Source organism: Theropithecus gelada, chromosome X, assembly GCF_003255815.1.
Source record: "Theropithecus gelada isolate Dixy chromosome X, Tgel_1.0, whole genome shotgun sequence".
NCBI classification, from domain to species: Eukaryota; Metazoa; Chordata; class Mammalia; order Primates; family Cercopithecidae; genus Theropithecus; species Theropithecus gelada.
The window spans coordinates 117,726,688-117,798,776 of NC_037689.1; the positions used below are offsets into that span (position 1 = coordinate 117,726,688).

The 72,089-nt window shown below is 41.0% G+C and overlaps 1 protein-coding gene across 2 annotated transcripts; it reads left to right on the top strand.

The window, feature by feature from the left end:
• The first annotated feature begins 14,895 nt into the window (after positions 1 to 14,895).
• Positions 14,896 to 35,930, top strand: ATP1B4 (ATPase Na+/K+ transporting family member beta 4). Of its 2 annotated transcripts, none has more exons than XM_025372936.1 (8): positions 14,896 to 15,042; positions 19,318 to 19,582; positions 23,521 to 23,649; positions 23,914 to 24,018; positions 28,050 to 28,246; positions 29,053 to 29,109; positions 31,344 to 31,439; positions 32,137 to 35,930. In XM_025372936.1, exons 1-8 carry the CDS (start codon positions 14,980 to 14,982, stop codon positions 32,296 to 32,298), a joined length of 1,074 nt encoding a protein of 357 aa, XP_025228721.1. In that variant the 5' UTR covers positions 14,896 to 14,979; the 3' UTR covers positions 32,299 to 35,930. The 2 variants fall into 2 exon arrangements, with proteins under 2 accessions (XP_025228721.1, XP_025228722.1); XM_025372937.1 differs by having other exon boundaries at positions 19,318 to 19,570.
• The last annotated feature ends 36,159 nt before the right edge of the window (positions 35,931 to 72,089 follow it).

The window sequence follows — 72,089 nt, forward strand, 5'->3', positions numbered from 1 at the left end:
AGTGGTTTTCACAGGGCTCTCTTAGTCTCTTTTTCCCTAACCAAACCTAGCTGTTAAACTCCACGAATTTTCAACTGATTGCCCTATTGTTTCAACAATGCTCTGGGAGCATAAATTGCTCAACAGACTAATCCAATCAAATTCAGACTCCCTTGTAATCAGGGGGAAAGTGTGGGAAGGGGATGAAGGATAAAAGACTACAAATTGTGTTCAGTGTATACTGCTCAGCTGATGGGTGCACCAAAATCTCACAAATCACCACTATCATGTAACCAAATACCACCTGCTCCCCAAAAACCTATGGAAATAAAAAAATTAAACAAACAAACAAACATTCAGACTCCCTTGAAAGGACAGTTCCTGAGGCAAGTATTTGAGATTTGTTCTGAAATCTTCTTCTAGTTGTCTAGAAGTCTTGAAAGTCTTCTTCTAGCTGTCTCTTTTCCAGGTTCTCTCCAGCAAACTAGCCAGCTTACAGTTTAGCCTGTAATGAATGAATCTCCCATTCTCCTGCCTTTCACCACACTCTCCACTGTTTCAGAAAACACCTTTAAACTGGAACTTCTCTGCACTCTGTTGCAAATGAAGTCAGTTCATTTGGAAAGACCTTCAGAGCTTTCTGTTTATGGCCTGCTTCTCCCACAAGACAAAATTTCTGAGCCATGGCCCTGGAGCTGGGGGTGGGTAAAACAGCACACTTTTTCTGAGTGACACCCCCACTCTAGGAACTTAGTGCTCCGTGAATTGGTTTGGGCAGGGGGGCAGTAGCGTCATGTCTCCTAGGCTTGCCTCTACCAGTATGAAACCACTATCTTACAAGCCAGGGCAAGGATGATCAGGGCCCCAGTATTCTTAGCAGTGCCATGCCCAAGGTAGAGCTTCCATCTCACCAAGTGGAGGGTGGTTGGAAGAAGGAAACCCACCCCTCTTGAGTACATTCACTGGATCTTAGCCTCAGCAACAGGTAGTTGAGGGAAGGATGAAAAACGCTCACATCCTGCCCCTCCAGAGAAGATAATCTTCCAACTGGGAGCTGGAGGAAGGTGGAGCCTTGTGTCTTTGGCTGTACCAATCTGGAATTGAATTTCTCCTCACAGAGCTGGGAAAGAAGGGAGAAGATGAGTCTTGGTTCAAGTACCAAACTCTCAATGTTCTTACCGAATTTTAGTAGACTTTCTTGATTAGGTATTCCTTCATTCACTGTATGTCTTCATGCTCATTTCCAGAGACTTTTAATGGTTTGGGGATTTTTTTCATAATTTTTCATTTCATGGGAGAATGAGTCCACAGATCTCACATTCTTATGCCAGAAATGGAACTCCCATACATATATTTTTCCTGAACCATATCAAAACATGTTGCAGACATTAGGAAACTTCATCCCTATGTACTTCTGCATGCGCCTCCCAAATTAAGGACATCTCCCTATATAACCACAATGCGTTATCATTCTTGAGTAAATTAACATAGTTCTATAGTATTATTTAATGAATAGTCCATGTTCAAGTTTCTCCAAGAATCTTTTATAATTTTTTTAGGTGGGTAGGGTGGGAAGTCAGCAACCAAACAAGATTCACACACTACATTTTGTTGCTTGTCCTTTTATATTTATTTAACTTAAAACAAACCTCCTAACTTTTCTTTTCATGTTATTGAAATTTTAGAATCCAAACTAGTTTTTTTTCAGAAGTCTACATGAGACATGTTGTTTCTTGAATGCTCTCAGTCTCTTAGTTCTTGACTTAGGCAGTGGTTATCCTGTGACGTTATCTTTATAAGTTTTCATTAGGCTGTACAGTAATATTTTGTGCATCAAATCTGTATATAATCAGTATTAAAAGTAAATAAACTATCAAACCATGAAAAGATGTGAAGGAACTTTAAATATGTATTACTAAGTGAGAGAAGCCAATTTGGAAGGCTACATACTGTATGATTTCAGCTATATAACATTCTGGAAAAAGTAAAACTATAGAGATCATAAAAAGGCCAGTGATTGCTAGGGGTTAGGAGGGAGGAAGGAATCAATAAAGTGCAGAGGATTTTTAAGGCAGTGAAACTATTCTGTATGCTACTACAATAGTAAATACACATCATTAATGTCATTATGCATTCGTCAAAACCCTTAGAATGTGCAAAACCACGAGTAAACCCTAATGTAAACTATGGGTGATATTTGGGTGATAATGTTTCTTTCTTTTTAAGTTTTATTTTAGGTGCAGGGGTACATGTGCAGGTTTGTTATATAGGTAAACTCGTGTCACAGGGGTTTGTTGTACAGATTGTTTAGTCACCCAGATACTAAGACTAGTACTCAATAGTCACTTTTTCTGCTCCTCTCCCTCCTCCCACTCTCCACCCTCTGACAGGCCCCATTGTCTGTTGTTCCCTTCTATATGTCCATGTGTTCTCATCATTTAGCTCTCTCTTACAAGTGAGAACATGTGGTATTTGGTTTTCTGTGACTGCATTAGTTTGCTAAGGATAATGGCCTCCAGCGCCATCCATGTTCCTGCCAAACACATGATCTTGTTCTTTTTTTTTTGGCTGCGTAGTATTCCACGGTGTGTATGTACCACGTTTCCTTTATGTAGTTTGACACTGACGGGCATTTAGGTTGGTTCAGTGTCTTTGCTATTGTGAATAGTGTTGCAGTGAACATTCATATGCATGTGTCTTTATGGTAGACTGATTTATATTCCTCTGGGTATATACCCAGAAATGGGATTACTGGGTTGAATGGTAGTTCTGTTTTTAGCTCTTTGAGGAACTCAACACTGCTTTCCACAATGGTTGAACTAATTTACACTCCCAACAACAGTGTGTAAGTGTTTCATTTTCTCCACAACCTTGCCAGTATGTTATTTTTTGACTTTTTAATAGTAGCTATTCTGATTGGTGTGAGATGGTATCTCACTGTGGTTTTGATTTGCATTTCTCCAATGATCAGTGATATTGAGCTTTTTATCATATGCTTGTTGACCACATGTATGTCTCAATTTAGGTTCATCAGTTGTAGCAAATGTAACACTCTGGCTGGGAATATTGATAATAAGAAAACAATGCATACGTGGGAGTAGGGATTATATAGTATATGGTGTATCTGTGCATCTTTCTCTCACTTTTGCTGTGAGTCAAATCTGCTCTAAAACCTCTATTAAAATTGTTGTATGTATATTTCACAATTTTAAAAAGGGAAAAATGTCTGGAAAGAAGTAATTATTGTTATAGTGCTCATTTTTTAGTGGGTGCATCAATATGTTAACTTTAGACTTAAGTATATTGAGCACTTCAAAGTCCAAATTCTATGCTTTTCCCATTATACCACTCTTCTTCTCTGAAACAGGTTAAGAATTATTGACTTCCCAAGGTACCCTAAATTGAGTCCTGGTAAGTGAACAGCCAAATTCAAAAATTAGCCTGGGCTAATTTTTGCAGTTGTTATAGCCTTTTCTTCTTCCCTACTTGTGAGGGTCTCCTTGCTGCCACATTGAAAGTTCCTTCCAATCCCACTCTCACCAAAATGTTTATTTCTCCTCTTGATCCCCAGTTAGAATAACTGAGAGGTAACAACATTCTCCCCTACTCCCTCCCCAGAAGTTAATCACCCTCTGTCCCTTGCCTCATAGAGGGACAGTGGCAGAAGCTTTGGCATGCTTGGAAAGGTTCCTGACTCATGATCAAAGGGATTAGACTAAGAAAGAGGACAAGCTAATGATTAAAGTGAGAGATAGGGATAATGTTTCGTTGCTTCTATTCCTAGCAGTACTGTACTAGCATGTGATTGGTTCAAATTAACACCTGACTTTCTATCTGTGAAACTAAGGAAACCAATCTGTTTGGGCTTACAAATTACTTGAGAAAAAATGTTTCTGTTGATACCATAAGGGTGACTGACCAAAGAAGTCTGGGAATTTTTATAAATAAAATCACCATGAATCTGCTTGTAAACACCATGCCATTCCACAGCATCATTCCTTTTTTTAGCTAGTTATTTTTTAAGAACAGATTGTTTGTGTCACTGAACAGATGCAGGCTATGCTAGTAATGGAAGGAGTGGAAGTCAGTTATAAGAGAAGTGTAAGGTACAGGCCTTGTCTTCAAGGTTCGTATAATCCTTTCGGAGTGAAAAAATATTCACGTAGGAGGAAGAGTGGTAGCAATCCAGTGAAATATCGTACTAGTTTGGAGTGCATAATAATCCTTTATATGCTAGAGGAGAGAATAACCTTTGAGGAAGAGAAAGAAGACTTGTGTAACTAATTAATTATGAAAGAATGAAGACAATGTATAGGTTCTTTAGGAGTGAAGGCCAACAGATTTGCTTTCAAACACCCCTTTGGCAACCGTGTTTTCTCCTAAAGAATGATTCTGCTAATGTTAACTGAGATCTGTTCTTTCAAGTCTTCAGCAGATTCCAGAAACCTTATGTCCCCGACCCTCCTTTCTGTCACTAGTGTTGGTGCCTGTCTTGGAAAGTAATAGGACTCTACTCCTTGGACAGTGTTCGACATCCTTGCTGGTCCACAAGTTTTGATTGACCTTTCACCTAGTTAGGGCTCAGGAGTGAAGTTTGACTCCATTAAGGAAAAGCGGTAAGAGATGTAACCCTATGTGGACAGTGTCTAATTCTCAGTGGGGCAGCAGAGATCAAATGAGTAAAATGAGGAATATGTTATGCTTTCCTGATGACCAATAATTCTATGTGATTTTTTAAAAAATATTTGTCTCCTTAACTAAAGGGCAAACTTCATGATGGTGGTGACTGTGTATTTTTCATTCTCTACTGTATTCCTAGAACCTTGCATAGAAGCTGACACATCATAAGTGTTCAATAACTATTTGCTAAATGAATTAATTAATTAAGTGGGACTACAATCTTGACAGGATGCAGATGGAAACTAGTAAATGTATGAGTAAAGGTGATGGGAAATAAACTGTGGTCTTCATTGGGAGCCAGAGGATGACTACAAGAACAGAAAAGGAAGGATAGAATAGTAGGGCCTTCTAGTCATAGTGGTGAGAAAGTGGGACTGGGAGAAATGAAACTAACATTTAATGTTGAGCATCTTCTAACTGTCTAGTGCTTTGACAGGTATGAACTCATTTAATCTTTCTGATGCCGGAGGTAGGTACTATTATGATACATATTTTACAGATGAAAAAAATAGAGACTCAAAGAGGTTAGGTAACTTTCTTATAATCATTATTGTGAGACAATTTCCCTTGGGTCTCATGTTTCTGTACTTCTTGTGAGTAGAGACTTCCAGACTACCTTTTCAAGATTTGTGTATAGTGAACAGCTTTGGAAGATAGCGTATCTCCTTCTGGAGCAAAAGACAGGAACACTTACTGCCCATCATAAAATATATAGATTTATTAAGTTCAGTATTGCTTTCCAGTAATGCAATCTATAGCATGTGCAGGTGTCACCTGGCCCTTTTCAAGTAGCTCTTATGAGATGAAGGAGAAAGAGATAGTGACACAAGAAAATACTTGTACTCTGGCTAATACTATTGCTGTAAGAAACAAAGTCCCTTATCTCTGACCCAGGAGTCTCATGTCTTCTGTCAGCATCCATGGAAATGTGGTAGGTTAGCGTGCAAGATAAAAATCTCAGAACCTTCACAAGGCTTGACAATTAATACAGGTGAAATGTATCAGAAGTGGAAATTGCACCCATCTCTATTTGACTCCAGAACCTACACTCTTTTCTCAGGATGGTGGTGCTTCCTGCGCTGTGCTCAGGGGTAGTTGCTACATTATATGATATCATTCCTCCCTGTGTTTCCCCTGTACCTATGTGTCACTGGAGCTGCCCTTACTTTTCAAGTTGGATGATTTAGGTATCCCATTACACAGAAAAGAGAAGAGGTTTAAAATATCTGATTTTCTCTCCTCTGTTACATAAATTAATAGAAGTCCTTAATTTATCATCCCATTTTTTAGTCATTCTATTTTCCCAGGGCTATGGTTCTTGCAATGGTCAGGACCTTGTGAGACAGATTTATATTGATGGACAGGAATTCCCAGAGGACACAACTGGAACACCTTATACACTTCATAAATAGCCAGCTAGTTTTAGCTCTTTGGGGGATGCTTGCCAAACTCTTCATCAAAAGATAACACTAGTCCTCCTATATCCTTGTTGGGTCATCTGGGTGGTAGTTCATGGGGTGTAGAATGGTGGGATCCCAAGATCGCATTTTCCAAATATTTCTAACCTGAAAATTAATTGTATAAGTAGTTTCAGTAGAAATTTCTAATCTTGGGAGTCCTAAGTATCCCTTATCCTCATATAGATCTTTTGTTCTCATTATTTACAAATTAATTTTCTCTTCAACAGCGTTGTGATATTAGACAATCAATCACTCTTTTCACTAAAGCTAGAGAAACAGCTGTCAGCATGGAGTTGGGTAGAGGAGAAACAGGAGGCCACAGAGGAGTGAGGCCATTCCCATTTATCATGTCCCCAGATGACTGCTCTATAAGAAGGCCTGATGATTTGTCCAGCACTTTCACCAGTGATCATCCTCACAACAGTCCTATGAGATAACTGAAGTACCAAGAAATTAAGTGATTAACTAGTCCAACATCACACTGTGTATTTATAGCAGCTCTGGGGCTAGAATTTTTTCCCTATACTGGGTACTTAATGAGTTCAGAGGATAGTGCCCTGGTTTCAAGGAGGTAGAGGAGTAGGAACATCAAGATAAGGATTCTTTTGTTTTTACAGATTCTGGTCATGCTGCCCAGAAGATAGGGTAGCAGGGGACAGAGAGCAGGGCAAAGTTAATGCCACGCCATGCCATACCATACTTCCCTCCACAAAAGCAGGATAGTTATTTGGGTGTCTTAGGGGCTGGCGTACTGCAAAAAGATGGGGATTGGGGACCTCCTCACAGCCTTCTAGTATCCCCTCCTTGAATCTTTCCTGCAGCTGTTGCTCTTATCTAAACAGAAGATGATTGTTTAACTTCTTCACTTCTGGGCATAGATATACTAACCTGGGCTCTTCATGGGCTGGAGTCAGAGCTGGTGGAAAGAAAATGGTTCAGAAAAGGACTACACAATTTGAAGTGTCCACCAGCCTGAACCAAGCAAGGAAGACCAGAGATAGGAAAGGGAGGCATTTGGGATGCAGGCATCTATAAAGTAGGAAGGGTCTTGAGAAAGTGGGCTCAGGGTTTCTTTTGTTGATTTGTGTGTCTGCTTGGAGAGACAATGAAGCAATTGGCTTATTTCTGGAATGCCAGCTCCTCAGGTGGACAGCAACACACCCTAGAGATACTTTTTTGTAGTGTGGGCATTAGCATTAGGAGTTTTCTAAGAATTGGGAACCTCAGAAAGGGCGCATAAATTTAATTCTTTTATCATAGATAACAGAGGTCCATTAGTATACCTCAAGAAAAGAAAGATTACAAAGATACATATGGCCTAGAAAACCACTAGATTCCAAGCAGTTCTAATCAACAGCATCTTGCTCTCTTCTTCTTGCATAATGTCCTTGTTGCCTCTGTAAGTTTTTTCTAGTCTCCTCTTGCCACTGATGGGAAAATCCTCTCCATAATCCATAGGAACAGGTTCACAGGGTGTTAGCCTGATTCTCTTAGCGTGTTACTATCAATCCTTTTGGGCAAAGAGCTCTTTGTGCCAGGCTACCTTACCTATCACATTGTGGAGCTCATTCCTAGTATAGTCAAGGTTACTGTCATGCCACAACTAGCTGGGTTTGCCTTCCTGAACATGGGGCAATGAGTAGAGTATTGAACATGGCAGACATCATGACTGACAGGCCTAGTACAGAGGACTTCCCTCTGAAGTTTTAGGTAAGCCTTGTAACAACTCACCTTTGAGATAATATGCTGAAAAAGAGAGAAAGAGACATAGGGCCAGTTTACTGTGTGTGTGTGCAGTAGGCAACTGTTCATGCCAGTGTTTCCCAAATCAAAATCCTTGAACCTCTGCATCAGATTCTCCTTGGTGCTTGTTAAACCTTCAAATTTCTGGGGCCCTATTTCAGACCTGTAGAATGAGGATTTTTTTTTCTTTTTTATTATCCTTTAAGTTCTAGGGTACATGTGCACAACATGCAGGTTGAAGCTGGGATCAGGAAATCTGCACAGTTACCAAGCTCCTCACATAACTGTATGCACAACAAGGTTGAGAACCTCTGCTCTATATTCTTCAAGCTTCACTTAAGTTATTGCCTCTTTCTGGAAAGTCCTTTCTCTTTCAGTTCTGCTTGATGAAATCCTGCCCCATCCCTGGAGGCCAAACTCAAATGTGAGTGCCTTCCTGAAGCTTTCCATTATTTCTTGTCTCCTTAACTCCAAATGGCTTCTGTTGCTACAGGATGGGAGATATCGGAGGTATAAGAACCAGGTTGCAGAGACCTGTTGGGGATATGAAAAGGCACATCTGGAATGGGGCTGGAGGGAAGGATTTACATTTTGCTCTCAACTATTTTATTTGGAAAAATGTTAAAAATTGAAAGTAAATTGTGATGAAAGCCAGCATACCCTTCACCTAGAAATTGTTAATATTTTACATTTGTGCAATGCTCTCTCTCACAAACATAAATATAATACCCATATGTATGTATTCAGCTACAGCATTTGAAATTAAATTGCTACCATGCTACTTCACAACTAAATACATCAGCATGTATATTTTAAGAATAAGAGCATTCTTTAATTGTCTTGCATAATCATAATGTCATTATCACATCCAAGAAATTTAACATTTTAATAATAGTATCCAATATCAAACACATATTAAAATTTCTCAAGTTTTAATTGCCTCCAAAACATCCTAGCAGTTTGTGTTGACAGGATTCAATTAAAAATAATGAATTTCATTTGATTGCTTTTTTCTTGTTAGTTTCCTTTAATCTAGATTCTGGAACAGTACCTTTGGCTTTTTCTTCTCAATGATACTGATATTTTTGAAGAGTCCAGGTCAGTTGTCTTGTATACAACCTGGATTTGTCTGATTGTTTCCTCATGATTACATTCAGATTAAACATTTTTGGCAAGAATACTACTGTGAAGCAACGTTGTTGACATCCCATTGCATCACATCAGCAGGGCTATATGTCATTGCCCATTGCCCTGCTATTAGTGATGCTAAATTTGATCACTAAGCTAAAGTGATGTCTGCTAGAATTCTTCATTGTAAAAGTGTGTTTTTTCTTTGAAATTAATAAATAATCTGTGGAGTAATACTTTGACACTGCATGAATATCTTGTTCCCCCAGAAATTGTTTTAGAATCCATCGATTTAATTGCTGTCTTGACAAAGAAGAACCCTGAGAAGTCATGTGTGGGAGACACTTTACTAACAACATCCATGTAAGACACATGATAATAATACTGACAATAATAACAATCTCCTTTATTGAGTGAACTAGGCCAAGTACTTTATATAAATTAAATCACTTGACCCTTACAAAATCTAGTGATTTTATGGATGAGAAAATTGAGGGTCAGAGAGTTGAAATAACTTCCCCAATGTCACACAGCTGTTAAGAGTGGGAACTGGGGCTGGGCACGGTGGCTCACACCTGTAATCCTAGCACTTTGGGAGGCCCGTGGCGGGCGGATCACGAGGTCAGGAGATGGAGACCATCCTGGCTAACATGGTGAAACTCTGTCTCTACTAAAAACACAAAAAAATTAGCCGGGCGTGGTGGCGGACTCCTGTAGTCCCAGCTACTCGGGACGCTGAGGCAGAAGAATGACGTGAACCCGGGAGGCAGAGCTTGCAGTGAGCCAAGATTGCGCCACTGCACTCCGGCCTGGGTAACAGAGTGAGATTACAACTCAAAAAAAAAAAAAAAAAAAACAAAAAAACAAAAACAAAAAAAAACATAAAACAAAAAAAAGAAAAGAAAAGAAAAGCAAAAAGAAAGAGTGGGAACTGGATTCAAACCCAGTTCCAATTAAAAGCCCATGCTTTTAGACACTATTAGATACTCTCTAATAAGCAATAATTCTACCTAACTTCAGAGCCTCTCACTATTTCCTTTTGAAGAGTTCCAAGCCCATGGCATTCCTCAGAGTGAGGAAGCAGGGACGTGGAACTTGATTTTCTTTCGAGGAGGGAACATGCTGCAACAGAGAAATCAATTGTCATTCCTGTAGTCTTACAGCAAGTGAGCAACAGAACAAGGCTGTTGATGGAGAGACCTTAAGCTCTTGCTTATGAATCTGACTTTGATTTAAGAGGTAGCTGAGAGCCACTGTGATTTCTGACTGGTGCTTGCTGAATCCAGAGTGGGTTCAGATTGGATTAATATCACTGTCCTCTGTGTGGGGAAATGCTGCTGCTTGATAATAAGCAGGTTTTCAGAGTTTGGGAGGAAAAACTAATGTTGCCTAACAGCCCCTTCTGTGCTTAGCACACTTGATTGATTGTCCTTAGGTTTACAGCTCTCTGTCTAGCTTGTCACAGCAAAACATCTCTACTTCTTTGAATCTAGTTAGTTCAAGAAGATCTGTGACCCCCACCCTACACCCTCTACTCCCAATAAACAGAAAAAAAATCCTTGTAAATGTGCTTTAAATTTGTGTAGCTCAGTTTTCTCTGTAGTCTGCCAATTCTCCCCTGAGAATGCCCAGTGAAATGCTGCAAATGCTGCAGTGAACTGAAAAAAAATATCAGAACAAACCACAAAATCCAACAACCCTAAGACTCCTGCTTTTAGCAGCCATTTGTAACTTTGGGATTTATTGTCCAATTTATCTTTAGTTTCAGGTTATCCATTTGTTAGGGACAGAGGTGTCAGGAAAACATCTCTGCACCTGTTGCAAAATTTCATTTATGGCTGGAGACAGACACAGACACACACTAATAGAACATCATTCCAATTTTAGCATATGTGCTGTTGAATCAAGCACATGTACTTACAAAGCATCATTGAAGTTCAGCATATGCCCTGATAAATTAAACGACATCATATATAGACACACAAGACTGCAAGATTGAAAGAGTCGTAAGAGGTCATCTAGCAGGGTTCTACTTTTCACACTCTGGCAATGGATGCTTAGAGCATCTCTATAATGAGATGCCAAAGTGTGGGCAGCTCCAGTGGTAAGTTGGGCAACTGGTCTCAGTGATCAGCTTTTGTAACAAAGGTCTTATAAAATAAAGTGAAATTCATCTCCCCTGCACCTTCTAAACTTTGGGGGCTACTTCTTTTTTTGGAGTCACTCAGAACAAGGGATGTCTTTTTCCACACAGTCCCGACCCCCTTACCCTGCAGGAACTAAAACTTTTAGTAACACAGTTCCCAGCCAGGACTCTTTGCAATGACTCTTCTCTCCCTCCAACTGCTCCATTTTGATGGCATGTGTTTCCAAGCTTCATTCTCCCAATTGGTGCCGCCCCACCTATACTGTGCTGCTCCTCCCTGACCACCAAGCAAGCAAAGGCTTCTGGGATACTGGGGCTCTGCTGGCCCACTGCAGTGCCATCACTCTGCTTGCCAAAACCATTTTAGGCAGCAGGTAAGTAAGTGGTTGGAGAGGTACATTGGGTTTCTGAGAGGCACCAGTCTAGCTAAGGCAGAAATAGGCTCTAACTTAATAATCTGCTCATCACACACAGTAAGAGACACTCTGACTTATTCAAAGACACCGTGGGCGGTGCAGAGGATGAATAAGCATGATTCACTGCCACTCTGGCACCCGGGGCACGAAGAATAATAAAACCCAAAGAATTGTAGCCGCCTGAGTAGTAAATTAAGAGATCCAGGGCTCAGCTAGACTCTAGATATCAATGTTACCATGGCAATAAAGGGCCCCAGCCTTCAGCAGCTATTACAGAGCAGGCATCTAATAGGCTAGTCTATGTCACAGCCAAAGCCCAAGGGGCTAGCAAAGAAGACCAATTAGCATATCCATTCATTAGGAGCCTCTGCACACTTCTCTTAATTCCAATTAGTTGTTCCTTTGAACCAATGTCTCTTGCCTGCATTATACTCATTAGTGCCTTTTAGCCACTAGAAATAGGTTTGAACCTCCACAATGACCTAACAATTTCCCAAGCTTTCATTTTTCCCCTAGGGGTCTAGGCTTATACAGTCGCAAACCCATAGCCCTCAGTCCTTTGAAATGAAAGCATCTCTCACTGTACAACTGTACTCGACAGATGGAAACTCTGCTCAGGAATGTGATGCGCTAAGGGTTCTTCTTGGAACCCAGTGAAGTAGGGATCTGGGGCCATTATCTGGACCTTTCAGGTCAAGGAAACCCTCTGGCCTTAGCCAGTGAGCCTGCTGGCTATGCCTGCTGGCCACTACTCAGAGGCTAGCTATTCAGGAGGGGGAATTTTGGGCACTGGGGACCAGACTGGCATCATCAAAGTCAGGCAGTAACTGTTTCAGCTTGAAGTCCTGCCCTTCAAGGTCCAGCCCACACCCCACCTTTTCCGGGAAGCCTTCCCTGATTATTGTAGCCCTAAGCGAATTCTCCCTCCTCCATGCACTTCAAAAATGACATTCTGTGCTGAGCAGCATACATGGGCAACCAAAGGCCCTAGCTTGGCCTGGAGCTTCCTTACCCAGTGACCTCAGAGTCCGCAGGTTACTAATCTTGGAAGGGACTGGGGTTCTAGAGAGTATTCAACATTACTTGGGTGACTCCAACGGCAAACAACTCTTAAGCTCCACTGCACATGACCTCCCAGAGTCCCTGAAGACCTAACCAGTCCTTGATATGGAAAGTACACAACTGCTCTTTGACGGCTCTGGGACACATTGTGGCCAACCCACAACCTACACAATTGTGGAAATGGCCCACAAGAACAGATGCCATAAACTAGTCCATCTCATGGTAAAGGCAGAGATTATGTGAAGGATGCTACCATATCTTCCTCCCTTTGGGAACAGGAGGACCCAGTCCATAAGATTTTTTCTGTTCCCAGTTAGTTACCATTGTCAGCAACTCTGTGGTTTCATCACAGCAGGCACTCAGGACAAGGGGCTTATAGAAGCAGTTGCTAAAACCTGTGTCCAAGAAATGAGCATGTGGTTTTCTAGACTTTAATAATGTGCCCCTGAATCTGCTGTTATATTCAAAGCCTCTCCTTTCTCTCTCCCCTTGTCCCTTTGTAGCCACTGCTTCGTTTGCATCCCCATGAGCCACTTGTGGCTCCATTCTGCTAGACTGTTAAGCATATTGCTTTTTTTTTTTTCAAATTTGGCAGGAATCATTTCCCTGTATGAGTGTAAACTCATACAGATTTCTGTCTTCCACATCCTATTGGATTTGGTTATTTTACCCCACCCAACAGCTGGCATTCCAGAACACGGCCTGGGCTATAGCTGAAATACATGGCAAATGTCTTAAGTATATATCAAACCTCCAATTACCCAGAATGCTTAGGAATGGAAGATTCTAGAGAATGGAGTATTTTGTTACCTAAAGTCATGTCACTCCTAACTCCCTTTTGTCCCCCTACTCTCAGTTTTTGAAATGTTGTAAAATGACTGTACTCTCTTTTCAGCCTTAGACCAGTTAGCCTAGCCGTTGTTTGGTTTTGAGGCTTCCAAGGGCCTGGGGATTCTCATACTTAATATAAGGAATCACACAAAAGACTGGCCTGGAGAAGGTGTAGAAGATAGAGACCAACATCTACTGAGACCAGAGACCAGATTATCCCCTAGAATATATTTTGCTTTTAATAAAATTCAAAAAGAAGAATAAGTTTCTCTTTTTTGTAAGTGGCCTTTTTCTCTTCAGAGAAGGATATGGGAAGAGACACTGTTAAGGAAGAGTTCTGATTAGTAACATTACAGTGAAAGGAATTATTACTTAAAATTAACTGCAATTGAAACCATTTTCATCAGAATAGCCTTGAATTGGAGTTATGACTAAATCTATCTAAGCTATTGTGCTGTTTTTCTCAGTAATGAATGTGCCCAGAATGTCAGTATCTGCAACATTCTCAGCCACTTGAGTATAATGGGGCTTGATTTGTGAAGGAAGGATCGCAAACTCCATCCAGGCCTTTTAACCACCCAGGCTCCAGTGGGGTGGACTCCAAACAGACCAAAAATGCTATACAATATTCTTAACTGTTTCTTCTAATTTTTCCTTTCTTTGGATCCCATGTTGGTTTCAGGAGTTATATATGTCTGGGAAACTGACACTGCAAAGTTCTGGCTTGTTCCCTGCCCTGATGCTAAGGGATAAATATAGATCTCAACCACTACAGAAATTTGGCCAGGATTTGGAGGGGTGTGTGTATGAGGGGCAGTGACTGATGGGGCCACTCTGACATGTGGGCTAGAAAAAGGCTTCCTTATGTCTAAGACCCTCTTTGGGGCAGTGAAGAATGAAGTAGGAGCCTGGCTTCTAAAATCAGAAAGAATAATCCACATTTTAAGAAGCTCATGGATTGACACAAATAAGAAATATTGTAGGTGGCTTAGAGTGTGTGCGGGGGTAGGGGGAGAGAGCAAAGGGAATCTTTCCTGACATCCTAGATCCTTTTGCATGAGATCAGCCTTATGAAAAAGGCAAGTTATTCTTGGCCGTCTCCCCTCACCCCCAACTCCCACCCACACCCACCCCCTGCATGCACTGATATCCAACTCTCAATTGAGAAGAACATGACTTAAGATTTCCATTGGGCCCATCATATCTCAAGCACTGGAGAAAGACAAGGGGTGGAAAGACACATAAAGGGGGGCGGGGCGGGGGGTGAGTTGCTCATCCTCGTGACCCAGAATATCTCCCCCTCCTTGTAATGATGAGCTTGCTTTTCCATAAGGGCTTTCCCTTGATTCAGGGAAGGGGCCAACCAATGAGAGAGGGACATGTTAGATTATTTTGGGGAAGGGCTCATGCCAGGAGGGTTCACTTTTACCAGGCGCCAAGTGTCCCCAGCAACCAGTGTCTCCTGTACCAGCAGAAGCTCCAGAACTCTCACCTGATTGCCTGCCTCTGCTGCGTCTTTGCCCACTGAACAGTCATGAGAAGGCAACTCCGATCCAGAAGGGCTCCATCCTTTCCTTACAGTTATCGCTACAGACTCGTGAGTGCCGGAGAGCAGAATATTTTGCTGCCCCCCACCGCTTTTTCTAATGGGGTGGGTTGGGGGCTGTGCAGACCTTGGTTTACTGCTGCCTCTCTTTGGGATGGGCATAAACAGCGAAGTTTAGGGAAACCCAGGGTTTCAAAAAGGAGCAGTGACTCCCAGCACCCCCGGGTACCCTAAATTGTTGGATAAAAGGAGGAAGCCCCTCTTCCTGTGAAACAAAGATAAGGGAAGGAGAAGATAACAGAGAATAACGGGCTTATAAAATCTTTTCTTGGGAGTATAGAATTTTCACAGACCTTTTGGAGTATAAAAATTTAATTCTAATGGCAAGAAATTTAGCCAAGAGGGAAGGAAAGAGGAAGAGGAAATGAAAGGCACTGCCTACCCAGCTGTCTCAGTACCCTTGGGTGGTAGCTTCTTAGAGTCCAGCTGCTCTCTTTCTAAAGTAGAAATTCCAAACTATAGCTAAAATCATAGAATCCCCAATAGGAGCTGGGAGGAATCCTAGACAATATATCTCCAGAACCCCTCATTATATAAAGGAGGCTACTGTGGCTCAGAGCACAGGAGTGACTTGCAAGTTAGTGGAGGAGCCAAAGTGAAAATGCAATATCCTCACTTCTAATCTTGTGCTCTTTCCATTGTATTTGCAGTATGCATCTTCCAAACCCCCGATCTGCCGCTACCCATTTCCATCCTGATTGCCACGCCACACTGCCCAACATACAGACACATATACATTGTTTTGGTCTCACCGTTTATCTCCAGGGTGTATCACAAATTATTTGATCCAAAAGTTTCTTTGCATTTATTTTGCTATAAGACATTAATGTATGCCACACGCAGTACTTTTTGGGGAGAGGATTTTGAAATGTTCCCCAGAGAGGATTGTGATCTGAGCCCCAGGAGGAAACAAAGTCTAAGCCATTTTTCTTTGGGTATGGCCACTTATGTAACCAGGGAGTTAAGTGAAAACTGTTAACAGCCCGCAGAAGAAAACATACATTATTCTAAGTTCCTATCAACCTACAGAGGGCTTCTCTTAGCTTTTTAGCCACAATTCAAAGAATTATTTAACTTCCCCCAAAGTTTCTTCCAGCTCTCAGAACAGTTACAATCTGCAGGGGTATAAAACTATTTCTTACTTGCCTTCTTTTCTACGTAATCTGGCTAAAATGTTGTGTATAATTTCAGTTATTTGTCAAGAGGCTTGGATTTTAAATGCATCAGGGGATCTTGATCCTTATAATACTTGATCAAATTTAAAAAGAAATTAATGCAATCCTGTGCTAATTTCTCTTTTAAAATTAACCAGCCATTCAAATGTTTATGGTGTATTACTGCTCAATGCAGGGCACAAATTTAAAATTTATCCTTTGGGTCATACTGTTCATTTATATATTTGTTTATATGTTTATATATTTAGATTGCTCAAAATGGAGCCACCCTCTGTTCTTCAGACTCTTCTCTTTTAGGGAAACCTGATGACCCCATTGCACACCCACTACCACACCCCAGCACACTCACACACAGTATCACATGAGGGTAGTGTCACTTTAGGAAAGTGACAAAACAGAATCTTAGGGATAAGCATTCTCATTACCAAAGGATTTTCTATTGGATTTCATTAAATAGTTTCACAAAGATACATTTTACATTTAATTAATGAGGATCTTTTGGGGAAGGTCTCTCTTGCACAGTGTGACCATCTCCTTTACCTGGAAGCAGAGGAGAGGAGAAAAGATTTGAGGTTCCTAAAGCAAAGCTCAGGAACCTCTCACAGCCTCTCGGGTGTGAGAGCTGTAAGGGCAAATTAGCCGTGAGAAGATTAATTCTTCTCAGGAGGGTAAAGCTTTAATGACAAGCCATCTGTAATGGGATTATCATGAGAGCCCATATCTACAAATAAGATCAGGCTGAGGCCTAGACCAGCTGCCTCCTCTGTGGAAGGTTGAAGGCAGGCATCGTAACAAGGAAAGAAAAGAAAATTGTTCAGGAAATGTAAAGGGAATATATATTTCTCCTCAATGAAGTGTTATACTTCAAATTCACTGAGATTCTCGGGTGCAGTAGATTCTCTGGGGACCGTGATTGCTACCCACTGTGATATACATGACAGCTCAGTTAGGGTGACAATCTCTGTGAAAGCATTCCTGCAGAGTCCTGCATCAGGAATTTTAAGTCAGGCAGGTATCACTGATATTTGGTTAGGACATACTGGGTCAGCTTTACACTGTGGAGGGCCATCGAGAGGCTAGAAAATATGGACTCTCCCTCTGGGTGCTCAAAATGTAGTTTGGGAGTTTAAATGTGTACATAGGTTCACACACAAGTGAAAGATATTAAGAACATGCATTAATCCATTCAACATTGAGTGATGGATGAAGTTTATTTTCCTAAGCCTTACACTGTGAGCCTGTCAGTCAGCCATCCTTGATTATAATAAGCACCTAAAATCTTTTTCTGTGTGTTTTTTTGAGACAATGTTTCACTCTGTCACCCAGGCTGGAGTACAGTGGCATGATCACAGCTCACTGCAGCCTTGACCTCCCAGGCTCAAGCAATCCTCCTGCCTCAGCCTCCTGAGTAGCTAGGACTACAGGTGCACGCCACCATGTCTGGTTAATTTTTTAAATTTTGTAGAGACAGGGTCTTGCTATGTTGCCTAGGCTGTCCTTAAACTCCTGAGTTCAAATGATCCTCCTTTCTTGGCCTCCCAAAATGTTGGGATTATAGGCGTGAGCCCTAAAATCCTTTAGGAACACAGAACCTAAAGCATTGTGTTTCATTAATCTGCTAAGCTACCTCTAGGCACTTGTGCTTAATGTGATAGAGGAGAAATATCATTGTCCAGGATATCAAGAGACACAGGTTCCAAGACTGTCAACTCTATCATGAATTTACTGCATGGCTTTGGCTAGATCCTGTCCCATCTCTGGGCCTCAGATGGATAAGTAAATCTTGAAGGTCCCTGTCGGTTCTGATGTGATATTTTATATAGAGCTGTACATTGGAACAAATTAGAGAGCAATTCAAGAGGGCTTATAATCAAGAGCTAGATAGTGCTGTGCAGACCGAATGCTGAGAGCTGAGCCTTGTCATTCTGTATCACTTTTACTAATTCTGAGCAATCCAATTTGCTGAGCCCTCCTCCCCCCAGCAAAGGCAGCATTTTCAGCCGAATGCCCTCTAAATGGCCTTTGAGGGATCAGGCAGGGAGGGAGCAGCACAGAGCCCCTGGTCTCTAGTGTTTGACACATCCTACCCCAACAGGTGCACAGCCCCGCAACTCTTCTGACTTGGACAGCAGAGAAGGGAGGGCAGCCTCATTTTCTGCTGCTGCAATAAGCCTTGGCAAACCCCCAAAGAGCAAAGATACAATTCTCCGGCCTGTGGTTGGGAGGTATTTGAAACACCACTTTGGTGAAGTCTAGGTTTCTCTCTCTCCCTCTCTCTTTTTCAGTTTAATTTTCTTAGAATCACTCAGAGAAGATTACAGTTTCAAATCTAAAGTAATGGCTGCAATCAGTCAATCAACAAATATGTGCTGAGTATGTATTACGTGCCCAGCTTTTTGCCTAAGGCATAGAGGGGGGACTAAGGAAGCCTGGGGTTCCAGCTCTCAGATGGTCTTTCCAACCAATTTAAGGTAGGAAGAAATTCAAACTAGGGCAATAATCAGAGAAGCAGTTAATAACTTCCCATCTATTGTTTCTGTTGGGAAGGAAGGCTAAGTTTTGAGGAGGGGTACAGTAGTTGGCCTCTCCTCCTGATGTCCATCCCGGGCTATTTTTAGACACAACTTAAAATGGTGAAGTTGAGCAGCTGAATGTGTACAGGGTGTTAGGATAAAGCTGACTTGGACTGAAAGTTTGCCATCACGGACACAATGTCTAAGACTATTCCACCCTCTTCCTGTGTGAGCTCACCTCTGCTCTGATAGGCCAAGGTTAAGTGGGAGGTCAAGGCCCAGAACACAGTAGTGATATGAACAGTCCTTGGAGAAGAGCCCAAATGCCTGAAGCTGAGAATAAAACTTGCACCTCTATGGAAAGAATACTGAGTCAAAATGGGTCATAGAAAGGATATTTCCTCCAAAAGAACAGAGAGAAAGAAAATCCACCTCTTGTAACAACATGTATGTTTATGGGGAAGTGGAAATTTGAAGCATCTCCAAATATTGAGTCATTTCAATTTATTTTTGGCTGGTGGGATGCATCATTGTACTTTTTTTTTCAAAAAGGGTGTTATGTTTTGTCACTGCTCCAGGATGATCCGGATGAAGTGAACCAGAACTACTTAGCAGATGAAGAGGAGGAAGCAGAAGAAGAGGCACGGGTGACAGTGGTGCCCAAGTCAGAGGAGGAGGAAGAAGAGGAGGAGAAAGAAGAGGAGGAAGAGGAGGGAAAGGAGGAGGAAGAGGGTCAGGGTCAGCCAACAGGCAATGCCTGGTGGCAGAAATTGCAGGTCATGAACGAATACCTGTGGGATCCAGAGAGAAGGATGTTTCTGGCCCGAACAGGTCAGAGTTGGAGTAAGTCCCAATAGTTCCAATGCCAAAGTCTGGTGTCCTTTGCTTTTGGTGTGGTGTCCAGGGCTCCTTTACCATACGCTGGATGGGCTTGTCTGTGAACTTCTCTTTGCACTTCATGTAAAGGCATCAATGCCTAGGGAAATGCCTAGACTGTGGACAGATTCCATCAGAACAAACTCCAAATGGATGAACAAACTTGACTGTGTAACTGAAACTCACTGGGCTCAACATCAGTTGCAATGCAGAGAGACAGTGAGAATGAATTGAAAAAGCACATGACTTTTTAAAGTCCCAGTCCTGTCACTTTCTATCCATGTGACCTTGGACTCATCATTTCCCCTCTCTGAGTCTCAGTTTCCTCACCTGCCAAATGAGGAAAACAATCCCTGACTTGCTTCTCTCACAGGATCAGAGTGAGACTCCAATTAGATGTTAAAACTGTAAAGTTGAAAGAACTATGCAGAAGACTTCTTGTAAGATATGAGACTCAAATGCCTGCTAACCTGACCAAGTGTTTTTATGAGGCCTTATCACCTGGTAATGTCAGAGGAGACCCAGGAGGCGTGTCCCTGGCCCCAGCTTGTGGATGTCTTCCTCTGCTATGATAGACATGTTTTATCAATGGCAGAATTTATATTCCTTAGCATTTCCTCTTTGCATCATATGCTGCCATCATTTTTACTCCACAACTTCCCCATCACTCCCCTCCTACAGTCTTACCCACCTCTTAAACTATTAATGCTGAGCCTTCTCCTCAGGAGATTTAGCCAGTGGTAAAATTCACACTTGCCACAGTCTCTGCACAGCCCAGAAAAAGAGCAGCTGCTGGTTTGGAACTCAGTCAATCCACAGAAGAAAAAAAATAGAGGATGCCAAGGATGAAATAACAGTCCCCTAGTGCCAAGGGTCTAGGTTGCTGAAGTTGATGGCCATGTCTTCTAAAGGCCCCTTGGCTAAGAATTCTTTCCCTCATAGTTAATGTTGCTAATTCAGCTCAGTCAAGGTGAAACAGTCAGCTCTGTTTCCTGGAATTAGGAATAGCAGGTGTGGGACTCTCATCTCCCTTCGCCCTTCCCCAATTCCCAGCCCCACCCCTGACCATCCCACAAACTCTCAACTGGAACAAATGTACCATTTAAGGAACATTCCGACATTCTGGAAGCTGCAGACAAATACTGGACACTCACTGGGGCTCCAAGGGTGCACAGCTGTTTCTCCCTTGCCTAAAGAGGACTGGAAAAACAAGCCTTGTGAAATGCAAGTGTGATTCTGGGAGGGGGAGCCTAAACAGCCAGCCATTAGAACTTCACCAGATGAGCTGATCCAAATTGCTTCTGTGAAAGACAATACATAGGCCAATAAGTGGGGATGAGGGAGGAAGGTTCAAGTGCCCAGAGAAGATATGGTAATAGCGACACTGCGTGATAAGCCATAGCCAGACCTCTGAGTAGCAGGTCTAAGTAGAGCCCAGGAATTCTTCTGTTGGGCTACCCTGGGCAAAGGGCAAATGGTACTGTTAATGCTTCAGCCATAGAGCACATGCCTTGCTGTCTTCTTTCCTGAGAACAAGGTGCCTACTTGTGCACTTACTAATGCTGTCCCAACTTGGACATCAACCTGCCCAATATATTTACCAGGCCTATGAATATAATCTGGGCCTTTTCTTTGGTACCTGCACATCCCTATTCTTGGAAACTCTATGTTATTTTACTGGATACCAACAAGAATCATACAAGGTAGTAATATTATTATCCCCATTTTACAGATGCAGAAACTGAGGCTTAGAGAGGGTAAGTAACTTGCCTATAGTCACATAGTTACTAAGTGGCAGTGCTGGGATTTCAAACCCTGGTTGGATGAACACCAGAGTTCATTCTTTTGCCAGAACACTGCCCCATTTCATGAACTCTAACAACGAACAAGGCCCTGATGTGTAGGGCCTCAGGACCTGATAGGGTGTTTTAGTGGGAGAAATGAAGAGTTGGGAGCATGGTTACTCAGTGGTCTGTCCAAGCCTGGGTGGGGGCATTGAGGAAAGAACCCTAGAGTACCTGGAGGAAAGACCCAAGTAATACTTGGACATCCAGGGCAGAAAGTGTCAGAGGGATCAATGGGTTCAGATGGGGACTGTGCTTGGTTTTGCCTGGGGGTGGCTGAGCTAACTATCTCAGTCTGTGATTACCTATCATAAACTCTAGGGCACCAACTCCTGGGTGAGGCTAAGGGGACTTATTGCTAGTGTCATTCTCCTATCTACAACTTCCTGGTCACACATCCTGGGAAAAAAGGAAGATATCTCCAAAGGAATGTACCTGTGTTCCATTGCTTTCCCTTCATCCATGAAACTGAGTCTTTTGATCTCCATGGATGGCTCTAGCTGTTGATCCATTCCCAGGATGGGCATGGGGTAAAGGAATGGAGGCAGAAACACAGGGCAAATCCCATTAGATAGCCAGTGGACAGCAGCCAAGTATCACAGGCACACAGGTGCTGTCGTTTATTCTCCAGGGACTCCAACTGAATCAATGTGTTCATGTTCCAGTTCTGCTTTAGTTCATCTTAATAAAATAAAAAGGGTCAGTTCCATTTCCAGTCAGATTACTATGGGTTTTTTCTCCGTTCCACAATACCTTTTTGGTTAATTTTATTTGGTTCATGGTTCAATTTAAAAATTAATATTTGGATTCAGTTTGGGGTACAGCAAAGTTAAGTGGTTTGTTCCAGTTTTTGGTTCATAATTCAGTTCAAATCTGTAGGTCCAACATCATGTCATTGCTATGAACAGAGCCAAACGTTGTTGCCTGAGAGAGCCCCAAGGAGGGCTTGAAAACAGTTTCTCAGCAGCAATCTCAAGCTCATTCACCTCACTCATTGTTGCCTAATCCTGGGACAAACCTAGTCCTAATACAGCCCAAAGAGGGAAAATTCACACAACTATGCTTCTGGTCCTACAGCACTAATAATAATGTTAATAATAACCGATGATGACTGCCACTTATGGTGCATTTAGTATTCGCCAGGCTCTGTGTTATGCTATTTATATGCATTATTCAATGCTAAGAAGTAAGTACCATTATTGTACAGACGAGGAAATTGAGGCCCAGAGAGGTGAACAGCATGTCCAAGATTAAACAGCTTGAAAGTGGTACAGTCAGGATAGGATGTAAGGAAAGACTGAATTTCAGATATTGTTAGGGATATAGATAAGAATCTGAGGTAAGTGCTGTTTTTATCCCCATCTTACCTGTAAGGAATTGGAGGTGCAAGGAAGTTCTATAACTTGCCAAAGTTCACAGGCAAGTGTCAGTGATTAGGTACCGTTTCCTCCTTTTCCCTTCCCCACCCTGTGTTAGTGTTCTTTTTGAAAAGCAGAGCCATTTTATTCATCTTTGATAAAGATGAATAAAATTTGAAATAAGCAGGGCAAAACCTCACTTTGCCTTGACTGGAGGCAAGTCCAGTGGAAATTCATCAAAAGTTTGAATTATAGACTACGTGGAAAGAAATGCTGTTTTCATCACTTGCAAATACCTATAATTATTGGAACCAAGCTGCTAGGACTCTTCAGGGCATCCACTTTAATGAATAGCAAAGAATGATTTGTACTTAGGACATCAACGGTTGCCCAGAGGACTCTCAAGCAATTTGCCCTCTGCAGTACTTTAAACTCCACTCCATTGTATTCTTGTTCATGGCCATCATTTGCTCAGCAAGCCCTTCCATCGGAGATGTTGTAAAGGTAAACTGCAATTAGACCCCTGACACAAGCCTCACTGACTCCAAACTGGTGAAATCTGAATAAGCAAGGACATACTGAATCTGGGGAATTTTTTTAAAGAGCCATTTTTTGGTTGGGTTGGTTCTGGTTCATGAGTCCAAGCAGGGAGGAAGGGCTTGTTGGCAAGCACTGACCACTCTCATCTATGATTGCTCTGCAGGCCTGATCTTACTCGTTTACTTCTTCTTCTATGCCTCCTTGGCTGCTGTGATCACCCTCTGCATGTACACACTATTTCTGACCATCAGTCCCTATATACCAACCTTCACGGAGCGGGTAAAGCCTCCTGGTGAGTGTGCCCAGATGCCCTGTGTTGTCAGAACTTGCTGGACAGAAATATGCTTGCACAGCATGTTCAGCCTCAATTAACTTTGGCTCTTCCTGGTAATGACTTAGAGATTCAATTATTAGGAGGAAAAGTAAAATGGTACTTGGCAAATTATGATTCTTTTTATTTTGATTGCTTGGGGGGAAATGGTTTCATGGGAATCAATACAAAAAAAAATTATCCCAAGAATGGGTTAATATATCCAAGACCTGTTTTCATTGCCAGGCGTTATGATCAGACCCTTCGCCCATAGCCTTAACTTCAACTTCAACGTTTCTGAACCCGACACTTGGCAGCATTATGTGATTAGCCTAAATGGCTTTCTCCAGGGTAAGTAAGTTCCTCTGAATAGTGGAAAGTTCTTTTGAAAGGTGGTGTGTGGGAATCCAAAATTCAAAATTCACCTGGCCCAGGAATCCCAGTCTTACTAACCCCAACTCGTCATGGTCTGTCCTTACTTTGCATCCCCCTTAGCACCTGTAGCTACAATCAGAATTGCTCTAGTGTGTGACTGCATGTTGTCTTGAAAGCATACAAGTCAATTTTCCAGCAAGATAAGCTCTTTGAGGCAGAGAACATTTTTCTTTTCTTGAACACGATACAGCACCCAGTTAAGTCCTGAACATATCCAGATGGCTCAATAATGATCATTTATAGAAGATAATTCTGGGGGGAAATAGTGGTGGGAAAAGAAGAATGTTCTCCAGAGCTGGAAGGTTTCTGTCTTCTAAACTTTCTCAAGATAAAAGAAGTCATTTCTTGGAGATGGGCTAACTTGAAGGGAGAGGGCAAGTGTCTTTATTTTATTTTATTTATTTTATTTGAGACGGAGTCTCACACTGTTACCCAGGCTGGAGTGCAGTGGTGCGATCTCTGCTCACTGCAACCTCCACCTCCCAGGTTCAAGCGATTATCCTGCCTCAGCCTCCTGAGTAGCTGGGGCTACATGTGCGTGCCATCACGCCCTGCTAATTTTTTTTATTCTTAGCAGAGACGGGGTTTCACCGTGGTAGCCAGGATGGTCTCGATCTCCTGACCTCATGATCCGCCTGCCTTGGCCTCCCAAAGTGCTGGGATTACAGGCATGATTCGCTGCGCCTAGCCAAGTGTCTTTATTTAACAGCATTCCAGAAAGGAGTTAGAGGAAGAATCTCTGGGTGGCAGTCGCTCCAACATTCTGATCCCAAATATTTTCGAGGTGCCTATCTCTATAGTGTCATCAGATAAATTTTCAGGGGCAAATGAATGGCTTTGTGGGAGACCTTTTCACAAGGTAATATCTGAGGTAGCAGCTTGGTTAAGGTTAACAGAGCACACAGGTTCTTTATGCAGCTATCAAAGAGGAGCTCCAGTGGGGTTTGCATTTCTGCACCTAATCTTTGTGGGGAAAAAACGCCAGTCATTCTGGCTTGGTTGTCCTGGCCTGGTTGAAGTGGGGTTGATCCATTCTAGGGGCAGCTACTATTACAACATGTGCACTGAATTAGGAGAACAATCTCTTGTCATGTGCTAGGAAGTGTTATTTAAATACATAAATTTGGTCATTTAACTTTAACTCTGCATAATAAAGTTGATCGTCCTCATTTTATAAATGAGGAAACTGAGACTCAGAAAGGGGGAGTAACTTGATCAAAGACTCTGGCAGCAGAACCAGTGTTTGAATCCACATTTCATGTTCTTGACACCCTTCGCTGCTGTAAGTGTTATAACGGGACCAAAAACATGGGCATCTCCTGGGAGTTTGTTAGAAAGGCAAAATCTCAGACCACATTCTAGAGCTACTGAATCAAAATCTGCATTTTTAAAAAATTCACAGGTAATTTGCAGGAAATTTAAAGTTTGAGAAATGCTGCTTTTCATAATTCTACACTGCTGTCATATGACCAAGAGTTAGAAACTCAGCTTTATATCAGTAAGGGCCAGTGTTATTTTGGGTAAGTCTGAGTTTCAGATTCCTTACCTGTGAAATGAGGGGAGACGGGATCTGAGTCCATGTAGTTCTATTTTTAGCCACAGAAATGTTTTAGGCATCATGGCCAGCACAGTATCTTCTTTTGTTTCAGAATGCTTGCAAGTGATTGCAAATATATTGCCGGATTCCCTGCTGAGAAAATCCCTCCAAGAAGCTAGTAGACAGAGAAATACCAATTCTGACCTGATGATGATGGAAGCAGGAAATGTTAGGAAAAGCACTAGTTTTTCAGTTTCTAAGAGTAGATAATGTGTCCTGCTAAAAAGAAGCACATCTCTGAAATAGACATCCCAGAGTATCACTTTCACTCCCATGAGGACTGGGATTTTGCAATAAGGGTCATGTCCATGTCACATTATTTTTAATGGAACTACCTCAAGAGAAACAATGAGCACATGACTGCAGCCTCTATTTAGAAAGTTATCTGAGCATAGTTCTTGTTCTAAAAAATTAAAACAAAGCCTTGAATTAAATGTAGCTTTGTCAAAGAAAAAATAAAGGCATAGCCATAATTGGATAGGTTTAAAATTCCCAGTTGCCAATTAATAATATCAAACCCAAGTCACAACCTGTGGGTTTGATATTATTAGATGAGAATTCAGCAGTACGTTTTGAGTTTTACCTCTGGTAGATCATAGGTGCAAAATCTCCTCTGAAATACTGAGCTACTTTGAACATTAATACATAGGGACTGAGTCTAACAGGACTAACTGGGCTGCATCATTTAGAATCAAATTGGAAATAATGCAGTAATTTCTAAAGCCCAGTTTTATGTATGAAATTTGGCAGCCCAAAGAGTTACCTCATGGCCGGGCGCAGTGGCTCAAGCCTGTAATCCCAGCACTTTGGGAGGCCGAGACGGACAAATCACAAGGTCAGGAGATCGAGACCATCCTGGCTAACACGGTGAAACCCCGTCTCTACTAAAAAAAATACAAAAAACTAGCCGGGCGAGGTGGTGGGCCCCTGTAGTCCCAGCTACTTGGGAGGCTGAGGCAGGAGAATGGCGTGAACCCAGGAGGCGGAGCTTGCAGTGAGCTGAGATCCGGCCACTGCACTCCAGCCTGGGCGACAGAGCGAGACTCCGTCTCAAAAAAAAAAAAAAAAAAAAAAAAAAGAGTTACCTCACAAATAGCCTCTTTAAGCTTGCTCCCTGATGTATGTATCCTTTGACACATGTTACATTCCATCCAATGTAAAGGACATTAACCCTGAATGTCTCAGGCCTCAGTAGACAAGATCTCATGCCCTCACCATCCCCGTAGAGACCCCGTGGTTGTCATTGGTTTCTATCTTTTAACTTATGCTTCTATTTTGCAGTGCTAACTTCCTTCTGTAAAGGATGAAGAGCTGGCTTATTCCCTCCCCTGCCTCCTCCTCTGCCTCTCCTTCCTACTCCACCTCCTTCTCCTCCTCTTCCTCTTCTTCCACTTTCCTTCTGTCTCACAACTCATACTTCTCACTCTCTTACAATCAGGTGCCTCTCACTGACTTCAAAGGGAGACATTGTAACTGACCAGCGGGTTCACCTTGCCCACTGCCTAGACGGAGCTGATTTATCAAGACAGGGGTATTGCAATAGAGAAAGAGTAATTCATGCTCAGCCTGCTGTGCAGGAGACTGGAGTTTTATTATTACCCAAATCAGTCTCCCCAGGACTATTTCTCTATTGCAATCAAATCCATGTACATTGGGTGGGCACTGCCCTGCCAGTAAAGACAGTACCAGAGTCGGTCCCCAGCCCAAGAGAACTAGGTGGCTGCTTGGGCTGGCCTCTGGATCCATTGCCAGCTGAGGGGGTGGGGGGGGGAGGGCTACTGAACCAGGAGCAGGTGGCCATAAGGGCAATCCCAAAAGACCACCCAAATTTGTAACCACCCAATGGGTTCACCTTGTTTCCTAAGTGAAGTTAAGGAAATTTAACCCAGCAACTTAGCTTCCTTATATATACACCATACCCTGAATATTTCATTCCCTCTTCCAAAATCTACCAACTATGTGCCTATTTCTCTCTCAGAAGTAGAAGGGACAGCCTTCCAAGTTTACAGTTTATCATATCTGAAAAGAAATGGTGGAAAATAGAGAAAAATTATAAAGTGACTAACATAGGACCCAGAGATGGATATCCAGAAGTTCCATGGGAATGAAAAGCAAGGGAACAGGCAATCAAACTGGGCTGAAGTGACTAGTCAGGAAGACTTCCTAGAGGGATGGCTGCCGATGAAGGCTGTTGGGTACCTGATGCCAGGTCACAGGGAGACTGAGTGGGCTTTCAGAGGCATACAAACAAGCTGGAGAAAGGAAATTTGGGAGGGAGGACTACTGAACGCATGGCCTTCCCCTGTAGCACCTGTCTAACATAACCCGTTGCCACTCACACATGCTTTAGGTTATAATGACAGTCTTCAAGAGGAAATGAATGTAGACTGTCCCCCGGGGCAGTACTTCATCCAAGATGGCAATGAGGATGAGGACAAGAAGGCCTGCCAGTTTAAACGCTCCTTCCTAAAGAACTGCTCTGGTCTGGAGGACCCAACTTTTGGATACTCTACTGGACAGCCCTGCATCCTTCTAAAGATGAACCGGGTATATTGGCTTTTGATATCTGGTGGTGATAAGTGAATGAACTAGATAGGAGGGCTCTGGCCACTCCATTTGTCTTGGGCTCTGTCTTCACACACCACAGGTTTGGTCATTTTTACTGACAGCATCAGAAATACAAATAACCAGATAAGCCTATCAGTTTCTTCTCCCCTCCCCCAAGCACTTCCTGTGGCCATTCTTCTCCTTCACTCCCAAACCTGCTGCTTGATGGCCTTTGTCAAGAATGGGGTCCTAGTCAAGTGCAGTGGCTCGAGTTTATAATCCAAGCTACTTGGGAGGCTGAGGAAGGAGGATTGCTTGAGCTTAGGAGTTCAAGTTTAACTTGGACAACATAGTGAGACCTCATCTTTAAGTTTTTAAAAAGTATTTTAAATAAGGAATCAGATACTGAGCTGTTTGAAACAGGGGATTGACATGAGGGTGGCATGGGGGACAGTTCTTACATCATAAAAATGCATTTTTCTTCCATCCTGTCATGACTTAGGTGTGGCAGAGCCTTATCAGTCACACCCCTCTTGAAATTAGAAAGTTCTTTACATCTTTAGAGTTGACTTGCTGAAGTTTCCCCTTGTGTGTAAATATCAGGCATAAATACAACACGGAGTAAGTTGAGCTGCTTAGCTCTAAAGATGTTTTGCATTTTTTGCTTTTTGTAACATTTCTGAGAAGGCGAAATAGATGAAGTATATGCCTGAGGAAGGATGATTGGGAGGAGGGTTAGAAAAGCCCCAATTTTTACTGTCAAATATGTTTTGTTAAAAAAAAAACCACTGGTTTTCTTTTGATAGGTTGTAGGCTTTCGTCCTGAGCTTGGAGATCCTGTGAAGGTTTCCTGCAAAGTCCAGGTAAAGAGGCCTTTTGAGTAAGCATTGTTAGCACATCTGTTTCACGCAAAAAGGTAGTCCATCCCTTTCAAGGACTTACACATGGATGGTAGGCTAAGGAAAAGGTTAATCTTTTCATAACTACACCTCTCTTTAGTTCCTTCAGGTTTTCCTCTTTCCAGAAAGCATTCCACTCATGTGTGTTTGTGTGTATAGTGTATGTGTGTGTGTGTCAGTCAGTGTGTCATGGTTAATACTTGTGAAAACCAAAGAATGAACCTCAGCTAGGGGCCACAGCGGGGAACAACAGTGTGCCAAGTCATTAATTGAGATTCTGTGTACACTTTTGCTTAGCTCTAATTACTTGTTTCTTTGAACTAAACAAACAGCTTTCATTAGAGTCATTAGTTTCCAGATTTTAAAACTGAATTTCACATTTTGCAGCAATGACCAGTGGTACTGGGTGTTGCAATCACAAATGACTATAAGGGAAGTATAAACAGAACTCGATTAATATGCTAATTAACTGTCCTTCGAGGGACCATTAACTTCTATCTCATCTGTACCAATTAGCTCCCTTGTAGGAAAAAGCCCTTAGATCTTGGGTTTACTTCTTAAACAGGCAGTAGCTTTCTCCTGTTCTGTGACATCAGCTGCACCCCCAGACCTGGATAGTTGTCTTGCAAATACGTGAGACCTGGTAATCCCATTCTCAGTAGGAGAAATACAGTTGAAAACTTCAGTCTTCATGGTGGCAGATCAGAAAACAGCAAAAGGCAGCATTTATTCAGCCAATATCCCACATTCAGCAAGCATTTATTGATCACTTATTATATATCAGATCCTCTGCTAGGTGTTAGAAGTGTTGAGGTAAGAGTACGGCTCTGTCTCTGAAATCAAGACAATCAAGTATTACAAGTGCTATGAAAAGTGAAGATGAGCTCTGAAAGGTCCGGCAGTCCTTGCCAAATGAACAAGGTAGGAAGCACATTCTGTTGTCATGTATATGTGTAAATATTCACAGTGTGAGGTGAGACTACAAACTATGCGAACTGATTCCCCAGACCTTCACGAAAAATAAATTTCGTTGCTTTTTAGAAGAATGTATTACAAGTAAATCATAAAGACCAACTTAGTCTTAAGCTAGCGTATTAACTGGACAGAGTTCTACTTATTGTTCCCTAATGGAAGCTGTTTGTTTTTCAGCTTACATCAAACCTTGCTGAGAACTGTCCTTTCTAAAATTGCTTTAATGTTTTAATTATTATTTTTAGCTACTTCCTTACATATTTTATGTCCTTTTAAACACATATATTAAGAATTTCTATACATTCTATAATAAACAATACTGGTCAAACCCACACCCATTTGTGGAAATCAAGCAGGATAAGGTAATGACTAGAATAAATTAAGGAGAGATTAGTTTGTACCAAGAACAATTAAAGTATATTGACAGAAGTAATCACATGACCTTAGTGAGTAATTTACTAGTAGTGATGCACTATTTGTCCTTACTAGCCCCCAGACCTCTGCTGTTTAGGGCAAGCCGAATGTATCGCAGAATGGGCAACCCCCTGCCTGACATAATGTGATAAGGGTAGACCTGTTTACTTTAATCATTTGCATACCCAAACTCTTGTTGCTTACCCCTCTGACCCCACCTACTGTAATTAAGCACTACAGAGAATATGGTCAGAGACATGAGTCTAGGTGAGCCAACTGTAGGCTGTGTGCCTGTGTATCAGGTACCTATGCACTTGATCTGACTTCCAATAGAACCGAGCCTGCAGTGTGCAAATCATGGAGTGGGATTTACTAAATATGTTCTAACATATATCTCCCTCAGCTCCAAAGTCCAAGACTGTGTCCCAGGCTCAGTGTGATTCTTTGGAGAAAGGCTGGAGTTGTCGGGCCTCTTTCCAGAACAGCATCAGATACTGCAAGCCCTTTGGACTGCTTCTGTCTGGGTCCCCCAGAAGCCAACAGAGAGCCATACTGAGCACCTTTGGCCTCCTCAGTTCAGGCCTTCTATTCAACATCCTTTGAACTGAAAAGACAAGGCACAGTCACTCCCTAAAAATGCTCTTCTAGGGACAGGTCACGGCTGAGCTCTGCCCCATTCTGCTTTCATGGTCTTCCTGGAACAGTTGGTTATGGGTCACACAGTGATTTCGCCTGAGGTACAACTCCCTTTAGCTCAGACTCTAACCCACTCTGTGACCCAGCACCCCACATATACCTGCTTTTGCTTACAGAGAGGTGATGAAAATGACATCCGATCCATCAGTTACTACCCAGAGTCGGCTTCTTTTGACCTCCGCTACTACCCTTACTACGGCAAACTGACTCACGTAAGCTGTATCCCCTTTAGTCATTGCTGTCAGAAAGGGCTCAGTGACAAAGGAAGAGCTGGCTGGGATCTATGAGAATTAGGGAGCAGGAGATAGTAGAGGGGTAAATAGCTGCTGGCCATAACCAGGAGCTCCCTCTACCAATTCTTATCACAACCACACTCCTTTCCATATCCGAAAGAATCTCATATATGGCCTAGTTTAACCTTTTAAGTTTACAAATGGGAAAATTGGGGTTCAGAGAGAAAAAGTGACTTGCCCAAGACCTTACAGCTAGATAGTGGCAGAGTCAGGAAAGATAAATTACTACCAATGTGCCTAAACCTGCATTAATAATCACGCTTCTGTTTCTCCCATTTGAAGTGCTGGGGTCAGTCCCCAACAAAAGGACTCAATAGACACTAGTTTTGGTTTAATTCATGGTCTGATCTCCAGAAAAATCATATCATGCTGAGTCAGAATTGGTTTTTCCCAGAGGACAATCAGATATTTGACAGTGACTTATCAGAGAAATGTATGATTTTCCCACACTTTCCCAGCGCAAGGAGAGTATGTCAGTTGCTTTGGCCATTTGAGAATTGGCATCATGGGATTTGCTCAGTTCTCTTTGTGAGGGGCATCATCCTGCAGTGATTATCTGATCACTTCCCTCCTACCACCTCCCCACACTTAGAATTTATTGTTCTTCTACCTACAGGTTAACTACACATCCCCCTTGGTGGCAATGCACTTTACAGACGTGGTGAAGAACCAAGCAGTGCCTGTGCAGTGCCAACTGAAGGGCAAAGGCATCATAAATGATGTCATCAATGATCGTTTTGTGGGCAGGGTAATCTTTACCTTGAACATAGAAACCTAAGAACTTCAGGGGACCATTCTTACCAGTTCTGTTTCTGTTTTATCTCATGGTATCTCTGGTAGCACTTGAATTCTTTTTCTTCAGATAGGACACAGCCAGATGGACATCTAAGACAGCAGATCATCTTTCCTTGCCTATGACATGTGTATAAAATGACATTGTGGAAGCTGTTTGATTTTTTTAAAGGTAGTCTCTCCTGATGACAAACAGAGTTTATTAATTTCCTTTCCCTCCACTTAAAACTAAAACCTGTTCTTGCTGCTGGTAGTCTCCCTGTAGCATAAACACAGTATCTGGTAAAATTTACAATAGCCATGCAATAGCCATCAAGGAGAATTTCTATTATGATTATAAATTCATCATGTTTTCTAAAATTCTGTTGGTTTTAGAGGTCAGATTCCTCCCAACCAGGCTAATAATCTAACATATTTTTTAAAAATCTGCCTAAGCCGGGTATGGTGGCATGCATCTGCAGTCCCACCTATTCGGGAGATTAAGGCAGGAGGATCACTTGAGCCCAAGAGGTCAAGGCTGCAGTGAGCTGCATTGCACTCCAGCCTGGGTGACAGAGTGAGAACCTGTCTCTGAAGAAAATAAAACCTGCCTGGCAAGGTCTTTCCCTGGGAATCACCACTCAGACCAACCTAGACAACCTAGACCATTATATCTAAAGACCTCTATATCCAGAGGTGCTTAGGAAGCTTCTGCCTCCCACAGACAACTAAATGCTTATTCAAAGACTAGGTTATTTTCAACTGGGAAAAAAGCAGTCCTAACAGGATATTGTCCTGGGATAGAGATGAAGACTGTCCCTGTGACTTTTTAAAGAGGTGGGGCTCACTGCAACTGGGGAGAACACTTAGCATATGGATATGATTGGTGTTTGATTCCTTGCTCTCTGGTGTAATCGTCTAAAGGCAAACATTCCTGCAAACAGGTTTTTCTCAGCTTCAGGCAGAGGAGACAACATGGAAGAAGATTCCCACCAGCTAGTTCTTCTTGGGCTATTTGTTTGACTATAGCATGGTGTTTTTTGAGACCATCAGAGGTGGTTACATTGACCTTCTGCTACAGCTCTGGAAATTGAAATCAGAGTCTGTCAATGAATACATGACAAGACAGAACGTTCCTGCCAGGCCAGGCAAAAGCCGAGACCCATTAGCAAGTTTAGCATTTACTTTAAAAATGACATGAGGCAGATGCGTATCCAGGATGTGGATCAGCCAGGTCACTTTGTCTTATCTTTGGTCACCTGATCACTCCACCGCTTCTTAACACTTCCACCAGGGGGAGGGCTGGCACAAGAAGAAGGAAAAAAAAAGCAAGCATCAGGGAATAGTATAGTGTATCAGGGTCCGAAGCAAGTTCAAATGCCACATAGGAGCATCCAAAGTCTGAATCTCCTCTATGATGTTTCCTTTCTCCCAAAACAGGGAACTGGCAGTCTGGTAGTGAAGACAAGCAAGTGGAGAAGTTATAAAATATAGTTTAATGAGAGTTAAAAAACTAGTATGTGGAAAGCTATGGGAACATGAGGGAAAATACCTTGAGCTGAGAAAGTAGCAGAGGAAATTTCGCATGCAAAGCCACAGTCATGAAGAGACCATGGTGTGTCTGGGTAACTGTGAGCAGTTTATGTAACTGGAATGACAAGGGTTCAGAGGAATGGCAGGGAGTGGCAAGAGATCGAGCTAGAGAGGTATTCAGGGACGGAAAGAGGACTTTGAGTTTTATCCAATAGGTGAAAATGAGTAATTAAAGCATTTTAATCAGGGAGGCTCTGTGATCACATTTGGATTTTATTTTATTTTACTTTATTTATTTATTTATTTATTTATTTTTGAGATGGAGTTTCGCTGTTGTCGCCCAGGCTGGAGTGCAGTGGTGCGATCTCGGCTCACTGCAACCTCCACCTCCCGGGTTCAAGTGATTCTCCAGCCTCAGCCTCCTAAGTAGCTGGGATTATAGGCACACACCACCATGCCCAGCTAATTTTTGTATTTTTGGTGGAGACAGGGTTTCACCATGTTGGCCAGGCTGGTCTCGAACTCCTGACCTCAAGTGATCTGCCTGCCTCAGTCTCCCAAAGTGTTGGGATTATAGACGTGAGCCACCGCACCCAGCTTGTATTTTAGAAAGAGCACTTGGCAACCACTATGTGAAGGGTGATTGGAGAAGGACAAGACTGTGGAATGGGGAATAAGGAAGGAGGAGTTTGGAGAATGACTCCAAAGGTTTGAGCTTGGCTAGAACCGGTAAGATGGTGACATTGTTGATCAAGACTGGGAATACAAGAGAGAAGCAGGTTTGGGGAGATCAATTTTGAACATTTTAGATGTGATTTTCTATTGGTCAGACATTGATGTGGAGATGTAAACACATGTAGGGTTGGGAAAAGGAAACATGAGAATGAAAGCAACATTGGGTTAAGGGAACTTGCTTAAGAAATTTTAAGCTATTTAATCTTGGGAATTGAAGCCAGTCATGTAAACATACCACACCAATCTAGTCCCTAACAGTGTTTTTTCTCTTGGCATTGTGGCGGAAAGAATTGCTGTTCCTCTTTGGAATCTCCTTCCCAGACACCTTCAAAGTCTTATTGACAGAGTAGAGGGAGGCCAACCACTACTAATAAGTAATAGAAGATATAGGATCTTCTACAGTAGGTTAATGGGAAATACAAAAACAAACAAACATACAATGAAACTGCCTCCTCTCAACCCATTTTCTTAACAAATTCAATTTTCAAAACTAACCTTTAAAAATAAAAGGAACAAAATGAAAAAGACAACAACTTTTAAACCACTTGAAAATTACCTCAAACAATCAAACTCTCAAGATTCAGTAGTAAAAGATAATAGAACGTTAGATCTGGAAAGGATATTAGAGAGTGTTTAGAAAAAACAACTTGCATTGCATCTGACTCCAGGTCCAGTGCTCTTTCTACTCTGAGCTGCTGCTTACCAGAAAGTACCATCTTCTTAAAAATCAATGAATGATATCCCAAACATTTTGAAACATATGTAAATTTTGAGTTAAAATAGTTAACATTTCACAGGAATTCAACTACTGGTGCTATATTTTATACATAATACATGATCCTGTTAAATGCATTGACTATTAGACAAGGAATTATGAATCATTTGTCAAACAATATTTCTCTTTCAATGGAATCCATTGTGTCCACAATTGCAAAGCAATATTGAAGGGCACTAAGATAGTTTGTGTTGTCAGCTAAGACATGAAAAATATAGCTTTACTATACAGAACTGGATGTGATAATATATTCATTAAAGTTATATTTTAACTGTTCAATAAACTTCTAGTAGATTAATTTAAATAGTTCCCCATATTGTGCTGCATCAGGATTTGATTTGTATGCCATCTGTTGCAATGCACTTGGTTTTACTTGCTTGTCAATGAGAAATATTATTTCCAAATGTTTTCATGGTTTTGTCCATGCTGGACTTTGGTTATGATTTTTCACCTTCTACGCCCCTGAAATCATTATCCTAAAGTAACCTTTCTTAGGCACCTATTTTCTGGGGATCAACATGTAAAAAAACATTTATATTGTCTTGAGGAGTTGTCAACAACAATAAATTGAAATAAAAAAGAAATGTACGATTTTCTCTTTCTAGACCATATCACTGATTTTCCCAGAGGAATATTGGGCAGCCATGTGGGTGGAAAACTTGACAATTGACAACCTGTTAGTTAAATATTGTTTTTCTTCTCTCTCCTCTCTTTTTGACTCTTGGGGTTTAGTCATAGGAGGATAAAACTAAAAGTTGTTTCATTTCTGGGCATTTTTTCTTTTGTAGTCTCTGTGCTCTGGTTTCTCATTAGACTGCTTTGTGAGAGCAGCCTTTTTTTTTTTTTTAAATCAAGGTTGAGTCCTGGTATAAACTGTTATGTTTGTTTGTGTAGGAGAGGAACACTAAGAGAAACTTTCAGGGGGAGGGAGGGACAGAATCAAAATTCAAAGAGAAACTTTGAAAATGTTTGATGAAAGTCTGGCTAAATGGCTTTAAGGGACATCTAGCCACAAACTGTCTCCCAGAGCAAATCTCTAATGGCAATTGCAATTAAAGACATAAATGTTTCCAATCCCTTATTCAACTCAGGGGCTAGGCTGTAGCAGGAAACTTTCCTTCTTTCCTTGGAAGCTGCCTCAGTCTAAAGTCTGCTAGGCAACAGATCCCTGATCCCAACATATTTCTAATTCTTCATTAGAGTCATTTTCTTTACTGCCTCCCTCTTAAAATAGTCATACATAATAAAGTAATTTAACCAAACCATACAGAAGTGTGATTTACACTGTGCTTTTATCCAGGCAGAAAATGGAGATTTGGGTATTTATATGCATATGTTGGGAGGAAGGAGAGTGGATACAATGTATGGAGGCAAAGGGCAAGGGAAAATAAATGGAAACACTACTTCACAAAGTTCTTTAGTTGCAATCTAGAAGGGAAGAAGGGTTGATACTGGGATCCAAAAGTTTTAAGCAGAATATAGTAGGCTTTCAGTCTGACAGCTTACTCTGCAGAATGTACTTCCATGCAGACCCCTATATGACCATAACTCAACAAGAAATAGATAGCACACTTGACAAAAAAAAGGATAATTGGAAGAAGATTTATTTACAAAGGGATTACTTACGGAAGCATAGATATAGGGAACCACCAATAACACAGTAACCCAACCTAGTAAGAGCTGAACTCTTACCATCTCTTGACCCTAAGGTATAGGAGCAGGAAATGGTTACTAGAACTCAGAAGGAATGAGTTGTGTACAATTGGCTGCCTTGAGAGGAGTGGTGACTTTGTTGAAGGACTGAGCTAACCCAAGGTGATCTTTTAGGGAGAATAAATACTGCAACTTAATTTTTCTCATTGGCCAAACCCAACCAAGAGCTGGGGGTGGAGGGGGGGGGACAACAAAACAAACAAACAAACAAAAAATGATTGATGCAGACCATATAGGTCAGACTCCTAAAAAAGAAAGCAGGGTGGAGAAAGGTGGAGAGTGCATCTGGAGGGGCAAACTGGCGATATCTAGCACAGTTACTGAGTGGAGGTTCTGTGAGCAGACTCCTTGGAGCCTGGTATAGTGTTGGAATCATCTACTGAACCAACCCTAGGGACTGGGGCAATTTTATTTTCATACATACTTTGCTTCATGGCTGTGGGGTCAAAGGCATTAGGCTTTTCCATTATAGAACTTTTTTCTCTATTCTTTAGTATTTATTCCCTTTTCAAATTTTCTCATTCATACTTTCTAATCTGGTGTCCTTTGGTATATTATTTAGAACTCTTTTGCTTGCATGTGACAAAACAAGCAAATGAACAAAAAAATTCAAATTGACTTAAGGATAAAGGGGAATTTACCAAATCAAAAAACTGAAAAGTCCAGTTGTAGTTTGGGTTCAGGCATAGCCAGGTCCAGGAACTCAAAGGTGTGATTAGGAAGTAGTCTCTCTCCACCTCTCTATTCTGCTCTCTATTAAATCAAGATAGGCAAGAGGGCTGCCTGCCTTGCCAGGCCTACATCCTCAAAGGTTAATGTCCAGTTGAAAAGAAAGCTTCTCTTTCCTGAAAATTCAAATAAAAAATAAAAGATTCTTAAGCGAGGCTTCAAGTGGCTGACTAGTGGCATCTCATATTTGCCTCCTCTACTAATAAGAACTAAAATAGCGAGTAGATAATCATGCTTAGAATAGACCATCCAAGGAAGAACACTGGAATTCAACAGAAACGTGGTAAGAAACACCTAAAGCAAAGAAGGAGAGGGAAGCAAAGCAGCCTAATCAGCTGGAATCAACTGGGAGCCTGGAGAGACTCCCCAGTGCTGAGAAAGGGTAAATGAGAGGCCCCTATGGGATCCACATTCCCACCACGAATCCCTGCCATTCTAGCCAGGGGAGAGCCCCTAGATTCTTGCAGACCCTGAAACTAACCTAGAGAGCTACCTGGAAACTGCACAATGACACTGCTCCAGGGAGAGAGTCTGTGCTGGGCCCCACACTCCCTCCCATTCCTAAGCAGCTACATACAGCAAAGGGCCATTTTGAGAGCCCAGCCCACAATTGACTGCACATTGTCCTGGGGCCCAGCAGCACCCTGGCTGAGGTGCCACCCAATTGCAGTTTGCCACAGGGCTGAGGCACAAGCACGATGCAGCCTGGCACAACCAAACTTGGGATACAAGAAGAACATGCACTCCCCACCTGCTGGAATAGGCTGCTGCCACTGAAGGCAACTTGCAGTCCCCAGTGGCAGGGCTGCAGCATGGCTGCTGCCACACCCCACTTGAGCGTTCCACTGGGACCTAGGGATTGCCTCACCTTTGCCTACTATGGCAAGTGTCTGCACACACTGTCGAGGGAACTGCCCACCCCAGCATTGCCCCACACTCCATGCCAGAGCACACAGTCAAAGGGTCTGGGAACTGCCCAACCCAGTTCCACCTTTAACACCTAAGTACTCCTCCTGGTGGCTGAGATTGGGCCTACCGGCCTTGCTGATACCACCCAGCTGGCACCTACCTGAACAAGCCACCTGCAGACCTGGAGACTGGCCCACCCAGACCATCGCAGCCACCACCAATGCCAGTGTGCTCCACTCAGGACCTAGAGGGTTCTCTTGCCACTGCTACTGCCATTGCCCACACCACATTGGCTGCCCAAGGGCCCTGCCCACCTGCCCAGCCCACCACTGCCACTACCAGCATCTGAGCAAGCCACTTGGAGGCCCAAAGATCAGTACCCCTGGACCCACTGACGTTAGTGCCAGTATATACTGCCCTGGGGCCCAAGGACAGACACAGCCCATAGCTGCTGCCACTGGGGCCCAAAGACTGGCCCACCTGGTATCTCAGTCCCCAGCAAAATGTCATTAATAAACATACCTTAAGCCATCCAGGAAATTACAGATACCAGATGTTGCTTACAGCCAAAGAAATCACACAGAGGCCCGGTGTGGTGGCTCACATCTGTAATCCCAACACTTTGGGAGAGCAAGGTGGGAGGATTGCTTGAGGCCAGTGGTTGAAGACCAGCCTGGGCAACATGTTGAGACTCTGTCTCCACTAATAATGATAATAATAATAACAGTAAACAAAGAAATCATACAGAGACTATGCTACTGCATGCACTCAGAATCAGAGCCAAAGTGCCCTATCCAACCAACACCATAAACACATCATCATGAAAAAGTCCTCCTCTACAAGAACAAATTTAAAAAATCGGAGGGAGCAACTGCTACACCAGATGCACAAATATTAACACCAGGACACAGGAAACATGAAAAAGCAAGGAAATATGACACCTCCAAAGGAACATAATAATTCTTCAGAACAGATCCCAATTGAAAAGAAATTTATTAAATCCCAGAAAAGGAATTAAAAATACTGATTTTAGAGAAGCTCAGTGATTCCAAATAGCCAAAGCAATTGCAAGCAAAAAGAGCAAAGCTGGAAGCATCACATTACCTGACTTCAAATTATACTACAAGGCTATAGTAACCAAAACAGCATGGTACTGGTATAAAAATAGATGCATAGATCAATGGAATAGAATAGAGAACCCATAAATGAATCCACATATTTATAGCCAACTGATCTTTGACAAAGTTAATGAGAACATACACTGGGAAAAGGGCACTCTATTTAATAAACGATGATGGGAAAGTTGAATAGCCATATGCAGAAGAATGAAACTGGACCCCTGTTTCTCACCATATACAAAAATCAAATCAAAATGGTTTAAAAAAAAGCGAGAATCCAAATTGGAAAAGAGGAAGTCAAATTTTTCCTCTTTGCAAATGGTATTGAAATTTTTATATCTAGAAAAACCTAGAACGTTTACTGAAAAACTCTTAGATCTGGTAAATAAATTCAGTAAAATTGCAGGATACAAAATCAACATACAAAGATCAGTAGTATTTCTATACACCTAATGAATTAGCTGAGAAAGATCAAGAAGGTAATCTCATTTATAATAGCTACAAAAAAGAACAAAATACCTAGGAATAATTGTAACCAAGGAGATGAAAGACCTCTACAAGGAAAACTACTAAATGCTAATGAAAGAAATTAAAGAGGACATAAACAAATGGAAAGACATTCCATACTCATGGATTGGAAGAATTAATATCATTAAAATGGCCATATGCCCAAAGTAACCTACAGATTCAATGTAGTTCCTATCAAATATCAATGTCATTTTTTCACAGACTTAAAAAAATCCTAATATTTGTATGGAACCAAAAAAGAACCTCAATAGCCAAAGCAATCCTGAGCAAAAAGAAGAAACCTGGAGGCATCACATTACCTGACTTCAAAATATATTGCAAGGATATAGTAAACCAGAATAGTATGGCATTCATATAAAAACAGATACATAGACCAATGGAACAGAACGGAGAGTCCAAAAATTAATCCACATATTTACAGCCAACTGATTATTGACAAAGATGCCAAGACCACACATTGGGGAAAGGGCAATCTGTTCAATAAATGGTGCTGGAAAAATTGAATATACATATGCAGATGAATGAAACTGGACCCCTCTCTCTCACCATATACAAAAATCAACTCAGGATGGATTAAAGACTTAAACATAAGATCCCAAAATATAAAACTACTAGAAGAAAACATAGGACATTGGTCTAGGAAAAGATTTTACGACTAAAACCTCAAAATCTGACAACAAAAACAAAAATAGACAAATGGGACTATATCAAACTTAAAAAATCATAACAGGGATCTCTGAAAAAGAAAAAATAAAATAAAATAAAAAGCTTCTGCACAGTAAAAGAAACAGTCAATAGAATGAAAAGACTACCTGTTGAATGAGAAAATATATTTGCAACCAATTCATCTGACTAGGGACTAATATCAAGAATATACAAGGAACTCAAACAACTAAACAATGAAAAAAATAATCCCGTTAAAAAGTGGGTGCAGGACATAAATAGACATTTCTCAAAAGAAGACATACAAATGGCCCACATGTACTCAACATCACTAATCAACAGGGAAATGCAAATCAAAACCACAATGAGATATCATCTTATCCCAGTTAGGATGGCTGTTACTAAAAAGACAAAAAATAACAGATGCCAATGAGGATGTGGAGAAAAGGGAACTCTTATACACAGTTGATGGGATGTAAATTAATACAACTACTATAGAAACAGTATAGGGATTTCTTTAAAAAAATAAAAAAATAAAAATAGTACTACCATATGATCCAACAATCCCATTACTTGGTATTCATCCAAAGGAAAAGAAATTAGTATATCAAAGGAATACCTGCACCCCCATGTATATCCCAGCACTATTCATAATAGCAAAGATATGGAATCAACCTAAATGTTTATCAAAGAATTAATGGATCAAGAAAATGTAATATGTTTGTGTGTATATATATATACACACACAACGTGTGTTGCAGCAACGTGGATGGAACTGGAGGCCATTATGTTAAGTGAAATAAGCCGGGCACAAAAAGGCAAATATTGGATTTTCTGTCATGTGGGAGTTAAATACTTGATCTCATGGAGATAGAGATTAGAATGATAGATACCAGAAGCTGGGAAGGGTGTGTGAGTGGGAGAGGAGGAAAGAAGAGAGGTTGGTTAATGAGTGTACAGTTAAATAGAAGAAATATTCTAATATTTGATAGCAGAGTAGGGTGACTACAGTTAGCAATAGTGTATTGCATATTTCACAGTAGCTAGAAGAGAGGATATGAAATGTTCCCAACACATAGAAATGCAAATACTCAAGAGGATGGATGCTCCAACTTGATAATAATACACTCTAAGCATGTAACACTTACATATACCCCATAAATATGTAAAATAGTATCAATAGAAGAATATTTTTACAAAAAAATAAAAATTCTGAGTCTCCCACTGGCTTGAATTTGATCCTATGCCAATCCCTGAACCAATCTCTGTGGTCACTGGAAGAAACACCTCTGATTGGCCAGGCTTCGGTCACATGCCCACCCTTGGAGCTAAGAGGGATATCAACATGACTCAAACTGCCTGAGTTGACTGTTAGGGAAAGGTAATCCCCTGAGGAAAATTGAGGCGATGTGACCAAAGAGGAGTGAATGACCATGAAGTGGCAGATAGAATAGGTGTTCACTACATTTTGTCAAACAGTGTCCTATCAAATTCTACAACTACTTATGGTTATACCTGAACTTTTAGATTAAAATATTTTCAAAATTTTAACATGAAGATCTTCAAAGAACAGTTTTTTTAATCCCACCCTAGCATTTTTCCCCATTTGCTCAAAAGAAAGAAGGGGTAGGAAGAGAGAGAGAAAGAGAAAGAAACCTCCTTGACTTACTGTGCTTTGCCTTTGCCAAAGAAAATTCTGTAATTAAATTCTTCATTAGAAATCTAGTTTGTGGCCAGGCACAGTGGCTCATGCCTGTAATCCTAACACCTTGGGAGGCCAAGACAGGAGGATTGTTTGAGGCCAAGAGGTCGAGACCAGCCTGGGCAACATAGCGAGACCCCATCTCTATAGCATAAAAGAATAGCATAAAAAGAAATAGGAAAACAGTGAGATCCTGTCTCTATGACATAAATAAATAAATAAATAAAATAGTATGAAAAGAATAAAATAGGAAAACATTAACAAAAGAAGTCTAAGACTTATACTCTGAAATCTGCATACTATTATTGAAATAAATTAAAGAACTAAATAAAGGAAAAGACATTGTGCTCATGGATTAGAAGGTTAATATTGTTAAAATGACACTGCTCACCAAATTGATCTACAAATTCAATTCTTTCAAAATTCCCACTACCTTTTTTTTTTCCCCAGAAATTGACAAGGTGATCCAAAAATTCATATGGAAATGGAAGGGACACAGAATAGCCAAAACAATCTTTTAAAAGAAGAACAAAACTGAAAGACTTACAATTTTAAATTTTACTGTAGACACCGGGTGTACTGGCTCATGCCTGTAATCCCAGTGCTTTGGGAGGCCAAGGTGGGAGGATCATTTGAGCCCAGGAGTTCAAAGACTCCTGGACTGTGCTCCAGCCTGGGAAACAGAGTGAGACCTTGTCCCTATAAAAATAAAAATAAAATTTATAAATGATAAAACTCTTAGAAGAAAACATAAACCCTCATGACCTTCGATTAAACGATGGTTTCTTAAACATAACACCAAGAGCACAAGTGACAAAAATATAGATAAATTGGACTTTATTAAAATTAAAGTCTTTGTGCTTTAAAGGACACTATCAAGAAAGTGAGAATACCACCCACAGAATAAGAGAAAATATTTACAAATTATCTATCTGTTAAGGTTCTAGTATCCAGGATATGTAAAGAACTCTTACACTTAAACAATAAAAAGGCAAATAACCCAACTGAAGATGTATAAAGAATCCAAATAGGTATTTCTTCAGAGAAGATATGCAAATGGTCAATAAACACATGAAAAGATGCTCAACACCATTACTCTTTAGAGAAATGCCAATTAAAACCACAATAAGGTCTTATGTTTACGTCTTTGATCCATTTTGAACTGATTTTTGTGAATGGTGTAAAATAAGAGTCCAATTTTATTTTTTTGAATATGCATATCCAGTTTTCCCAACACCATTTATTAAAAAGACTATTGTTTCCCCATTATATATTTTTGGCACCTTGTTGAAGATTAGATGATCATATATGTGTGGGTTTATGTCTGGGCTCTCCATTCTGTTCCATCGGTCTATGTGTCTGCTTTTATGACAGTACCATATTTTGATTAGTATAGCTTGGTACTATAGTTTGAAATCAGGATATATGATGCCTGCAGCTTTGTTCTTACTGCTCAAAATTGTTTTAGCTATGTGGATTCTGTTGTGGTTTTATATGCATTTTAGAATTTTTTTTTCTATAAAAAAATAACAAATGTTGGTAAGGATGTGGAGAAAAGGAAACCCTTTGACTGCTGTACACTGTTGGGAGGGAATGTAAATTGGTACAAACATTATGGAAATTAGTACAGAGGTTCCTCAAAAAATTAAAAATAGAATTACCACAGGGTCTAGCAACCCACTTCTGGGTATATATCCAAAAGAAATAAAATCACTGTCTCAAAGACATATCTGTGTTTTCATATTCACTGCAGCATTATTCAAAGTAGCCAAGATAGAAAAACAATCTAAGTGTCCATTAGCAAATGAATGAATGCACACAATGTGTATATATATATATACACACACACACACACATACATATATTCATCCTTTAAAAAGAAGGAAATCCTGCCATTTACAACAATGCAGATGAACCTTGAGGACATTATCTTTTTTTTTTTTTTTTTTTTTTTTGAGACGGAGTCTTGCTCTGTCGCCCAGGCTGGAGTGCTGTGGCCGGATCTCAGCTCACTGCAAGCTCCGCCTCCCGGGTTCCCGCCATTCTCCTGCCTCAGCCTCCCAAGTAGCTGGGACTACAGGCGCCCGCCACCTCGCCCGGCTAGTTTTTTGTATTTTTTAGTAGAGACGGGGTTTCACCGTGTTAGCCAGGATGGTCTCGATCTCCTGACCTCGTGATCCGCCCGTCTCGGCCTCCCAAAGTGCTGGGATTACAGGCTTGAGCCACCGCGCCCGGCCGAGGACATTATCTTAAGCAAACTAAACCAGACACAAAAAGTCAAATATTGCATGACCTCAGTTATATGCAGAATCTGAAAACAAAAGTTGAACTCATAGTAACAGAGAATAGAAGGGTGGTTATCAGGGGTTAGGGCATGGGGGGAAAGGAGAGATATTGGTCAAAGGGTACCAACCTTCAGTTAGTTGCAAGACGAGTGAATACTGGAGACCAAATGTAAAGCATGGTGACTATAGTTAGTAATAATATATTTTACACTTGAAATTTGCTGAGAGTAGATCTCAAGTGTTCTCACCACGCACACACAGACAAAGGTAACTATGTGAGGTGATAGATATATTAATTAGCTTAATTGTGTTAATCATTTCACAATGTATATATGTATATCAAAGCATCACATTGTACACCCTAAATATATACAATTTTTATTTGTCAATAATACTTCAGTAAAGTTGGGGAAAAAGATACATTTCACACCCTCTATGATGGCTATAATTTTCATAAAATGCAAAATAGACCAGTGGTTACCCGAGGTTGGAGGGAGGAGGAATAGAGACTTCTAATGGGGATGACTATACATATATATGGAGGTGGGCTTTAAGAGGTGATTAAGCTATGAGGGCTGCACCCTTGTTAATGGGGTTAAGGCCTTTATAAAAGATGCTTCACAGCATTTGGTTAGCTTGTTCTCATGCCTTCTGCCATGTAAGGACACAGCAAGAAAATCCTCATCAGACCAAATGCCGATGCCTTGATCTTGAATTTCTCAGCCTCCAGAACTGTGAGAAATAAATTTCTATCTATCTATCTATCTATCTATCTATCTATCTATCTATCTATCTATCTATTTATTTTTGAGACAGAGTTTCACTCTTGTTGCCCAGGCTGGAGTGCAATGGCATGCTCTCAGCTCACCGCAACCTCTGTCTCCCAGGTTCAAGAGATTCTTCTGCCTCAGCCTCCTGAGTAGCTGGAATTTCAGGCATGCACCGCCACGCCCAGCTAATTTTATATTTTTAGTAGAGATAGGATTTCTCCATGTTGGTCAGGCTGGTCTCAAACTCCTGACCTCAGGTGATCCGCCCGCCTCAGCCTCCCAAAGTGATGGGATTACAGGCATGAGCCACTGTGCCTGGCCTCTAAATTTTTATTTTTTTTAAATAAATTACCCAGCCTGTGGTATCATGTTATAGCGGCACAAATAGACTAAGACAGAACAAAATGTGGGAAGGAAGAAGGAGAAATTTCTCATATGGCAGCTTTATGTTTTAACTTTTTGAGGAGCTGTCAAACTGTGTTCCAAAGTACCTGCATCATTTTACATTTCCACTAGCAATATATGAGGGTTCCAATTTCTCCACATACTTGCCAGCAGTTGTTATTGTCCAATTTTTTTATTATAGCCATCCCACTGGGTGTGGAGTGACATCTCATTGTGATTTGGATTTCCATTTCCCTAATGAATAATGATACTGAGCAGTTTTTCATGTGCACATTGGCCATTTGTATGTCTTCTTTGGGGAAATTATTTAAATCCTCTGCTTATTTAAAAATTGGATTATTTGTCTTTTTATTAATTTGTTAGAATTATTTATATATTTTGGATACCAGACCCTTATCAAATAAAAGATTTGCAAAAATTTTCTACTGTTTTGTGGGTTGTCTTTTCAATTTCTTGACAGTATCTTTTGAAGCACAAAAGTCTTACATTTTGATTAAGTCTAATTTATCTTTTTTCTTTTGTTGCTTGTGCTTTTGGTGTCATATCTAAGAAACCATTTCCTAATACAAGGTCACAATAGATTTACTCTTATGTTTTCTTCTAAGTGTTTTGTAGCTTTAGTTCTTACATTTAGATCTACAACTATTTTGAGTTACCACACTTAATTACTGTACTTTTCTGTAAGTTGTGCAATCAGGAAATAGCCTTTAAGATTATTTTAACAACCACTTGTTCAACAGATGGCTTTTCTGCATCCCTTGAATTTCCATGTGAATTTTTGGATCTGCTTGTCAATTTCTGCAAGAAAAGTTCTATCTCAATGTTGCTTTAGGATTTATAGTAGGTTTTCTCAACCTCAGAATTATTGACACTTGGGGCCTCATAATTTTTTATTTTGGCTTTCCTGTACATTTTAGAATAGTTAACAGGATCCCTGGCCTCTATCCAATAGCTACCACTAGTACCTTGTGTAAAACAAAAACCAAACTCAGCCAGGCATGGTGGCTCACACGTGTAATCACAACGTTTTGGGAGTCCAAGGTGGGAGGTTCACTTGAGGTCAGGAGTTCGACCAGCCTGAGCAACATAGTGAGATCCTGTCTCTACAGAAAATTTAAAAATTAGCTGGACATGGTGACGCATGTCTGCAGTCCTAGCTACTTGGGAGGCTGAGGAGGGAGGATCGTTTGAGCCCAGGAATTTGAGGTCACAGTGAGTTATGATCACACCACCGCACTCCAGCCTGGGTGACAGAGCAAGACACTTTCTCTAAAAAATAGAAAGAAAAGAAAGAAAGAAGAAACAAACTCAATTTCTACTGTACACTCACATCATGCTTCTGCTATCAGATATATGGGGATTTCTCCCCATCAACAAGCAAGCAATCAGTTCTTCAACAGACATCACCAGTTGGGCATCCTCTAATTAATTCAATTCTGACAGTATCTACCTGGAGATAGCATCAGATCACACAGGTTGAAGAATCAGTCCTACAGGACTAAGCCCCACTTACAATGCTGATTGCAAGACCCAGATTATTTTATCTGTGATTCTGACCAATTGGCTATAAATCAAAGTTATCACACCCCCCTCCTTGGGTTCTATTAATTTTCTTGAGGAGTTCGCAGAACTCAGGGAAACACTTAACTTATGTGTACTGGTCTATTACAAAAGATATTTTAAAGGATATAGATGAAGAGATACGTAAGGCAAGGAGTGTGGGAAGGGCACAGAGCTTCCACTTCCTCTCCAGGCGTGGCACCCTCCAGGGACCTCTATGTGTTCAGCTATCCAGAAGCTCTCTGAACCCAGTCCTTTTGGGCTTTTAGGGAAGCTTCATTAAGTAGGCATGATTGATTACATAACTGGCAATTTGTGATCAACCTTTAGTGCTGTTCCCTCCCTAGAGACTCGGAGTGCGGTTAAAAGTCCCAACCCTTTAATTCTACCTTAGTGTTTCCATCCTAGGGGCTGCCAGCCATTAGCCTACCCAGTAGCATACAAGTGTTATGGAGAATGGTGTGAGAAAAAAAATTTAGCGAAAACAAAACATACAAAAAGACACACCATTTTGAAGATCCCAAGGATTTCAGGAGTTGTATGCTAAGAAACTGGGATGAAGACCAAATATATATTTCACAATATCACATAATCCCTTCAGTTTTGGAAACCACAAAGGTCTTCAGACATTGCTGAATGTTCCCGAGGAGTCAAAATCACCCCGATTGACAACCACTGGTTTATAGTTTATGTCTTTAACATCACAATCTACCTTCAAGTTATTTATACTATTTCATGTATTGTATACAAACCTTACAATAGAATACTTCTATTTCTCTCCTTGGTAACTTTATGCTAATGTTATCATACATTTCACGTATGCATATGTTATAAGCCCCACAACATATTGTTAATACTTTTGTTTAAACAATTATCTTTTAAAGAGATTTAAATTATAAGGTAAAAATCTTATATATCTAATCACATAGTTACCATTTCCAGTTGATTATTTATTCTTTTGTGTAGATCCAGGTTTTCAACTAGTGTCATTTTCATTCTGCCTGGAGAATGTCCTTTAACATTTTTTTGTGGTGCAGAACTGCTGATGGTTTCTTTCAGCTTTTATATGCCTGTAAAGTTTACTTTGTCTTTGTTTTTGAACAATATTTTGAGGAGTATAGAATTCTAGATTGAGAGTGTTTTCTTTCACTTCTTAAAAGATATTGTTTCACTGTCTTCTAGTTGATTCCTTCAAGAAATCTGATGTCAGCTTTACCCTTGTGCCTTTTCTTCCTCCTTGCTGCTTCTAAGAGTTTCTTTTTATCACTATTTCTAAGCAACTTGATATGATGTACTTCGCATAATTTTTATGTTCCTTGTGCTGGGAGTTTATAGATCTCCTTGGATCTGTAGGCTTATGGTTTTCATTAAGTTTGGAAAAAAAACTCAGCCATTATTTCTTGACATTTTTTTCTGCCACCACTCCAACACCATCCTCTCCTTCAGGGGCTTCAAATACACATTTATTGGGTCGCTTGAAATTCTCTCACAACTCACTGATACTCTAATTATTTTTAGTCTTTTTCTGTGTTTCATTATGAATACTTTCTATTGCTGTGTCTTCAAGTTCACCAACCTTTTTCTCTGCAATTGCTACTCTGTCATTCATCTAATACAATATATATTTCATCTCAGATATTGAAGCTTTCATTTCTACAAGTTTGATTTGGATTTGTTTTATATCTTCCATGTCTTTACTTATAATGTTCAATCTCTCCTCTAGTTTATCAAGCACATAAAATACATGTATAAAGGTTAGACAATGTACAGATTTGTGGACAGTGGTACACAACTTCACTGAAAGGATCTAAATGAAAAGAAAAAGACTGGAAGTGTAGGGGCCAAGGGTCTTGGCCCTCTGAAGTGTCACCTAAAACATAAACTCACAAAAGTCAGACTAGTTGGAGAAAAGGCATACGAATTTATTTAACACGTACGCAACATGTGCACAGAAAAAAAAAATCATTGAGTGGTTACCCACCCCCAGTGTGGTTCAGAAGCTTATATACCATCCTGGCAAAACAGATTGTGGGACAGGGGAGAAGTAGAATTTTGTTGAGGGGCTTACTAGGGAGAATGAATGGATCAGGGAACAGTGACTAATTTGTACATTATCTTGTGAAAGGGCCTATTCAGGAATGGTTACATTCTTGGTCTTACATTTCCCCTCCCCGACCCAAGGAGGGGAAGAAAAAACAATTGTTCCTTTTGGTGGGTCTGGATCTTAGATAAAGGAACTTCAACTTCTTTGGGAGAGATGATTGGGAGAGGTCAGAGACACCTTCAGGCTTCTTTTGTTCACCATGTCAACATCCCCTATTTTGAGGTATTGGCTTCTGAGCACAAACAGAAGATTGCAGACAGAGTCTGGAATGTCTATCAACATATGGCAGTGGTTACGAAGTGTGAAGGTCTTTGTGCCACATGTTAATGCTCACTGGAGATTGTCTACCATGGAAGAAGCACAGAAAAACCGAGTATACAAAATGACTTGGTCAGTTAACATCAGCCAGCCACTTCAATGCTGGCATATTGGATATGGACAGGGTAGCCTTAGTGGCAGAGGTGGAGACTAAACAGGAGACCAACAACATGAACTCATACTTAACAAGACTGGTCTAACTGCTGCCACCTCTAATCTGCAACCTGACACCGTGTAGCCTCTGGTATGGCACCACCACTTCAGGTATCCAACTGACCATTTGGTAACAATTTGACTACAGTAGATCACTTCTATCCTGGATGTACCAGCAGTTTGTTTTCACAGCAGTGAACATATATTCCTGGTATGGGTTTACCTTTCTTAACCACAGGGTCCCAGTCAACACTGATATCTGAAATCTTAGAGTATTTCATCAATTGCTGTGTGATATCATATAACATCACATTAGACCAGGGGATTCATTTTCAGCAAAAAAGATACAGAAGTGGACCTGTGAAGATGAGATCTACTAGTTCCCTACTGTATGATACCACCCAGAAAACTGATATTTTGACAGAGTAGTGGAATTGCCTGCTGAAGAACAGCTGAAGCGCCAACTCAAAATCAATATTCTGTGAGGTTAGGGTCCTATTCTCCAGAATGCAGTATATTCATTGAATCAAATAATTTTATATGGTGTATGTCTTCAGTAAGAATACATGGGTTCAGACTGGGTGTAGTGGCTCATGGCTATAATCCCGGCACTTTAGGAAGCCAAGGCAAGAAGATTACTTGAGGCCAGGAGTTCAAGACCAGCTTGGGCAACGTAGTGAGTTACCCATCTCTATAATATTAAAAAACATAATAATACATGGGTTCAGAAACAAAGGAGTGGAAGCAAGAGCACCCACACTTACCGTCACTTCTAATGACACATTCAGGGACTTTGCTTTTGCCATACCTGCAATTCAGAACTTTCTAGGGTTAGAGGTCCCAGCCCTGAAGAGAGCTCACTCTAACTCAAACTATCTCAATTTTGTTACTATTGTCATTTTGGGCTGGATAATTCTTTGTAGTGGGAGCTGTCCTGTGCATTATGACATATTTCACAGCATCCCTCGCTTCTACCCACTAGAAGCCAGTAGTACATTTTCCCCAACTGTGATGAAAGTATCTCCAAACACTGCCAAATGTTCCCTGGGGAGCCAAATTGCCCCAAGTTGAGAACCACTGCTCTAGCCAATGGAGAAGACAAGATTCATATTGAACTACAACTTGTGGCTGCCACCTAGGCATTTGGACCAGCAGGCAAGAAAAGTCACCATCTTAACTTGGTCAGTCAAACCTGATTATCAGGAGGAGGTAGGGGTACTGGTATACAGTGGGAACAGGGAGGAACTGTCCAGCAGTGTCTGAACAGAAGTAGCTGCTGGTTAGCTGCTGTTCTTGCTACCAGATTTGGCTGGTAAGGTAACAAGCCCAAATGAACACACATAGTTCATTACTTACATAGACAGCATAAGCAAAATCAACACAATGTCAGCTCCCCACATCCTTAATCCCACAGGACAATACTGAACCATAGGAGTCAAGTGACAGATGACATGACTGGTAGGTCACTCTGTCATTGAAGAATCAATTCTAAACTGCAGCTAATCAGCGTTATAGACTGCAGCTTTATATTAAGGAGACAAAGGTGGATAGTGCCACACCTCATGAGACCAGGGAGGTAGATGAGAACCTGATTCATGGCATCCTCCCACAACATAGAGAAGCTGATGAGAAATAACCTTGTAATAGCTCCTTACAAGACTATTTTCTTGCCATGTTCCTGGAAGTATCATAGAATATTCTGTCAAGACTTAGGTCAGACAGATTGAGCATTGTCTATGTTGCCCACGTGAATATCTTCAACGTTGCCAGAGTGCCATGGTTGAACTATTTCCCTACAGAAATATGTGTAGAACCCAGATGATCCACTTGAATATTTCTAGGTACTACCTACCTTTCCCAGTTATGACAGGGGAAATACTGTATATGAACAGGTATGGCAATTCTGAACTGAGAAGGACATGATGATGAAGAATCAGGCCCCTCAAGGAGGAAAGGTCATACCACTAGCTAAGCCACTGAGGCAATGGAGGCTGTACATTGAGGGTGAGAAGAAGTTAGAATGGGTAGTCAAAGAAGAAGATTGTAATTATCATTTGTGAACCGGAGACCAACTACTACAGTATTGGTTTTAGTTTGTAACACTAACCTCCCTCTTCTGAGTTTTCCCTCAGGAGGAAAGGCCAGCTCCAGTCCTATAGAAGCTGCTCCCCAGCTTTATAGAGAGAAATGTATCCAAGTGGCAAAAGTGATATATTGTTGCAGAAGCAGAGACACAGTACCCAGATCCCTCTTTAGGAAGAACTTACTGCTCAGCTCTGGAGAGAGCAGTCAGCAGGCAGGATATAGCTGTCAGCTTCTTTAGGATGTGACTCAGCTGCAGAATCTCTTTGCTCCAGTTACACCCTTCCTGGGACAGCCTACGATTAGTAACTGAGTGAGCTTGACATGGGATCATTCTGATTAGCAATATTCATTCTAGAGCTCTTTGCTGGGCATGCCAAGGTTTCGTTTGGCCTACATCATATTTCAGCTTCTCCATTCACTCAGTCCTTCTTCATCCTCTTTTTGTACCCTCAACTCCATTTCAGGATCTATTTCTGGAGAACCCAAACTGCAACACAAACCATGATGTTCAGATCCTGTCTTAGTCTATTTGTGCTGGTATTTAAAAAGACCACAGACTGGGTAATTTATAAACAATAGAAATTTATTTCTCACAGCTAGGGATAGGAAGTCCAAGATCAAGGTGCCAGCATTCGGTGTTTGGTAAGGGCTTGCTGCATCCTCACATGGCAGAAGACAGAAGGGCAAAAGCACCTAGCTAGTTCCCTCAAGCCCTGTTTTAAGGGTAGACCCCTCATGACTTAATCAACTCCCAAAGGCCCCACCTCTGACTACTATTACACTGGGTCTTAGGTAACAACATATGAATTTGGGGGAGACACATACATTCAAGTCATAGCAGACAAAGATTTAGAGAAAAGAGTTTATCTTAGTATGTCTCTAGGTCAGCAGTCCTTAACTTTTTTGGCACCAGGGACTGGTTTTGTGGAAGACAATTTTTCCATGGAATGAGGTCGGGGCATGGTTTTAGGATGGAACTGTTCCACCTCAGATCATCAAGCATTATATTGTCTTAAGAAGCACGCAACCTACATCCCTCACATGCGCAGTTCACAATAGGGTTCGTGCTCCTGTGAGAATCTAATGTCACCACTGACCTGACAGGAGGTGGAGCTCAGACAGTAATGCTTGCTTTCCCACCACTCACCTCCTGCTGTGCAGCCCAGTTCCTAAAAGGCCATGGACTGGTATCAGTCTGTGGCCTGGAGGTTGGGGATCCCTGCTCTATACTGTCACTTTTAGTGACATGAAGTTGTTCATAATATCCCCCCTATAATCCTCATAATGCCAGGACGAATCTGTAGTGATGTCTTTTCTCTCATTCCTTATATTGGTAATCTGTGTCTTTTCTCTTCTTTTCCTAATGGGTCGGGCTAGGTATTTATCAATTTCATTGATTTCTTGAAATAACCAGGGGTCTTGCTTTTTTTTTTTATCCTGACAATCTCTAACTTACAGTATTTTCCTTGTACTATATAATCTCTGGTTTTATTCTATTCTGAATAGAAAAAATATTTTGTCTTTTCACTCTGCTGATCATGTTTGTGCACAGAAGTTCTTAATTTTGATGTAGTCCAATTTATCTATTTTTTCTTTTATTGACTATGCTTTTGGTCTCATATGCAAGAAATCATTGCCAAATCCATCCTTCTACTTTTAAATTATTTGTGTCTTTATGTTTAAGTTGTGTTTCTTTGAGGCAACATATAGTTAGGTCTTGCTTTTAAATCTACTCTCTGGGCCAGGTGAGGTGGGTCACAGCTGTAATCCCAGCACTTTGGGAGGCTGAGGAGGGCAGATCACTTGAGCCCAGGAGTTCCAGACTAGCCTGGGCAACATGGTGAGCCCTCATCTCTATAAAGAATTAAAAAATTAGCCAGGCATGGTGATATGCACCTGTAGTTCCAGCTACTTAGGAGGCTGGGATAGGAGGATTGCTTGAGCCCAAGAGACAGAGGTTGTAGTGATATGAGATCGCACCATTGCACTCTAGCCTGAGTGATAGAGTGAGACCTTGCCTGAAAATAAATAAATACGTACATACATAAATCTACTGTCCGATAATCTCTTACTTAACTGGGGGAAAACCATTGATATTAAATGTGATTATTCATATGGTTAGTTAGTTTAAATCTATCATCTTGCTATGTGTTTTCTCTTTGTCTCATCTATTCTTTGTTTCACTTTCCTTCTTTTTTTTACCTTATTTTGGATTAATTATATGTTGTTTATGATTTAAATTTTTTAACCTTTGTTGGTTTATTAGCATTAGCTCTCTGTTTTGTTGTTTTAGGGTCACTTTAGAGTTTATAGTATACATTTTTAAGTTATCACAGTCTACCTTAATGTGATATTAAACCATTTAAAAATTTACTACAATAGTAGTAAATTTCTATTTCTCCTCTCCTAGCCTTTGAGCTATTATTGTCATGCATTTTACGTTTACGTATATTATCAACCCTATGCTATATTGTTATTATTGTTTTAGCACTCAATTATATTTCAGAGATTTAAATAATAGGAAAACCTTTATTTAAAAGGAAGATATTTGTATACACACACACACACACTATATATTCTTGTCTCAAACATTTCCAGTGCTCTTTGTTCCTTTATGTAAGTCTGTATTTCCACCTATCATTTCTCTTCTGCCTGAAGGAATTTCTTTAACATTTCTTGCAGTATGGATTTGCTAATAATGCATTCAGTTTTTATATGTCTGAATAAGTTTTTATTTCACCTTCTTTCTTGATATTTTCACTGGGTATAAAATTCTAGGTTAAAAATTATTTTTCTTTAAATAATTTAAAAATTTGCTCCTCTGTCATCTCACATTATATCTGACATTAAATCTATTGTCACCCTTTTATGCAACATACTTTTTATTCTGGTTGCTTTAAGATCGTCTCTGGCACTCAGGTGAGTAATTTAATCATGATATGCCCTGGTGCAGTATTCAGTTTTTTGTGTGTTTGAGATTTATTGAGCTTCTTGGATCTGTGAGTTTATAGTTTTCATAAAATTTGGAAAAATTTTTATCTATTCGTTCTTCAAATATTTTCTGTACTCCCCTTTTGGGAATATATATTTGTTTTTTGAGAAAACAAATCATTTTCTCTCAGTTAACTGATGTTTTGCTCATTGCTTTAGATGTCTTTTCTTCTGGATATCCCATTTTGGAGAGTTTCTAATGCGATATTTTCAAGTTTACTATTTTTTTCTGCAATGTCCAATTTGCAGTTAATCCCATCTAGTATAGTTTATCTCATCTCTAGAAACTTTATTTTTGCCTTCTTACATTATCTGTCTTTACTTAATTTTTTGAACATATGGAATATAGATATAACTGTTTTAATGTCCTTTTCTGCTAATTCCAACGTCTATGTCACTTTGGGGTTAGTTTGGATTGTTGGATATTTTGCCTTATTGTGTGTCATGTTTTTCTGTTTCTTTCCATGCTCGGTAATTTTTAATTGAATGCTCAATGTTGTTGAATTTTAACTTTGGGATATTTGTTGTGTTTGTATTCTTATAAATATTCTTGAGCTTTGTTCTCAGACACAGTTAGATACACAGGAACAGTTTGATCCTTTAGGGTCTTGCTTTTATGGTGTTTTAGATAGATCAAGAGCACTGTTCACTCTGAGTCCAACTATTCTCCACTATTAATGCAAGAGTCTTTTTAGTACTCTACCCAATGTTCCATGAATCATGAGGTTTTACTAGCCTGGCTAACGGGAACAGGCACTATTTCCAGCTCTGTGTGTGCCAGTTCTTTTGTGTGGTTAATTCCTTAGCCTTAGGTAGTTTCCTCACATGTGTCCATCAGTTCTTCTTTTTTTTTTAATTTGACATCCTTGAGCCATGAGTCCATCGGTTCTTCAGGGGACCATTACTACTCAAAAGAACCCTCTGCAGGTTTCTGGAGTCCTCTCTATCTATATTTCCCCTCTCTGGTACTCTGTCTAACAATCCCTAGCCACTCTGGTCTCCCCGATTCTCCCCCCTTCCTCTTTAACTCATGGAGTTTTCCAGACTCCACCTGAGTTCCTCTTCCCTGTGTCATGGCCTGCAAACTCTCTCCAGACAGTATGCTGAGTAAACATGGGTCTCACCTCATTTCTTTCCCATTTTTCAGGGATCACTGTCCTTCATTACTTAATGCTGAGTGACTGAAAAGCCACCATTTCATATCTTTTGTCCACTTTCAAAGTTTTTTATTTCTAGTGGGAGAGTAAATTCAGTCTATATTATACCAATTTGGCCAGTAGTGGAAATACGCTTCCTTTTTTGTGAAATTTTATTTCCAAGTGTGTCAGTCAGGCTTCAATCAGAGTAGCAGAACTACTGTAAGGTGGAATCCACAAGCACAAGCTGGCACCCTCAAGGATGGACTAAAACCCATATCAGTTCTTGTTTCCTCTGACCTTAACGGTATGGGTATCCTGTAAAAGCCAAGACACTTTGTCACAAAGCCAAACTCATACACCTGGCCCAGGAATTGGAGAAGCTAAAGGAGAATCCAGAGGAAGGTGGAGGAGTTCCAAACCCAGCTAATGTCTTGTGCCAGTGTGGTGAGCTAGCAGAAAGGAGGTAACGTATTCGAGCTCCAAAGTGGCTACTGCATCACTTCTGTCCTCCAAGTCTCCCACAATAATCTCTCTTGTGACTAACCCTAATTACAAACCTAAAGGAAAGAAAATTCTGAGAAATGTAGCTGAACCTAAAGAAGTTTGCCCATTACAAACCTACAACATAATGTATTTTATAATTTAAGCCATTTTGGTGAATAAAATATTTCCCCATTTCTATTTATCCCCACTTATTCCTACTTTAGGATAATTTTTTTTATGTACACCCTGTGTCCAGCAATCTTGACAACTGTATTAACTGGTATTTATTAATATCTATTGCATTTTCTGGGCATACACTCACACCAGAAAAAGTTATATCTTTTTCAGTAGTTATTATGCGATATCATTCTCTTCCTTTATTGCATTTATTGGAACCTCACAGAATATGTGAAATAATTGTAATAGCATTCCTGTGTAATTTCTGATTATCTTAAAAAACCTGAATAGACCAATAGCAGGCTTTGAAACTGAGGCAATAATTAATAGTCTACCAACCAAAAAAAGTCCAGGACCAGATGGATTCACAGCCGAATTCTACCAGAGGTACAAGGAGGAGCTGGTACCATTCCTTCTGAAACTATTCCAATCAATAGAAAAAGAGGGAATCCTCCCTAACTCATTTTATGAGGCCAACATCATCCTGATACCAAAGCCTGGCAGAGACACAACAAAAAAAGAGAATTTTAGACCAATATCCTTGATGAACATTGATGCAAAAATCCTCAATAAAATACTGGCAAACCGAATCCAGCAGCACATCCAAAAGCTTATCCACCATGATTAAGTGGGCTTCATTCCTGGGATGCAAGGCTGGTTCAACATACGCAAATCAATAAACATAATCCAGCATATAAACAGAACCAAAGACAAAAACCACATGATTATCTCAATAGATGCAGAAAAGGCCTTTGACAAAATTCAACAGCCCTTCATGCTGAAAACTCTCAATAAATTCGGTATTGATGGAATGTATCTCAAAATCATAAGAGCTATTTATGACAAACCCACAGCCAATATCATACTGAATGGGCAAAAACTGGAAGCATTCCCTTTGAAAACTGGCACAAGACAGGGATGCCCTCTCTCACCACTCCTATTCAACATAGTGTTGGAAGTTCTGGCTAAGGCAATCAGGCAAGAGAAAGAAATAAAGGGAATTCAATTAGGAAGAGAAGAAGTTAAATTGTCCCTGTTTGCAGATGACATGATTGTATATTTAGAAAACCCTATTGTCTCAGCCCAAAATCTCCTTAAGCTGATAAGCAACTTCAGCAAAGTCTCAGGATACAAAATCAATGTGCAAAAATCACAAGCATTCTTATACACCAATAACAGACAAACAGCCAAATCATGAATGAACTCCCATTCACAATTGCTTCAAAGAGAATAAAATACCTAGGAATCCAACTTACAAGGGATGTGAAGGAACTCTTCAAGGAGAACTATAAACCACTGCTCAGTGAAATAAAAGAGGACACAAACAAATGGAAGAACATACCATGCTCATGGAAAGGAAGAATCAATATCTTGAAAATGGCCATACTGCCCAAGGTAATTTATAGATTCAATGCCATCCCCATTAAGCTACCAATGACTTTCTTCACAGAATTGGAAAAAACTACTTTAAAGTTCATATGGAACCAAAAAAGAGCCCGCATTGCCAAGACAATCCTAAGCCAAAAGAACAAAGCTGGAGGCATCACGTTACCTGACTTCAAACTATACTACAAGGCTACAGTAACCAAAACAGCATGGTACTGGTACCAAAACAGAGATATAGACCAATGGAACAGAACAGAGTCCTCAGAAATAATACCACACATCTACAGCCATCTGATCTTTGACAAACCTGAGAAAAACAAGAAATGGGGAAAGGATTCCCTATTTAATAAATGGTGCTGGGAAAATTGGCTAGCCATAAGTAGAGAGCTGAAACTGGATCCTTTCCTTACTCCTTATACGAAAATTAATTCAAGATGGATTAGAGACTTAAATGTTAGACCTAATGCCATAAAAACCCTAGAAGAAAACCTAGGTAGTACCATTCAGGACATAGGCATGGGCAAGGACTTCATGTCTAAAACACCAAAAGCAATGGCAACAAAAGCCAAAATTGACAAATGGGATCTAATTAAACTAAAGAGCTTCTGCACAGCAAAAGAAACTACCATCAGAGCGAACAAGCAACCTACAGAATGGGAGAAAATTTTTGCAATCTACTTATCTGACAAAGGGCTAATATCCAGAACCTACAAAGAACTCAAACAAATTTACAAGAAAAAAACAAACAACCCCATCAAAAAGTGGGCAAAGGATAGGAACAGACATTTCTCAAAAGAAGACATTTATACAGACAAAAGACACATGAAAAAATGCTCATCATCACTCGCCATCAGAGAAATGCAAATTGAAACCACAATGAGATACCATCCCACACCAGTTAGAATGGCAATCATTAAAAAGTCAGGAAACAACAGGTGCTGGAGAGGATGTGGAGAAATAGGAACATTTTTACACTGTTGGTGGGACTGTAAACTAGTTCAACCGTTGTGGAAGACAGTGTGGCAATTCCTCAAGGATCTAAAACTAGAAATACCATTTGACCCAGCCATCCCATTACTGGGTATATACACAAAGGATTATAAATCATGCTGCTATAAAGACACATGCACAAATATGTTTATTGCGGCACCATTCACAATAGCAAAGACTTGGAATCAACCCAAATGTCCATCAGTGACAGACTGGATTAAGAAAATGTGGCACATATACACCATGGAATACTATGCAGCCATAAAAAAGGATGAGTTCGTGTCCTTCGTAGGGACATGGATGCAGCTGGAAGCCATCATTCTCAGCAAACTATCGCAAGAACAGAAAACCAAATACCGCACATTCTCACTCATAGGTGGGAATTGAACAATGAGATCACTTGGTCACAGGAAGGGGAGCATCACACAGGGGTCTATTGTGGGGAGGGGGAAGCGGGGAGGGATAGCATTAGGAGATATACCTAATGTAAATGATGAGTTAATGGGTGCAGCACAGCAACATGGCACAAGTATACATATGTAACAAACCTGCACGTTGTGCACATGTACCCTGGAACTTAAAGTATAATAAAAAAAGAGAGAAAATAAATAAATTTAAAAAAACATTATTATTGTTTCACTCTTTAGATTGATTGATATTTGTTGTTAGTTTTAGTAAGGAGTTTTTAGGTAGGTGCTTTCTGCTTCTCTTTACTTTGTGTTTTTATTAAGGATAGTTACTGGATTTTATGAAAGCTTTTTAAGTATGTTATTAATATGACCCTATGATATTCTCCTTTAATTTATTTTTGTTATGAATTACATTGATGAATTTATTATATTGTCTTTGTATTCCCTGAATATATTCAACATGGTAGTAATTGATTATATCTTCAACATTGTATCATCCAGAGTTCTTTTTTTTTTTTTTTTTTTTTTTTTTTTGAGACGGAGTCTCGCTCTGTCACCCAAGCTAGAGTGCAGTGGCCGGATCTCAGCTCACTGCAAGCTCCGCCGCCCGAGTTTACGCCATTCTCCTGCCTCAGCCTCCCGAGTAGCTGGGACTACAGGCGCCTGCTACCGCGCCCGGCTAGTGTTTTGTATTTTTTAGTAGAGACGGGGTTTCACCGTGTTAGCCAGGATGGTCTTGATCTCCTGACCTCGTGATCCGCCCGTCTCGGCCTCCCAAAGTGCTGGGATTACAGGCTTGAGCCACCGCGCCCGGCCCCATCCAGAGTTCTTTTGACTGCAAGTAACAGACAGTCTAGCTAAAAGTATCCTCAACCATAAAGACATTGAATTATTAAGCAGCCCTAGAAGTCTGAAGTAGGTGGTTCAAAGGTCATTTTAGAGGTTGAATAACATGATCAAGGACCCTAAGGACCCTCGTTCTATCACTTTTCCATACTGTCATCAGAAGTATGTTGTAATCAAGAGTCTGATTCCATTTTTCAAAGCTTAAATTCTGATAGCTTTTAAAGCTCATTTCCCCCTCTTCTTCTTGTGCCTCACATCTTGGAAAGGTGATAAGAATGCCTTGGGTCTCTCTCCTTTTGTACTGGTCATAGATTCAAGCTATGCAGGCCCCATCCCATGCACAGGAATATTCACTTCAGCCTCCTCCTTCACCACCATAGAAATCGCAGTCCAGTCTCCTTTCCTTGCATTATCAAGCCACATACAGATAATCCTGTGATGACTGCTCTGGTAGACCCAGAAAGTCTCATTATGTAAGTAATAAACCTTTTATATCCCTTGATGTGTTGATGACATCATTAGTCTTGACATTAAAACCAAATTTTTGGTGGCAATCCATCCTGTTTCTGTCAATAATTGGTACTGTTAGCAGGAGGTTGAGACAATGACCACCACCACCTGATATCCTTCTTTTCTTGCTTTGATTTGCTAACTGACTCCACTGCCTGGTGATAAACATGCACTCCAAGCTACTGCCTGCTGGCTAGCTTGCACTGTGAGTTATGCTGCTTTGTGCTGAATTTGCTGAGTTCTACTGAATCTCTGTTATAGATGTAACTGACCTAAGTCAGAAGTTTCAATAATCAACTGACATTTAGAAACAGGAGCACGGGACTGGGGCCCTCCTTAAAGTTACTCTGGCTTGTGTGTCTTGGCCCAGACCTGTCTGTGTGTCTTAGAATAAATCATCTGTCTTGATTCCAGCATCAACTGTGACTGATGTTAGGCTTAGGGGTAAGAGTCTTATCCTAAGACTGTTTGATCATGGGTTTCAACCAAGCATTGGCCACTATTCTATAGAGTGCTCATGGGAAAGATTATACCTTGTGCAGTATACAGGTCCATTGGGTGGTTGTGTGGAGGAAGAGCTGTCGCTATTTGAAGAGCAGTTACTATTTGAAGATTTTAATTATTGAGTCTATACAACTGTATTAGTCTGTTCTCACACTGCTATAAAGAACCGCCCAAGACTGGGTAATTTTTAAAGAAAAGAGGTTTAATTGACTCACAGTTCCACATGGCTAGGGAAGCCTCAGGAAACTTGCAATGATGGCAGAAGGGGAAGAGGCATGTCTTACATGGCAGCAGGTGAGAGAGAGCGAGTGTGTGACAGAGAAACTGTCAGATACTTATAAAACCATCAGTTCTCATGAGAACTCACTCACTATCATGAGAACAGCATGAAGGACACTGCCCCTGTGATCCAATCACCTCCCTCCAAGTCTCTCCCTCGACACATGGGGATTATGGGGATTACAATTCAAGATGAGATTTGGGTGGGACACAAACCCTAACCTTATCATTCCACCCCTGGCCCCTGCTAAATCTCATGTCCTCACATTTCAAAACCAATCATGCCTTCCCAACAGTCCCCCAAAGTCTTAACTCATTTCACCGTTAACTGCAAAGTCCAAGTCCAAAGTCTCATCTGGGACAAGGCAAGTCCTTTCCACCTAGGAGCCTATAAAAACAAAAGCAAGTTAGTTACTTCAGAGATACAATGGAGGTACAGGCATTGGATAAATGCTCCCATTCCAAATTGGAGACATTGGCCAAAACAAAGAGGGTACAGGCCCCATGCAAGTCCGAAATCCAGTGGGGAAGTCATTAAATCTTAAAGCTCCAAAATGATCCCTTGGACTCCATGTCTCACATCCGGGGCATGCTGATGCAAGAGGTGGGTTCCCATGGTCTTGGGTAGCTCTGCCCCTATGGCTTTGCAGGGTACAGCCTCCCTCCCAGCTGCTTTCACAGGCTGGTGTTGAGTGTCTGTGGCTTCTCCAGGCACACTGTGCAAGCTGTCAGTGGATCTACCGTTCTGGGGTCTGGAGGATGGTGGCCCTCTTCTCACAGCTCCACTAGGTAGTGCCCCAGTGGGGACTCTGTGTGGGGGCTCTGTTATGCCCAGACCGTTTGTTCCCCAAAGAAGACCACCAGAGTCCAGAGTCAAAGCCAAGCGGCAAGGATCTTTACTACAAGTTTGAACTTGGTCCCTCCATTCCACAGCATATAGGAGGGCCTCGAACAATGCGAGTGCTTGCTTTTTATAGCCCGATGTAAACAGGATATGTAAAGTTATAGGGAACAAGGTAATTCTCTCGGTTACAGCATTACAATTGGTTAACATTCTACATTTAGCATTCCTTATCGGAGATCTCCCAGGTGATGTTTTTCTGAAGTTTGAAAGAAATATGGAGGAATGTGTTTGTGCTGGGCTCAGGAAGTTGGGAGATATATGGGGGATGTGCCTCATTCCTTTCAGCTCCAACCCCACATTTTCCTTCCACGTTGCCCTGACAGAGGTTCTCCATGAGGGATCCACCCCTGCAGCCAACTTCTGCTTGTACATCCAGGCATTTCCATAGGTCCTCTGAAATCTAGGTGGAGGTTCCCAAACCTCAATTCTTGACTTCTGTATACCCGTAGGCCCAACACGAAGTGGAAGCCATCAAGGATAGGGACTTGCACCCTCCAAAGCAACGGCCTAAGCAGTACCTTGGCCCCTTTTAGCCACTACTGGAGCTGAAGTGACTGGAACGCAGGGCACCATGTCCTGAGGCTGCACAGACCAGGGGGTGCCTGAACCTGGCCCACAAAACAATTTTTCCCTCCTAGGCCTCCAGGGCTGTGATAGGAGGGGCTGCTGTAAAGATCTCTGTCATGCCCTGGAGACATTTTCTCATTTTCTTGGTGGTTAACATTTGGCTCTTCTTTACTCATGCAAATTTCTGCAGTCAGCTTGAATTTCTTCCTAGAAAATGGGTTTTTCTGTTCTATCACATCATCAGGCCGCAAATTTTCCAAACTTAGGCTCTGCTTCCCTTTTAAACATAAGTTCCAATTTCAGATAATCTCTCTCAATTTCAATGTTCCACAGATCTTTAGGTCAGGGGCAAAATGCTGCCAGTGTCTTTGCTGGGAGAACCTCCCCAAAGTGTATTCAGTAATCACACACACACACACACACACACACACACACACACACACACAAAGAAAAGACAGAAAGACAGGCAGAAAGATGGAAGGAAGGAAGGAATCTGGATACAAGGGAGGGAACATAATACTGAAACAGAAGTCTACAATTTGACCCAACTAGAAGTTCAAAATTTACTTAAAGAATTTATGAAACAGAAAGATAAATGTGCACTGAATTTCTTTTGCACCTCTACAACATAGCTTATGAATTAACTTCAGTATCTGCTAAAACGCACCAATTGGCAAACCTTCATGGCTTCAATCAATACTTGGGTTCAAATTACACTAATACCTGGGGATCCTTCTAAATTTGAACAACACACCCCTATAATGTTCAGGGAGTTACTGAACATAAAAGTAGAGGACAAACAGTTATGCCCCACTTTAACTATCAAAACAATTGCCTTGCCTAAATTCCCCATGATTATTGTACCCATTGCCCTAAAATATCCCATAGTGGACATGGATGCTCTGATCCAGCGGGTAATAAATTAAAACTAAGTTTTTGGCACTTACAAATTGGCTTTAAAATGGGACCACATGGACTTTTCCATCTCTCCCCACCCCCACTAAAGTATTTAATAAGGTCCAATGTAAACTAAAATAGGGTCTTCAAGGATTGAAACACATTATACAAGGCTTATTGAGAAAAGTAGTGGTTGATACCACTGCTCCTGCTAATCACAATCCAATTTAGCTTGTTCTTCTTTCTTTTTTTCTTTTTTCTTTCTTTCTTTTTTTTTTTACTTAAGTTACTGGGCTTCAATAGCCTGCTGTTAAACTTGGAAAAAATGAATGGTGCCTCACAGTAGATTAGTGCAACTTCAATGCTGTGGCCTCATCCATTAAGGGCCTATACCCAAAATCATTTAAGTTATTGACTACATCTAATCAGAAACTGACAAATATTTTGCTATAATAGATATGGCTAATATATTCTGTTCAATGCTTATTTTAACAACCTGTCAACTCCAGTTTGTGCTCACCTCCTAAGGGACACAATATATCCATGGGGTACTTCAACAGCCTTGCCATTACACACAATCTTTGCAGATACAATTTTATCTGTACCCAACTTTTTTCATGGGCACAGATATGACATTATATTCATGATATCCTCTTCTGATGATATTCATTTCACACACTAAGAACATACAGTTACTCATAAAGGAGTTCAAAAGAATGAACAGGCCGTTGACTTACACAATACAAGGCTCTACCAGATCTGTAAATTCCTGAAAATTATTTGGCAAACCAAGGGCTACTCTGTACCTGACACTGTCAAGGAATAGCTATAGACCCTCTCAGTCCCTGCAGTGTTAAAATAAGCCACAAGCCTAACATCTTTTAGGTTTTTTGAGTTCAGAAGGCAACATATTCCTCCCTTACGAATTTTACTTAAGCCCATCTATGTGGTTATTTGCAAATCAACCCACCTTGAATGGACACGCCTCCGACAAAAGGCTCTAGATTCTGTCCAAATTGCAATACAACAGCCCCTCCTGTTAATGCTCCTCCATCAGATTCTTTTCATGGTATAGGTGTTAGTAACCTCCTTTTGTGCCTCCTGGAGTCTCTGGACCACCCATACTGTCCATATGTTACCTATGGGCCAAAAAAACTGCCCTCCTCAGCCCTGTGCTGTAGGCAATTGCTAGCTGCATACTGGACTTTTCCAGAAATAGAGGGCCCGCATGCCTTGAGCCCATGGCCCTCCATACCTAGATGTCCACTATGTATTGAGTCATGGAAGCAGCACCCCAGAAGCTTGCGATGGCCACCAAGTACTCCTTATTCCTGGATGGAACCAAACCTAAACCTGGTGGCATATCCCACCTTCAGGAGAGCGTGGCCTCCCTTGTACTCAGTTCCTTGCCAGCTGTCATGGTGGTAGAGGAGGTCAACCTTCTACAAGACCTCTTAGCCACCTGAGGCGCCCTCTAGGATCAACTAAATCAATGGCAATGGGAGTTTGTATACTTTACAGATGACATTGTTAACATTACATGTGATTGGTATTAACTGAAGCTACTGTTTTTCATCCCTTTAGCAGGACATCCCTGATAAAAGATGAGACTCAAGGCTAATACAATTGGCAAACTTCAGTCAGGCATCTTAGTGCTGTTTTCTATGGCCAAAAATCAGCCCCATCTGCACCATTTTACACACTTTCAGGCCATTGTCAATGGTCTCGCTATTTGGTCTAGCCAATGACAGTAATAAAAATTTCTTATCCAAGGATTCCCTCTTTGAGGTAAAGAACTGTGGTAATCTACTGCCTCATAGATATCCGAAATATAAATCAGGTAGCACATACCTGTACATATACTGAAGCAATACAAAACTTCATCAGGACAATCCTTACCCTCTTTGTAGTTCCAGACATTACTGATAGTTACCAAGGCACTTATTTCACTTCTCAGAATACACAACACTGGGCTCTGAAACAAGGCATTCAATGAAAATTTCACCTTCCTTATAGGTTACGGGCTTCAGGCTTCATAGAGTCCCACAATGGCTTATTTAAACAAGTTCAAATTCAATTAAATGAAGCATGTTATATTTTTGTCATCACTCAAACATCAGGGGTAAATTATAATGAAGAGCCTGACTCCATTTTTTGATGTTCGACTGCTAACAGCTTTTAGGCCTCACCCTTCACTCTCCCCTTATGCCTTACATCTGGGCAAGTTGATAAGAAAGCTTTAGTGCTCCCTCCTTTAGTGCCAGCAGGTGTTTCAAACCATACAAGCCCCTGCCCACACACAGAAACCTTTACCTGAGTCCCATCCCTAACCATAATTAAAATTCTAAGCCAGTCTCCTTTCTTTGTTCTCTCAAGCAATTTTTGAATCAACTTGGGAGGCTTACCTGCTTTCTCCAGAAAGCTGCATTAGGTAAGTAACAAACATTTTTGTACTCTCTTAGTGCATGTGTGGTACCATCAGTCTTGACCTCTGAACCAAATTTGGCTGACGGTTCAGAGGTCAAGACTGCATGATGGTCACAACATATGTCTGTCATGTCTGTCCTCATGGTCTCAAGGTAACTCCTACAGCTCCAAACAACATGCCCTTATATACTTGCATCACAAACATAAAGGATTGGGACTCATGGTGAATGGATTTCACTTTATTGGTCCTCTATCTAATCGCAAAGAAAAATATTTCCCTGAAACCCACCCAGAAAATTTCCTGATATATCTTATTGACCATCACAGGGTTACATGTCTACCCCTAAACCGGTCACTGACAAAGAATAACATTGCCTGAAACCAATCATGAGGTGCTACCCAGGGCTTGCCACTCACTGAGCAATGTGTAGGCTGTGTTAGCAAAAGAGTGGACTTTGTTGTTGGTTATTAACCAACAATATCTGCCACAGGAATGTTGATACAGTAACTTTATAGATATTTTATGTAGAATTTTTGCAGATGTGTCAGTATAATTTGTACAGTATTATTTTATACACTATTTTTCCTGATTGACTGTTAAAATTGTGTTGGCTTCACAAAATGAGCCTGGAAGTTGTCCCTCTTTTTCTATGGTATGGAATATACATCTTTAACTTATAATGTACATCTTTAACTTATCATAATATACCTTCAAAAGTTGTACTACTTCATGTATAATGCAAGAATCTCACAAGGAATTGCTCTTGGATATTAAACAAAAATAACGTAGACATGTCAGTGCCATCTCTTTGCAACTATACTTATAAATAAGATAGGGCAATAGCATTCTTTTTGATAATATATTTTTCTCACTGGGTGTGATTATAGATACACAAAATTATCTGGGGAGTTTTTCATATTTTTCATTGGCTGAAATAACATACATCACCATAATTATCTGAATTTAAAGGTTAAATCCAAATTAACATGGAATCATCTTTGCACTTTCAATGACTGACTGTAACTATGATTCTAACATTTGGAGTGCCCCAGGACTCAGTCCACTGTTTTCTACTCATCTCTATATGACTCTCTTCTCCCTCGGGGGTCTCATTCAGGTCCATGGTTGTTAAATACCATCAATAGATTTCCAAATTTATATTTCCAACACAATTTCTTCCCTGTGCTCCAGACCTTTGAATCCCAGAAGGCCTGCTTGATATCTCTATCCTGGTTGCTAAGAGACATCACAAACCAAATCTCTGAAACAGTACTCCTGGGCTGGGCACGGTGGCTTATGCCCATAATATCAGCACTTTGGAAGACTGAGGTAGGAGGACTGCTTAAGCCACGGAGTTTGAGACCAGCCTGGGCAACATAGTGAGACCCTGTCTCAAAAAAATAAAAATAGAAATAAAAGAAAATTTAAAACTAAAAAATATATATAAACAGTACTCTTGCTTTTTCCTTTCTTTTCCCAATCTTCTCCATCTCAGAAATGGTACCACTATTCAGCCACTTGGCTCAAACTTAAAAACTGTAGGTCACCCTTATCTCCTTTCTTTCTCGCAATCTTTACACCCCCCCCAGCCAAACAATCTATAATGCCTGTCAAGTTTACTTTCAAAATATATTCTCAGCCTCTCCCCAGATGAACCCCATTCCACATATTACTGGAGTTGGTGTTCGTCTCCAATAACAACACTTTAGACTAAACCAAATCTTGATCATTACTTGCTTTGTCAGTTGCAACAACTTCCACACTATTATCCCTATTTATATTCTTAATCTCTATATAATCTCTATTCCACGCCACATTCAGAGTAAAACGTTTAAGATCTGATGACACTATCACTAAAAAAAATAAAAATAAAAATAAAAAAACAGAACAACAACCAAAAAAACACTACAATGTCACCTACTCACACCTAGAATAAAATTCAATCTTCTTACTATTGCTTCTGAGGCCATGCAAGATAATATCTTTGTTTATGTATGTTCTCAACATCATCTCATTCCACTTTCTTCCAAACTTATCATGCTCTGGTCACACTAAGATCTTTCTTTCTCTCTCTCTCTTTCTTTCCTTCTTTCTTTCTTTCTTTCTTCTTTCTTTCTTTCTTTCTTTCTTCTTTCTTTCTTTCTTTCTTTCTTTTTCTTTCTCTTTCTTCTTTCTTTCTTTCTTTCTTCTTTCCTTCCTTCCTTCCTTCGTTCCTTCCTTCCTTCCTTCCTTCTTTCTTCTTTCTTTTCCCCTTCCTTCCCTCCCTCCTCCCTCCCTCCCTCCCTCCCTCCCTTCCTTCCTTCCTTCCTTCCTTCCATCCATCCATCCTTCCTTCCTTCCTTCCTTCCTCCCTCCCTCCCTCCCTTCCTCCCTTCCTCCCTTCCTCCCTTTCCTTCTTTCTTCTTCTTCTTTTTCCTTTTTTTTGAAACACCGTCCCACTCTGTCACCCAGGCTGGAGTGCAGTGGCATGTTCTCAGCTCGCTGCAACCCCGCCTCCCTGGGCTCAAGCCATCCTCCTCCCACCCCAGGCTCCCAAGCAGCTGAGACCACAGGTGTGCACCACCACGCCCAGCTAAATTTTTTTTTTGTATTTTTTAGTAGAGATGGCTTTTCTCCATGTTGTCCAGGCTGGCCCTGAATTCCTGAGCTCAAGAGATCCGCCTGCCTCGGCCTCCTAAAGTGCTGGGATTACAGGTGTAATCCCAGCCGCACCAGGCCAAGATCTTTTCTATTCCTTGGAGATTTGAAGCTTTTTCTACACAAGACTTTTGTTATTGGAATTCTAGATCTCAGCTCAAATGTCATCTCAAAGAGACCTTCCCTAAACACCTTTTATACAGGGGACAATCTCAGCTCCCTGTAGAATCCCTGTCTCACATATAAACTTATATTATCTTGATAGCACATATTACTATGTATTTATTTATTGAGACAGGGTCTCACTCTGTCACCCAGGCTGGAGTGCAGTGGTGTTATCATGGCCCACTACAGACTCAATCTCTTGGGCTCAGGTAATCCTCCCATCTCAGCCCCCTGGGTAGCTGGGACCACAGGTGCACACCACCATGCCTGGCTAGTTTTTGCATTTTTTTTTTCAATTAAAGACAGGGTTTTGCCATGTTGCCCAGTCTGGTCTTGAAGTCCTGGACTCAAGTGATCTGCCCACCTTGACCTACCAAAGTGCTGGGATTACAGGTGTGAGCCACTGCTCCCAGCCGAGTATTGTTTTCAAGAAAGATGAGATTCTATTGAATATGTCCATCTTTAAAAGGAAAATTTGCCCAATTGCATTTAAGTTTACAGGTGGTGGACTCTAGGTGACTGCTACTAATTAGTTGACACCCTGAAGCTGATGTTATGGAGCGTTCTGTTTTTCTCCTTCTGCATTTTCCTTAACCTCCTCTCTCCTCAACACTAGGCTTTTGGCTGGGAATAGCCATGCTTTTAGAACATAAGACACATTGTCTTCTAGAACATTGCTTTTTCCTTGAGATTGCTATTGTCATATTATAAACTATAGCAGTGTTCATATTTGTTTGATTTATTCCTATAACATTCATAGGTGAGGGCCTGTTTTTTGCGTCTCTAAACTCCAGGAATCTTGCATGAAACTGAAAATGATCCGGCTCTCAGCATGTGAAACCTCACAAAATAACCCTTCTGGCTCTCAGCATCCTTCACCTCAGTGAGACCTCAACTGGCTGCTGCTGAAAATAATGCAAAGGAATCAGGAAGGAGATGTTCTGCATGTATTTTGGAACAAGGGAGAACAGACAGATTTTGTTAGAACTTAATCCTGCTGGAGAAAAGGGATTGATATAGCTGAGTTCAAAGGGGGTTGGGAAACTAGCATTAATAATATTTTAGAGATTATAGCAAGTTTGTTTAATTTCATTCATTAATTTATGGACCAAATAGTCATTGATGGCCTAGTGTGTGTTAGAAACTATAATTATATGTTGTCATCTGGTGCACACATTATAATCCAATTGGGTGAGTTTGGTTAGATAAGAGAGCCTAATTTGTTTTTTCTGTTTGTTTTTGGTTTTTTGTTTGTTTGTTTGTTTTGAGACGGAGTTTCACTCTTATTGCCCAGGCTGGAGTGCAATGGCGCAATTTCAGCTCACTGTAACCTCAGCCTCCTGGGTTCAATCGATTCTCCTGCCACAGCCTCCCGAGTAGCTGGGATCACAGTCGCCTGCCACCACGCCTGGCTAATTTTTTGTATTTTTAGTAGAGTATTTTTAGTAGAGACGGGGTTTCACCATGTTGGCCAGGCTGCTCTCGAGCTCCTGACCTCAGGTGATCCACCAGCCTCGGCCTCCCAGAGTGCTGGGATTACAGGCATGAGCCACCATGCCCAGCCAAGAAAGCCTAATTTGAAATACAGTGTAGATCAGGGATGTCTCTGTACCCTTGCACATAGTGTGCCCTTCGGATAAACCCAACTGAAATAACATCAAGATCTATTCTTGTAATTCTTGGGGAAGTGTCAAACAGACTTTCATGAAAGGCCTTGAGTGACTGAACTGCTCATCACATTAGTCCCAGTGGAAATGAATGGGCAGTGGCAAATATTAGGAAAGTGCAGGCAGGGCTTTTCTGATTGCCTACTGATTTCCTCCCTTGAGAGGGACAGGCATTTTCTTTTCTTTCTTTCTTTTCTTTTTCTTTCCTTCTTTCTTTCTTTCTTTCTTTTTTTTTTTGTTTGTTTTTGAGACAGAGTCTCGCTCTGTCACCCAGGCTGGAGTGCAGTGGCGCGATCTCGGCTCACTGCAAGCTCTGCCTCCTGGGTTCGCACCATTCTCCTACCTCAGCCTCCCGAGTAGCCGGGAATACAGGCGCCCTCCACCACGCCCGGCTAATTTTTTTGTATTTTTAGTAGATACGGGGTTTCACCGTGTTAGCCAGGACGGTCTCGATCTCCTGACCTGATGATCCGCCCACCTCGGCCTCCCAAAGTGCTGGGATTACAGGCATGAGCCACCGCACTGGGACAGGCATTTTCTTGGTTGCCCACCAGCCTGACTGAAAGACCACTGGGGTATCTTGAAGAAAGACAGTGATTGAGGGCAGGGGGTGCTGGCTACACACTCTAGCCCTCAGCCTGGGGCCGCCCCATCCCAAGTCCCTTTCCAGTCAACAGTGGATGAAGAACAAAATGGATTCCAAGTACAGACCTCAGGGGCACCAAGCTCTGGA

Coding starts and splice junctions, on each gene's coding strand:
- ATP1B4 (XM_025372936.1), top strand. CDS start 14,980: ATGAGAAGGCAACTCCGATCCAGAAGGGCTCCATCCTTTCCTTACAGT. Junction 15,043..19,317: donor ACAGTTATCGCTACAGACTC/GTGAGTGCCGGA, acceptor TCACTGCTCCAG/GATGATCCGGATGAAGTGAA. Junction 23,650..23,913: donor GGAGCGGGTAAAGCCTCCTG/GTGAGTGTGCCC, acceptor TTTCATTGCCAG/GCGTTATGATCAGACCCTTC.